Below are 71,325 nucleotides of genomic sequence, written 5' to 3' on the forward strand. Positions count from 1 at the left end.
AAGTTGAGTAGTAGGGTTGTCATGAAGGTTACTGAAGAAACTTGTACCATTCTCTAGAAAATCTACTTATGTGCGCCAAAATACTGAAATAAGATTTTCAGGCAACTCGTTCAGTTTTACGGTGGTTTCAGCCTAAAGAAATGTTCAAACTACCTCAAAGGTTATATTTAGATAAACGAAGCTGACAATCTTGTTAAGAAGTCATGCTTTGTGTTGACCTAGAGTCACTCGACGTTATCAGAAAACTTTAGTAACTTGTGGTATCAACAGCCTTTTGTGGAGCACTCAACTGTGTTCTAATTCACGCTATGGAATACTGTAGGTGGCTTTGACGGTGGTTATTTCGCCGTGGATAAGTGTACCAGTCGAACAGTCACCAGGACTACCAGTTTACCTTCATACGACCTAGGCTTAATGTTGACTTAATCTAATTTGGACGATCTGCACGCCTACAGATACAGTTTAAGATGATCATTAATAAGTCCATTAACTTTCGGTTTCTTGGATTTCAGGACAGCAAATTCAGAATTGTATGCGCCAAACAATCACGGGTTAACTGATTTCTGCGTCAAGCTATTAACGGCGAAAACAACCAAGCTACAACTCCCCCTTTGGATGTATTCAAGATGGAACTAGGTAAGCTGTGAAATATTTTTCAACATGGCAATATCTACCTACAACAAATCAGAAAAAACTATTATTCAAATATGCAAATCCTAATTTTATTCGTAAGTATACATCTACAAATAAACCACAATGTACTGTTAAGCTGTGCTTTTAGCATGTATGCGGGACTAAATCTGGTTCCACGATTAGAAACCCTTCGACTCTTGTTAGTTTTAGTTAATTTATCTCTATGATGCTTAGTATTAGCAACTAGTAGCATGTATTAATGTCATACAATGGAATCCAGTAAGAAGAAATTGGAAATTAACAATGCTTACTTTTTCCTGGATGTGCCTACACCTCAAAGTTGATGTTTCCTCCGAGATTCAAACCTAGCACCGTTCGATCCAAACGCCACGGTGGTATCTATTTAGCTACTGGATTCAGATAGTCGCCAGCTTGTACAATCAGGTAAAGCCTAAACCCACTTTCGTATTGGTTTTTCGAGTCTTCCCATGGATGGTTAGCATTGGGGACTGGTCAGTCTCTTTTGCTGTCCACCATCTATCTTTGCTTATAATGCTCATGCCCTAAGGTAATAGCGAGGCAATCTGCACAGGGTGCTCATACGCCAATAAGGGACTGATCAATTGCAGTGCCAATCATCATTGGGAAGACCCAAAAAAACAAATACAAAAATGCATTGGCATTACCCCAGACAATACTGGTTTTATTCGACAACTGACTGGCTTCAATAATCTGGTCAAATAGAATTGGCATATATTTTTACTGAGGCTGTATTCATTACATTTTTTCCAAACATGTGTAGCGCTAGATTTGACTGATACTACATTGTGAGTGTGAAAGTTACCGAACACGTCTATAACATGGAGAATAAATATGCAAAATATGTTTCTCATATTTATGTAACGGCAGGTTTGGTTTAGATGCCCTTTAAGTACAAGACAATCAGTCTAATTTTTGATCCCATCACTAACCGTGAAAACGTAATTTACTTCTTGCCTAACAATATCCAATTTGTTGACCGTATGTAAACGCTCTCGATTCATCAGTACACACGTTATGCAAAGTCAAACAGTGAAATATTACCTCTTATTTTTTATGATAGAACCATAAACCAAGACGTCTAAACTGGAGACAATACTTGTTGTCATCGAAAGCGAAATGATTACGGGCGTGCTGAGGTACGAAGTTATTAACTACAACTGTTTGGAATATTTATCATGTTGTGTGCTTGTATTCTCGCGGGGAACTTTTCTAGACGGTTGTTGGTTGGCTCAACATAGAACGAGTTAGCCTCAGAAGTGTGATGTAACGCAGCCGAACATTTGACATTGAAAACTTGAAAACAATACAATTTCACGAGCTTAGTTGAACACTTTATTAAAAACAGTTCTTTGAAAATGTTTTATCCAACCCCTGAACGAGCAGAAAAGTGAACTGTGTAACATTCTGTGTTTACATGATATATAATACATCTCCACTCCAGACCTACCAATGATGTACAATTCGAATGACAAGTTAGTAACACATAAATTTGGAGTTCTTGTGAAAATTTGAAAGTATAGCTTCAACTTACCTGGTACTATATCTAGCATTTCTTGAGACTCCGACTTGAATATCTGTTTGCGATCTATGTGAAGCATTATAAAAATGTCATTTATAATTAGTAAAATTACCTATTCGTTCACATATTCGGTATGAATGCTGAGAAGGATTGCACTCTAGGTTCGTTAATGTGTTTGCAATTAGATTCCAGGATCAGTAATGTGCTATGTCTAGTTTTTTCCATCTATCTAAACAGTGAAATAGGGTTTTCCACTAAAGCACATATTCTGTCTTGAATGAATCAACTATTCACCTGATCACTTATGTATGTATAATGTGATCTTAATGACTTACGCCTGTTGCCCCTCATGGAGGAGCATAGGCTGCTCACAACATTCCCTATCCAACCTTGTTCTGGGCAATCCTTACCAGTTTCTTCCAGTCGCTATTCATCCTTTTCACATCTGCTTCCAATTCTCGATGCAGTGTGTCCTTTGACTTTTTCCGTTTCCATTCAAGATTCACGGTTTACCCTTGCCTCATGATGAAGTCTGATGATCTCCCGAATGTACGTCCTATCCACCTGAAGTATCTTTCTCTGATATCCTCCTCAGCTGGAACGTGGTATTTTCTCCTACACAGTAGGTTGTTGCCGATGGTATCTGGTCAACGGACATCTTACGCTGGGTACTGTTTCTAAATACTTGTACCTTTTTGTTGATGGTTGTACTAGCTCTCGAAGTTTCATCTCCGTAAAATAGAACTAACTGTCTTGAAGTCCATATTGAAGATTCTGACTCTGATGTTGGCCGTTGTTTTAAGTTCCATATGTACATTAGTTGTGGGGACACTGCCCTTACTTTATTAATCCTCTCATTTACTTATCCCCCTTCTCATCGTCTATGCTCACCAGGTACATGAAAGTTTCGACCTCTCTCAGAGTTTCTTCATCAAGTGTGATTGGGTTTATGTTTTCTGAGTTGCATTTGAGGATCTTGCTATATCCTTTGTGTATATCGAGGCCTACTGATGCAGAGGCTGATGCTACACCGTTTGTCTTGACCTGCATTTGTTGGTGTGTACGAGATAGAAGAATCAAGTCATCTTTTCAGTCCATCGGTACTTATTCTTCTTCCGAAATCCTCCTAAATAGAAAGTGGAGCATCTTTGCAGTTACTTCTTTGTCTGACTTTGGTGCTTCGGCTGGTACACTGTTAGGTTTTACTGCTTTCCCATTCTTGATTTGTCTAATATCCGTCGTGATTTTTTCCATCGTTGATGGAATGAAACCCATGGGAAGGTCTGTAGGGGCTGCATCGATGTCCAGTGGATTCAATGGGGCTGGTCTTTTCAGCAGTTCCTCGAAGTATTGTACCATCTTTTCCTCTGTTCTTGAATCTCAGTGACTATCTTTCGTTCTTTGTCTTTGACTTGTCTCTCTGATTTACTATATCTCCCTGCTAGGTTTTTTGTTGTATCATACAGTTGTTTCACTCACATGCCTGCTTCTGTGTATTCAGTATTTGCCTTGACTTTCTTTGCTCTTATTCGACTGTTGTTAATTGCTATTTTCTTGTTCTTCCTTTCTTGAATCTTGTCTAGGGTTCCCATAGAGATCCATTCCTTATGATGATGATTCTTAGGACCCAGAACTTCCTGACCCGTTGAAATTAATTTTTCTTTGACCACTTTCCACTTGTCCTCCTTGGTAATTTCTTCTTTCTGAAGATCCTGTAAGGCTTAGAACCTTTTGTTGAGAGTTATCTTGAATTCGACCCGACCCTCATTCTTTGTGTTGGTTTGGGACAGGCAGAAACTCTAGAAGAGCTACAGGTGAAGTTATAGAATATATATTAAACTCCTTCATTCAATTCAGTCTCATTAGATGTGTTTTCTTAGGTTGTTCTTCGTACCCCGTTTTCTGTCCCGTTAACAGTAGGTTTATGACAATTGTGAGAGTGTACATATCCAACAAGACTTACGCTTCCTAACGTTTTGATTAACTTATGCTTTTTATTAGTTCTGAAGTGTATGGTAAGCTTAAGTTAATAGAAGAAACTTCACACCTGAAGACTAATCGGAAGATAATTCAGAAGAATTAAGAAAAGCGTTGTGCACCGGGATGTGTTTACAAACGGTGTAATGACTAATGTAACATATATCTTTACACGTTTTTTAAAACTGTGAGTTAATGTTTATTGACAGACTGGGACATCCTTCACTAATTCCGGCTATCGGATCCATTTTCTAGCAAAATATGTGGAGAATCATTTATTGTGAAGGATTCTCAAAACTAAAGTGCTCGTTAAGTAAAAAATCAGGCGGTTCCATTTATTTTATCCTCAGAAACATTTGCTTCGAACGAATTCCTTGTAAGCATGGATACATACGATTAGTATAAACGGAACGCCGGTGAAACATGTATATGCATCTGTGCTTTGAAATGATAATTTTTACTTCCAAGCAGACTAGATTATTTTCCAATCCACAATTTCAACCGGAATTCGTCTTCCAAAACTTAATGGAACCTATTTTTCAAAATTATTAATTAATCTAGTTCACTACACTGATTCAGAAATCAAGATGAACAGCTTTTTAAACAGGTAAGAAATATTGTTATGCCCATTTTCTTTATCCGGTTGTAATCATTTCTTGCATATCACTTCATGCTACTTCTTAATGATCCCTCCATTCTTGCGTGCTATTGGTTTCCATTATGTGTTTATAAATTTTTGTCAACATTACAACAAGCTACTAGCGGTCGCTTGCTCCCTCGTACTTTATAACCGCACTTCGAGTTGCCCTTACAGGAAGCCTTTCTCTTCAAGAAAACATGGATTCATCGATCGCTAGAGATATCTTATGAGCTGAGGTTTGTAACAAACTAGTGTATATTCCTTAATTGCGTAACCGACATTTTGAAAATTCATTGAATTTTTTGAAACTCAGTTTCACGCATATCTCAGTCCTGTAGTGGACACTGATATATCTAGTATGTTCCAATTTAACAGTAGTTTTAAATAACTTCGCTCAAGTTTGCATTGGAGTATTCGGTACCATAGTCTAACCTTTGTGTATCATAGTCTGTTCAACAATGTTTCTGATCTGCGTTTATGCGGCGGTGAACACAAGGTCTCTTGTTACCCTCTCAAAAGAAAAAATTTTTTTTGACACCTGTGTCCATGAAAAAACACATTATCCCGCTCCTATTTCATGCCAAATTTGTGTTACTGGATGTCTTTCCGAGAAAGACCGTTAAACACAATCTCATATGAGGACTGCAGTTATATCATACTCTCGGAGTGCGTGTTTATGTGAATATAGTGACAGAGTTTGCTCCATTTCCAAAATCTCTGAAACCCACAGTGGGTGATGTCTCGTTCACTTTGTTGTTTTATTGAAGCTTTAGGCGTCCCTGTGTGCAGATATTTTACTACCTACACAAATTTTGAAGCATTGATGAGCGGTTTTTTCGTGGTACAACTCGTTTCGTGATATTGACGTCAAATATAGATTCTCGAATGAAAAAATCCAAACCATCATAACGAGTCTTTTTCAGATTGGCCTGTAACGTCGTAGTTTTTACCCTGGATCTAGCCTAAGGCCTATTTTCAGCCTATAAATGTAGTAAACGGTTACTCCATTGTCCAACTTGTATTCCATATCAAAACATAGTAAGTAGTAATCGGCAACTTTTCTGATTGCGGTCGTACATAAATAAGATAGAAGATTTGGGAAGTGGTCAGATAAGTAACTATTCGGATTGTGTTCGTCAACTTTTCTATCACTAGTTGTTCGATGAAGGTAGTACTAAAAGAGGAGTGAGTTTTATGAAGAGAGTTTCACCAGCAGTTACTAGTAGATGAGTAAGTTTTTGAGGTTACGAGGATTCTGTTTAGATTATCAGTCACGCTTGCATGTTGGACAGTTTTTATTGAATACAGGCCAACTTTCTTAATACAGTCGGGGAAATGAAAGCATTTTCAAAACGCGTGAGCAAATATGGCTGGTAATGTTTGAAAATTTACAGTTTTAGGAAAAGTTTGAGGTTTTTCATAGCCTTGTTTCAAAACCTCTCTCCAGAATATAAAAGTCATTCGGTTTTCTCCTAAATTTGGAATATTGGGCTGTTTCTATTGACACTCCTGAATAACTTTTTGATGCATCAAACTTTCTCATGATGAGCGCTCTTATAGTTGATTTTAAAGTCGTGACGAGAGATTGTAAAACAGATGCTTGCTACTTGTCATAAGCAAGGGTTAATTCATTATACTAATCGATTAGACATGAGAATGCTTCGTCCTCCTCTACGAGCAGTTCTTTCAAAGCCGATCACTCTTTAAGAATCTTCTGTTTGCCTTTTTTGTTGGCGGCGAATTTGCTGTTTATGCAAGGAGCTTAAATTTGCTCACAATAGGCTCTGTACAATAGAGCATTAGTTGTCGAATCATTACTCACCAATAACATATTTCGACATGTACAAATGTGTGACGTCGTTTTGACTTTTTCCTGATAAAACGGATTTCATCATTGAATAAGTGATCGTTGAATGCTAAGATGCGAATTAAAAGATTTGTTACTGTAAACAAGGTTCCGAAATGCTGGGACGAAAGCCGTAAAATTGGAAGTTTCTCTCATAATGAGAATATCTAATTTGGGAGAGGGAAATAGTGGTTGTTTGGTAATCTTATCAGACTAGAAGATAGTCCGACAGGTATTAAATGTGTTATATATTTTCCTAGACGACAGCTATGTTTACATAACAAAGTTCTTCGTGAATTTGATATTAATTCAAACTATATTAGCCAGCCACAATTGTGAGCATATTGAAGTCATACCTGTTTATGTCCGCAGTAATCGTAGTTATATGCAACTGTCATATGTGGAAAACCGTAATGATCTTTTATGTAAACAAAAAGTTGTTTAAATACGTCAACGCTGAACATTGAGGGTTTGCGAGTTCATTGATGGCCTTCGAGAAAATTTGAAACGCCTGCGTCCTTTCGTCTACTGGGATCTCTCAAGAATATACTGTCAATCAAGATGTCATCAACTATGCTTCTGGCTTCTAGGCGTTTAACGCCGCTTTTGAGAACATCACAAAACTTCCCTTTATTACGGTACTATTTAAAAACGGATACTGGTGCGACTCAGAATACTTCCGGAAGAAAAATCAAGAAACTGATGGTTGCTAATCGAGGTGGATTTTTATTATATAAATTTTTAACTACTTTAGTTTTGGAACTATCCGTAATAATTGCTTGATCCTGTCAATATGTTTTGGTAGTATCCATAAATACGTGTATTGTTAATTAACTGTGAAAGGTCATCATTAATTTGTAGACTTTTTGGATCACCATATATAGTAGTTTTCAGTGGTTGGGCTTGTTTATTGATACACCGACGGCATGCCTCTACCGAGTTTCACAAAATATATGCGGTGCTTGTAAACCTGTTTAAAGCGCTCTTTGCTTAGCTTTTTTTAAACGAGTAGTAATTATCAGTTATATCTAGATTATCTGATTGTAGAGGTTCTCTGTCTACATTTGTCCGAAAATCGGAATGAGATTGTACTACAAGAGATGTTTTTACACCCTGTCCAGTTCTGTCGTGCAATGATATTCGTATAACAGACTCACTGACACTCAATTGTTAATAATTCACCCTTATTTCCTTTACTCTCTTTATTTTCCTGTCTTTACCTTCTCACTAACTGTTAGCAAAGCTAATATAACAGTTCTTATGGATTTTCGGCTTTCAACTCATGTTTGAGGTCTGTGGTTAGATGAATCCTTTCAGAAGCCTTTTGAATACCATCATAAATATTTCACCAGAAGCTTCGACGAGTGGCTGCAATATTCAGAAATGCAGTTTGTTGGCAACAGCTAGTTTGGGAGGCTTTGTTTGTCATTTTTTCTAAAACTATTGAGTCCTATCCTTATTTAATTTCAAATCTACCTGAAATTTTAAAAAATATACAAAGCCGGAAATTTCGGCGCGAAGAGACATCTGTCGATTGTAATTATCTGAATATTTGTGTTATACTAGTCGCTTGTAGATTGCACATGAACTACTTGTGGAAACACAACTTGTCACTGCTAATCTATACTGTTTTGAAGGCTTAATTTATTAACCACAAAGTACTCTTAATGAGTGTTTTGAGCTATCCAGTAGTTTCTCTGAAGCAGTTTGTCGTGAAGCATTTATGTGTTTGTTTATGAACCTTGTATCTTCCGACTAAATGATTCTAAGCAGTTAGACGTGAAGCTGTAGACTCAGGCCTCATATTATTTGGCAGTCGTCAAGGCCCTAATGGCCTAACTCCGGAAATCTTTGGAGATGACATTCCAGTTCTGGCAGTTAAGTTGATTAAGGTATTAGCTGAAATCTGGGAACTGGACGTAATTCCATCTGACTTATCCTAATCGTTGGTAATCCTGGTTCATAAGGATGGGCAAATATTTTCTGATTATGACTACAGAGAAATCAGTTTGACTAATACAGTCTATAAAACATTATCTTGAATAGTCATCCAACGTCTAACCTTAACTCGCAAAGAGCGAAGCTGGAGAAACAGACTGATGTCAGACCTGAGTGTGGTTGTGTTGACCAAATATTCACTCTTTATCAGGTCTCAGCACTCGCACACTTATTTAAGTCCAATTATAGTGGTATATCTCGACTTCGAAGTAGCATTCAAATCTGTTAACTGGGAGGTTTTGTGGCATTGTTTACTTGTGAAAGGCGTACCAAAGAGGTACATAAAACCTGTGAAGGCTCTCTACTCAGGTACTGTTGGTCAATCCAGAGCTTACGGCAAGTTTTTACCAGAACTATCAACTTCAAGTTGTATTCGTTTGGGGTTGTTCACTGATTGCCTTTTTATTTGATTTCGGCATAGATATCTGTCTAAAAAGATAACTTTTTATCTAACTTTTCACTTTGTCTCTTTTAAGGAAATTCACTTGGCGACTTATAATACATAGATTAGAGTTTTATTTGATGGAAACGAATAGATGCAGAGTCTTCTAACTGCCTTGAACAACAATGGTAGCATGTTTAGAATGTGTTTCTCTCCTTCCAAGTGAAACTTTTACTTGATGACTGGTCTTCGTCAACGCTTGGACCAATGATAAAAAGTGCAATGATTAGGCGCGTCGACTACTCCACTTATATTGAAAGTCTAGTTAGCCCTGATGGGTTGGTGTCTGACAGAATCTCAACACGGATTCAGGAATCCCAGTTGATATTTGCCAACTTACGTTACTTGTAGCATAGGCGAGGTATTTGTATGCCAATAAAAGGGCGTGTATACTACATAGTAGTCCCTTATGTTCTCCTTTATGATCGTGAAATATTGCCTATGAAAGTAGAAAACATGCTTAGGTTGTAGACTTTTGATCATATGTGTCTTTAAAGTATTTCTCGCGTTCTGTGGAACGACCAAGTGAGAAATGTTACGGTTAAGTACAAGGTACTCAGGAAAAGTAGCAAATCAACTGATGAAGATATGAATCTTCAGCAACTGAAGTGGTTGGAATATGTGTTATTACGCACAGCCACCGCCTACCTCAATGGTAAATGTTGTCTGATGTCAAAGTAGGCTAGGGACAATCTTGGATCATGAATACCAAACCATGGCACTAATCCAAGAATTCATTGACTGTTCTTCTCAGCCATAATGGTAGATGTAGACTCTGAGTGATATTGCTTAGAACTGCCTAAAATTGAGTAGATTCTCTCGCTTTTTGTCTTACTCTCGATTTTGAATTCTAGTATTCTTTCACACATATCTTTTCACTCTATCTCTTCAAACCATATTCCCAATGTTTAATCTTTCTTATTAACGTTACTAATACATAACTTCGGTCTTTTTTGTCACTCATCTTTTTACCTTAATCTTATCTTGCTAATGTGGCGTGGTGACTGGTGCCAATACACATCTGTGTTGGTCTGTACGTTGATAATATCTGTATGTCCGATGACGTGGATTTATTTCCTACCGTGTATTCCAAATATGCACTATTTTTAAAAATGAAATGCATTTTCCTCACAAAGTTTCATTTTTGATACATCTTATTTTTAAGAAAATCAGTATGTATGGAAGTATGGAAGATCTAGAGCATATGACGTGAACTGAATTCAAATCACTCCTCAGTGTTTGTTGCTTTTCTTTTATTAAAAAGGGACCAAAATGTAGTAATAGGGATCTGAGGAAATGGATGGCTCAGCATTTGAAACATGTGCATTTTGTCCATTCAATCTCAGATTCTAACTACTTCATCTACTGAGAGCTTAAACATCCATATAGTATAATTACTGCCTTACACAAAGGGCATAGTTCAGTTCTAAGTACAAAACCTGCAACGTGGTAAATGAGTCACACTAACTATTCAACACAATTGCAAAATGGTACGAGGTGAAAAGTTAGTGAAAAATAATCACTTATTCATTAGTCATAGAGATAAGAAATCAGAGAACATGAACAACCATTGGGGATAATCATTTTCAGTCCCATTTTTTTTATTCGATTATTATTTTTTAACATTTCTAAATAACTGACTGTTCACTTTGGAATTTACGACCAGTTATCAGAGATTGTTTATAAATTAGATCATCTGATATCTAATATTTTTCCTTTGTTTTAATTGGTAGCATAAGATAGTAAGAAATGGTATTTACACATTTTATCTGTAGCAATAACAATCCTAGTTTTATCATTGCCAGTGTGAAATAACATGCACATTTTGTCATTTTCTCCCCTCACTTTATTCTATTCAATGAGTCTAATTTTCACTCTAACCTCTTTTTTATTTTAAAGGTGAAATTGCAATTCGTATTTTCCGTGCATGCACTGAAATGAATATTCGAACAGTGGCTATTTATAGTGAACAAGATAAAATGCAAATGCATCGTCAAAAAGCTGATGAATCATACTTGATTGGGAAAAGTTTACCACCGGTGGCTGCTTATCTTAATATCCCAGAAATTATACAACTAGCTCTAGTATGTTCAACAACTATTTAATACATATGTATGCATTTTTATTTTATCCTATTAGGATTTTATTATTCGAAGAGGGAATTTCCGAGTATTAAGACGTAAGAAAAGAATGCTGGTCGACGGATGAACACTGCTATAACATGATGTGATCGTGTTATGGGTGCTCACGAGATTAAATCTTCGATACAAGCGCCTGAATGATTTTAAATAAAAAAAGGCCGGGATAGTGTTTTTTCTATATTAAAAAGATATAGTTGTGTACTAATATCAACCCCAAAAATAGCGTAAGCTATGTTGTAAGCTATTGAAGAAAATCAGTTCGTGATATTTTCATTCTCCGTTCAATAAAGACCTAACTCTTAGGCCTAATTCTTGTCGTCTTATCGAATTCGCAATTGTTTTATTCCAAGAATTACGATGATTATAAAACGGTTACATTTCAGACAACCATCGGTATATGAATCAGTGTATGATAACTAACTGTCATTAGTGTCCTATCTTTCTCACACTAAACTCTGTCATCTTAATGATCTTGACCACAAGATCACATATTCGAACCCTACTTCTACTTTGTTTTGAGTAGACGAACATTATCGCCATCCCTCGTATAACGTTTTTGAAACTATAGTCAAGTACATGAAATTCTACTTGCTTACCCAGTTACATTACTTGATTTCCTAATTAATTTTTCCAAATTCCATAATTATTCTTGTAAACCTTCAGAGAAGACTACTAGGATGTATAAGTTGTATACTATTTTGAGCTTGATAAGAGATTTTTTATCGCTTAACGGTTTTGTAAAATGAATCATAAAAATATCTAATGTAAAATAGTAGTCAAATAAAACTATTCAAGGAATGAAACTAAATAGCTCTGAAGATTATGTAATATCGATAGATATCAGATTACTATTTTATTTGCATATTGATCATAGTTTTTTATTTCTATACTTGCTTTCATGCAGTTTACTCTGATATGCATCAACTAACCTTATTTTGGAAATCTTCAATCCATCCATCGATAATTAGTTCTTAGACATTTTATATTTTAATTGAAGATTATTGTTGAATTGACCTTTTATATTAAATTGCTAATGGTTTTTTATTTCCCGTTGTTGAAATTCAACACTTCAATTGATCAGTCTTTGCCATCATATCTTCAGCGAATACCCTCGATATAATACTTTGTCAAAAGTTTTAGCATGTGTGGATTGTAGTTAGAAGTAACATCTAGGACGTGTGTTTCGTCTTGTTCAGTAATTGACGTCTGATTTTATCCAACATCCTAGTGTTAATATTTACCCTGACAATCGAACCCAGTACCTATCGTTTCAGTTCCTGATGCACTACCCAGTATATGATGCGAGTTCAAATGTGAATATTAACACCAGGATTTAGGTTAATTCATCTGATGAACCGTGAATGAGACAAAACGCACTTTATAGATTCCAATCCTAGCCGAAATCCAAATATAACACAAAAGTTGTGAGTTAGCTAAGGTGTGAATGAATGAAAGCTCATGGTCATGAAGTAATTCTAGATGGTATGACTGAAAATCTGCCAGTATCGACAATGCATTCATTTCTCTAGATCTTGAATATATTTTTGTTCTAAAGTTTTCCCCTTTCACTTTCATTCATACCATTCAAAACATTGAACATGAACTTAGTTTCCTACTATTATAACAATAATAACAATAATGGTCATAATGGTCTGTTTAATTTATAACCTAGTATACAACTATGCACGTGTGTTTGTTGAATTACATCCTACTAGCAGGTTATTATTGAAACATTCTCCCTATATATTTATATAAAGTTAGGTCATTATTGTGCATACTTACAACGATAATTTGTGTTTATTTTGCAAGAAAAATGGTTATTTCAACCTTCATCAACGCATTTGTTATCTATCTCTCATATGTTTACAAATAGAATTCTTCACAGCATACATGTTTATTCCTTTGTTCATTTCAATTAATCATTACAAGTAACATCATACGTGCGTATATAGCTGTTGCGTTTTTTCTCTATTCCTACAATTTGACTGTCGTTATACCTATCTTTTAGCTTTTCAACAAAACACACAATCATTCTGTTTCTTTTTTTGTGTCTTATTACGACAACCATAGAGACATGATGTAGAAGCTATTCATCCTGGTTATGGATTTCTTAGTGAACGATCGGAATTCGCACAAGCTTGTGCTGATGCTGGTATTATATTTATTGGACCGCCGGCTAACGTTGTAAAACGTATGGGTGATAAAGTTGAAGCTCGACAGGCTGCTATTAATGCAAATGTTTCAGTAAGCATATTTACAAATATGTAAATGTTATTTTGAAAAATATTCTGTATGATGTTGCAATAATTCATCGTTTGCTGCGAACCATGTTTAGTGCAATAGAAATAGTCTATAGAGAAGAGTTTACTTGAACAAATATTGTATATTCTATTAGAATCGATTTCTCTGACCTGGGTAATTCAGTCGTGAAGCTTCCATTTCCTTTTCTGGACGATTTCATCCATAATTCTATGTGAAGTTTGCATTTCTGACATTACCTAGAAAGACGGTGAAAGCATTGCAAATAAATCATCTCCAGCTGAAAGAACAATTAATACTTCACCAAAACCATCCTCTTAAGCTACAGATATTCTTCACCAATCATCATAACACTGTAGTTGCTTAACAGTTTAATTGATACGAAATTAAAGAAAAGGAGAAATGTAAAACTGATTGAAAATTGAATTGAAATTTCATTTTTAGCCTAAATTTAACATAAGGATACAATAGCCAAATTAACAAATTCATTACTTGTAAATAAAGAGAACAAAAAATGTCAAGGAAGACAAATAAACACTCGTGTTGATAAGTTACTGTTACTGTTCTCCCCATCCAAATGTAAATTGTTACTCCAGGACTGGCCTGCGTCAACACCTGAACTAAGGATAGGGAGTGAAGTAGTCGAACACATCGACAACTTCACTTATCTTGGAAGTCTGATCAGCCCTAATGGGTTGGTGTCTGACTAAATCTCAGCACGGATTCAGAAAGCTCGTTTGGCTTTTGCCAACTTACGTCACCTATGGCGAAGACGAGATATCCGTCTATCAATTAAGGGACGAGTATACTGCGCAGCAGTTCGTTCTGTTCTACTTTACGGCTGCGAAACATGGCCATTAAGAGTAGAAGATACTCGTAGGTTACTAGTATTTGACCACAGATGCCTTAGAAATATTGCTCGCATCTGCTGGAATAACCGGGTAAGTAATAGTGAGGTTAGACGCAGGGTATTAGGGAATGATGGTAAATCAGTTGATGAGGTTGTAAATCTTCATCGACTGAGATGGTTGGGCCACGTGTTACGTATGCCTGAACATCGATTACCACGACGCGTAATGTTGACTAGTGTAGGGGATGGTTGGAAGAGAGTTAGGGGCGGCCAAACCAAAACATGGCATCAGTGCTTGAAGTCACTAACTTCTAGTCTGAGCCATGTTGGTAGATGCAGACTACCTGGTTGGGGTCCTCGTGACTATCGTAACCAATGGTTGGAGACTGAGTGACATGGCTCAGAATCGATCACAATGGCGTAGGTGTATACACTCTTTATCTTCCCTTAAACCTTGAGATTAAAATTGCTTCATAACTTTTTTCCTTCCTATACTATATCCTTATATACAACCTTTCTTTATATACTACCACCACTAAATTAATTACTTCTATGAATTTGGTGTTCATCTTGTGCTAACGAGGTATGGCAACTTGGACCGATGCATATATGTGCCTGGTCCTACGTTGTCGCTGGCTGACTGATTGACTGACTGTTACTGTTCCTATAAACACACAGTGCAATTAGGCAGTCACATTGAAAATCATTGGTTAAAGATAGTAATTAAGTATTTTTCCTGAATTTGAACCAAGATTTCTGTAGAAAACTTTCTTACTGTTCAAAATATTTGGACGTTTACTTTTTCAAATTATTAATTATCAGGGGGTTGTTTGTGGAGATTTTTAGTAATTTTTTATATATAGTTTAAATCATGAGTTAATTGGAGCTAGACCACTATGGAAAACCTGGAAGCACTAGATGTCCGTTTCGTCGTATTGTGGGACTCCTCAGCAGTGCGCATCCACGATTATCAATTTCATATATAATTTCTTACATAAATGCCCTTATTCTGTTCAGAGTAGCGCGAATAATGTAAGATTATAGCATGCAAAAATGAGTATTAGGAATATTCAGATAGGACTGTATTTGGCTGAACAGGAAGTAAATATTTCCATAGTCGTATAATAAGTTTCCAATAAATAGTCTTCATCACTAATTGAAATTATTTGAGGTGGGGATTAAAAAGAACAACTATTTTGTTATCATTAAGGACCTGTCAATAGTGCCCGATCACGAAGCTTACATGAGATTGAGCCAATGACCCTTAGGTTTCACAGTGAACATAATTCCTTTAAGGCAATGGACCCAAATCCTATCGATCTATATTTTCAGCTTTATTTTCTAGTTTTAAATCACAAGCTCATCTTAGTTAAATTACCAGTAGAAACCAGGAAGCCCTGGAAGACCGTCTCATCTTAGTATGGGACTCTCCAACAGGGAGGGTCCACGACCCCACACCCAGAATCCAAACCTAGTACCTTTTATCTTGCACTTAAACTCTTAACCTCTAGACTACTGAGTCAGCATCCAACGGTGTTAATGTCCGAATTCAACCAATCCGCGGTCATGAATGGACACTTCTGGGGGAGTCCCATACTAGAACGAAACGGTTGTTCAGTGCCTTCGGGTTTTCATCAGTGGTCTATCTAAAATCAGCTTGTGATTGAAACTGAAAATACTACAAACTCCACAAATTCCTAATACTTTCAACTTTAGTCAGTTTATAATCTAGCACAATTACCAACTGGTATGGTCGATAAATTCCTGTATCATTAGGAGCTTCTCGGATCTCATAGAATACGTCCTCTTCCTAGAACTTCAACGAATTTATCTTAAGACCAACCATTCGTTAGTACATAATTTCAGCGCAGTATATCTAAAGGTATCGTGCTCACCGTAATGAGTTAAAGATCCCAGGATTAATCTCGTGTGTAGTCGTTAATGTGCACTGTTAATGATAAGTTTGAAACTAATATTCTACATTATCAGTAAGCGTTCGAGGTATCTCTTTGATAACATTTAGGACTGAATTTTGACTATTCTCTGTTTACATATGCATATTGTGTGCGGTTCGCCTCGATATACAACTTTTCTAATATGATTTATCAGTATCAACACTGAGATACGGATACATCCAACCAGCAAGTCCCAAATAGGGCAAAACACCCAGCCTAGCTTCCACTGCTAGCCACAATCCACCTATTCTAAATATCATTTGATAGTCAGTTGCCCAGAATTTGATTTTCATCATTTCATTTTCATTTCATTTCATTTCATTTTCATATATATATATAGTTAAATATTTGACTGACGTTTAACTAACTTGTTGTGAGGAATTCAATCTTCCAATCATTACTTGCTACAATCTAAATCACAACAAACTTAAAATACAATGTAAACGTTTTCTCAATACTAGAAGCAGGAAAGAAACTAACAATGATGATTAGATCCACACTATTTAATCCTAACATTATTTACTTTATTGTCCATTTCAACAAAAATGTTCAATTTTCAACCGTTTTTGTTCTTACTATCGACTTTTTATAATAATTTCTAATCAGGTTGTTCCTGGCAGTCCTGGACCGATTACTTCTTCTGAAGAAGCCATGGAATTCTGTAAACAGTATGGATTACCAGTTATACTCAAAGCGGCTTATGGTGGCGGTGGTCGTGGTATGCGTGTAGTTCGGAAACTTGAAGTACGTTTTTGTATAGATGTAGACATATATGTTAGTTGTTGTTAAGTTCTCAACTTGTACTTTTACCTATTATTATGCTTGGTAACGTATTCTATTTCATTGTGATTATTGACTCAAATAGCCTAAAAGAAAAGGTTTTATTTGACCCCAAGGATAAACCAAAATGATCTATAAATATACTACTTTTTTGTGATTTATTTACAGTCAAATTTATATTAATTGAATTCGTTGGTATTTAACATTAATTAGTCAATAACTTATTGTATGAACTCACAATATCATACAATTAAGCATCTATAACCAACAGATACATAATTGACCAAGTCATCTAATTTCTCTTTCACAAAATGCGACTACATGTCACAGACAATCAATTTAACATGTTAATCACACTTTAATCAATTAAGTCACTGATCACCGTATTATTTTTACTTCTATCTTCTGGTGTTTATTGGGAGCTATACTTTATCAGATTCTTCGCAAATCATGATAAGATTTGAGAGGGATCAATATTTATTGCAATAAATCCGAACTACAGAGATACAGCAATAAAACAATTAGTTTTTTTTTAAAAGATACATCTCTATTCGTCCACCAGTGCTCATTAGTTGAAAATAGGATAAATCTGGGTTTCAAGTTGAGCCTAATTAGACTATTCAGTAGTCAGGACTCTATCCTGTTAAAAATTGTAATTATCGATATAGTGTCATTTATTAACAACTGGATAGTCAAATTCATATGCGATACGCTTATTTCTGCAGGAGTCGACAATTGTCACCTGTTAACCAAGAGAGAGAGAGAGAGAAAGAAAGAAAGAAAGAAAGAAGAGCATGCGTGGTAATATTGTGTATCCTTATCAATTTATAACTGAAAATTGCACTCTACTTGTATAGATGTAGGTCAACTAGACGTGTGAGATCATCTTTTCGTTTTTCAATGTTCAGTAACTGTGCCGTATCCAGAACTTTTTGGATATATTTATTTTCATTTAGTGGATTAGTGCCGCGTATAGAATATCATTTTTGCTGGTGATTTAATTTCAAGAATTCAATGTAAACTACGAAGTCGTCGGTGTAATACATCCTAACATGGTTTATGAAAACAAAAATACAGTGGAAGTTGGGTCTTGAGATGAAATGTCCAATGAAAATTGCACTCTTATGTACAACACTCACATACTAACTGAACGGCGAAATCCCCGGAACTATTGGATACTGCCCACTTATCGAACATTGAAAAGTGGATGGATAACTTCAGACCAATCACACTTAAAAAATAAATTGACTCATTCACCTTGTATTTAGGTATGAGCCATACTCTAAGTGTAAAGACTAATAATATTACCCGATTATCCAAACTGAAGTAGGTGGAGCATGGTTCGAACCCAGTACTAAGTAGCAGATAGTTGGACTCCTTAATCACTAGCCCACCTATTTATAATAATCTCATCTAACATAATACTCTTAGGAGAACTTTAAGGATTTTCATGTTTAACAAGTGTGTCTTTTGAGTAGATGTAGCTTGAAACGTACAAACATTTTAAGGTTTCAAAAGTTTAAAATATTTTACTTCAAGTTTGAACTTTACGTAGTTGTAATCCAGTTAACAGTGACCAATACGTTTTAGGGATCAAGTTACATAGAAAGTCAAATGACAACCTAATTCATGATTCAAACAACTGAGAGTGGATTATATCATACGTGTGTTATGAAATAGGTTTCGATGATTTTATAAACAGATTTTCAATTGTTAGAATGAAAAAAGGAATGCCGATCGATAAATGACATGCAATTATATGAAGTGGTCAGAAATGATGGATGCGTACGAGACTGAATTATTGAAGTAAGCCATCAATCAAACTAATCTCAAAAGACAATACAGTTGCCCAGTACAACAGATGTTTTTTCCTGATAAAATATTAACAGAAATATACGCATGATTATATGTCATGGGCGATTGGAGAAAATCAATTTTGTAGACCACTCACTATCCAACCAATTAAGACCCTAACCATTATATCAGTGTATAGCAGTCTGATTTAAGGTTGACAATTTAATTTACTATAACCAAAATTGTTTATTTTAAATACTTGTAATCTTTTGTGTTTGTTTACATGAAGATACAATCACTCTGTAAATAATGTCTTTATTCGCAATTAATTGATCATCGACTAGTGAGCAGTGCCATCGTTGTTTAGTCGATTAAGTACTGAACGAATCCTCTCGATCAAGTTGCAGCGTGGTCATCAGTGTAAATAACTAGATATCGCTTACACTATCTAACATTTTGACATCATAGTGCATGTGATGTCGAATTACTTAGACTAGTGACCACATTTCAAATTTGTCGGTAGAATTTAATCTGTACTCAATGACAAATCTTTTGTAGGTATCTCGGTCCTATTGAATATCAATTAGGACCTGAATAACTCAATGTTAACAACTCAGTCTGTAAAACTGGGTGCGATGGATTTGAACCCTACAGAAACTATCAGTTCTCTTGAGATTGCAGATACATCTTGATGACAAGTCCCGACTACCACGAAAGCTAAGTAGAGTAGGGTTTCTTTCCAGCTATTTCCAACTACCTAAGAAAATAACTTTATTTATACCGTATACAAATGTATGTATTTATAATACTATCCAGATATTCAAAGTGAGGTAATAATTTGTCTCAATTGCGAAATCCCATCTTCATTTGAACGTTTAAAGCTAGACACTAAAGGATGTTTAGGTGACCCTTTATTACTAGATAATCTTCATTAGTGGATTAACTGTTGAAACTACTTTCGAAGTAATTTGAGAAACATTTGATCTATTAATTTGAAGAAAAATAAGATTTTGATGTTTGTTTACCAGTTAAATGAAATAAACGTGGTTTCCACTCCACATTAGTGGGGATGTGACCTTTTTCGGAAGCCAAGTCATGTAATAAAATATACTGTCGAAATTTGTTGATAAGACGGTTTTGTTAAAATAACCGTTGAAAATGTGACATACTTTGTTAAAGAAAGATAAATAATTCTATTATTGATATTTCCTTGAACAATGATTTTAGACACACCTCCTATTCTAATTCTTATCCTCAGCTTGATCTAATCCTAATAACGAAAAAAATTTGGTCAGGCGAAGCAAATACTACGTATACATTTAGTTATAATGTTATTATAACTTTTACAGCGTATCAAAACTATGACACTGGTTTAAGGTGAATAAAGGTTGTTGCTCTCTCTCTCTCTCTCTCTCTCCGTCTCTCTAATTTACTACTTTACTTGGGATTCATTTTGTTCAAATAAAGTTCATCCCGGTTAATCAAGTTGTCTTCTTTAAAAACAATCCAACTTTCTGTATAAAAGGTATAAGGGAAATAAATTTGTACTAATTTCTTCAATATGTTCAAACATTGTGTCTATATATATTTTTCAACCTTAATTATTAACCTTTGCTATCTTAAATTTGTTTGAACTGAATAATTATGCATGTAAATTATATATGGTCAAGAACTACTTAAAATTGTTTAGCGGTGTTTTGCTTTTTGAGCTAGATAGTTTAATCGTAAAGTATTTGACGTATGTTCTGATAGTGTTTAAGGGAACTATGAAAGCTTCACAATTAAGCTATCCCAGCTTAGTGGACACGATACTTCAAACATCCTCATCACGAGCCGCAAATATTCTTTATCAGCTATCAAAAAAGTCTTACAAACCAGTGGAATGCTAAATACTAGAAGTTTCATATCGAAAGATTGGACTTGCTGACATATCCTTCTCCCCGTCTACCCTTTGAGAAAAATAGGGAGACGAATATGTTAGGATTCATGCATCTCTTCTTTATTATGAGTGAAAAAAGTAGATATGCCAAATGAACTGGTAGAAAATTTTGTCTCCAAAGACTAGTGACATATTGTAACCTAAAAATCTTTTTAAAATATAAAGTTTTGTAAGTACCAATTCCGTGAGGACAATTGATCAATAAAAAAGACATGATGATGTAATAAACAGGTGGTAATACTAGATAATAGAATGATTAGAGTCGATTAAATGTTCAGGAATGGAACTTCGAACTGCTTTCCGCTCACCCCTGTAGAACCGCACTGGGGCATGTTCTCGTATCCAAGTTGAAAGCAAGCGCTGGCTATGGCTTATGTATCGTGCTCCACAAGAGCAGGTGAACTAGTAGATGCACATGAAGGACATCAGAAGGGGGAAGCTTATTTTTTACCGACACGTAGTGAACAAGTTTATACTAGTGAGTGTTAGTCGCAACCTAGGTTGATTTTAATGTTGTTTATACAATTCATCCGAATCTACCTAGATTTCTTCGTATCCAACTATTTAAAACAGCAGAAGCTCTTGCCAGCAATGAACTCAAACCAGAATTCTTCATACCAAAGAAGCACATCTTATCGTTATAGTTACCTTGGCCTTAATCTATTAGTATTATTGCCATTATTATTGTATTCCATATTTGAAAATATTTCCCCTCCCCCACAGAGTACTTTGGTAAAATATTAAGACAATACATTGAATACTTCATTTACACATCTATCAATTGTTTCTTCATTCCTGTTGTCATTACGATTATTCTCTTCATATTCCTGTTCTCTTCAACTTGATCGTCTCAATCTTCTACTGCCAGACATTCCACTTCTGTTTGATATTGCATACTACTTATATCTGTCGATATAAGTAGCATGCACCGCAGTAATATCACCTTTCTGTTTCATCATCACTTATTAAATATATTTCTGAATAATTTAAATTTGAAAGCACGTTAAAGAAAAGTTTATTTCAATACTGCTCAATTAATATTGAGAATTCCTTCTTGTAACGAAGTTTTCCCTTTTAAATGAACTTATTACTATTATTATTGAGAGCATTTTGGTAGTATATTTTCTATATCTCAATTTTGATGTGCTTGTCTCTTTTTCATGCTTATCCTTGTTTAATTGTAGGATATTAAACAAAATTTTGAATTAGCCTCATCAGAAGCGTTAGCAGCTTTTGGAAATGGTGCAATGTTCATTGAGAAATTCATTGAACGACCTAGACATATCGAAGTTCAGATTTTAGGTTAGTTTATTTACATATTGAATCATTTCTGCATAACAGTGTTGTTGTCATTGAATTTCATTTTAACAATGATTTAGCTGTGCATACTGAAAGCTTTTAATACATCTAATATTCTCTTTACAACTTTCTGTAACTAAATTGCCCATTTATGCACACTTGAGTTATCTTAAGGTGAATTGAATGATTACTTCCTAACTATAGCTTTTACCGTAGCGTAGTGGTCGGGTTTGCATATTTTGATGACCTAGTCAATTTACATTGACTGGGATTCTTATCTTCTTAGGTCCTACTGTCGTAGGCAGGTCGGTTGGAGAATGTCAGGACTAAAAGGGGAAACTTAAGGCCTAAGAGGAGCGAAGTTGTACTGCTGACCGTGTGGGGGGCTTGACAGCAGTATTTCCCTGACACAACCAGGATCTGCAGTGGTTCCAACTTCTCACAGCAGAAGAAGAAGGTTAGAAAAGAACGAGATCAAAGATAACGTAGCTCACTTTCCCTCACGAACTCCCGTCACCGATGGTAAAGTCTTTAAATTCCATGTATAGCTGGCCCAGATAGTTATCCCTTGCGGTTTGAGATCACACTCCTGTGTGGCTAAGGTCACTACTAGTCTGAGTTCCTTCTCAATCCCCCAAGAAAGAGTATCCTTTCATGGCTTGAGCAACCGGGGGATGGACAAACACCCACACACCACTTAAAACACTCCAACATTTGCTTATCGAATGAAATAGTTTGTTTAAATAGATGTTTTTCATTATAAACTGACCACTGGGTTACAACTGAATGACTGAATGCTTTTGTGCCTATAGAGTAACCGGGATGTTCCACGTTTGATTCAGTGTATGATCCATTGGCGCTTACTGTCGAAGAGTTATAAACTAGGCTTTAACTGATTTCCATCCACGATGAGATTTACCATCTATTTTAAATTTTAAAAAAGCAACTTTAGTAAACCTCTGAACTTTAATACTAGTTGCTTATTCTTAAAAGTCGCAGAAAGTACCAGTAACCTGTGAAACTGAACAAGTCAGGAGTACGTTAGTGAGATGCATCTATCCAATACATAAAAATTTAACAACTTTCTGTTTATGATCAAGAATCCCAATTTTCTGAAAGTGTATTTTTCCCCTATTGTTGAAAATTTTACTTTTTTTTCAGGTGATAAATATGGGAATGTTGTACATTTGTATGAAAGAGATTGTTCTGTTCAACGTAGACATCAAAAGTTGGTCGAAATTGCACCAGCACCTAGTCTAGATCCAACTATTCGTAAATCATTATTAAGCGATGCGGTACGATTAGCTTCTTCTGTTGAGTATGTTCAAAAGTGAAACTATATTTTTCATGTGTAATATATAAAAACTTTTTATACTATATTCGTTAAACTGCAATTTGATTATAAATCACTTGACTTTCAACAAATCTGGTTCCTTGTTCGACTTCCGTCCACCTACTACTATTTAGACATCCGGGTTATGTATCCTTAACATTCAAATAAAACAAGTATGTATGGCTCACAGATAAATTACAATATGAACTACTTGTACATGCTAAATGAGTTTGTTTTATCTACAAATAAATTTTTCACTGTATCACCTAACGTTTCTGTACGCACCACAAAGGAACAATGTGACTGACCTCAATTATAACAACTTGGTTACCTAGTTGAGATTTATGTATATGTACTTTTGATCATATGCTATTTTTTGTTATTAGGCTTATACTACTCTCATTAGTGATTATTTTTACTGTAGAGAGAGTTGTAGAGATTGTTAGATCTTGTGGTTTTACATCACAGATTAACCATAGTTAGATATCTATTGAAACCTGGAAGTAGTGAACAGCCATATCGTCTCTAGTATGGGATTCTTCAGGGACGGGATACCACGTCTCCCCTTTATCCGGCATCTTCAGGTCTCAGGATAAGCTCATAACTCTCGGTTAATAATGAAACAACGGAGGTCCAATTCTCCTAGCTCTACCGGTAAGTTTTACGAGAATGATTATAGATAATCGGGAAATAGAGTTTGATATGATTGTTATCAAAATCGGTGCTCAATATGTCCGGATGCACACTTCCCATTCATTGAAAGAATTATTTGATTAGTTGCAAATTATTTTTATGTACAATATGATTGGTTAAATGAAATGGAGCCAATTCTTTCTTGATTGAATGTTAAATGTTTAAACAAGGTTTGCAAACCTTGTTGTTCTTACTGTCTAAATTTATCAAGGGATCTGGTTGTATAAGTGCTTATGATTTTCACTTTTTAAAACCATATGATCAGTTCAGTCATTTAGAATAGTAGTATTTTAATTGATCTCAGACCAATCACTAACGAACAGGTAGAACTCTGTAACAGCTAGTGAAAAAACTGGGAGTAGGATAAGAAGTTTACTGGCAAAATCGACTCATATGTACGTGTATTCATCCATATATGTCCCTTAGAAAGTTGAGCTATCAGTGTTTCAGCTCTTAGAAATGAAAACCGTTTCTTGATCAGTCACGTGCATTCATCATTTAGGCGACTTCTGATTAGCTCAATATATCAAGATATTATTATTATTATTGTTATCTCATACTTAAATTTGAAGACTTAACACGTGTTTTTATACCAGTGAATAAAAGTTGCAGTGATGTCTTTTTGACATCTGTGGATAATTAGTGGATAGGTGAATGAATTACTGTATTTCCTTGTTCTGTTGGAGATCTAACCCTGGATCTATGGTCTCACACTTGAGCGCTTGACCTCTAGACCCCTAAAACGTGGTCAGTGGAGTTCAAACGTATTAAATATGAGACAGTTCCTTACCGAACACAATGGAAGATGGCTACACAACCTTATGAACCGACTGAATTTAGACATGTACACCAAGAGATATCATTTCCATGATTTAAAGACTAAGTATTGTACGCGAGATCGTAGGTTCTTCATTCAGTCCCATATAGAGTCGTGGATGTGTACTGCTGAACTTTCAATGTTGGGACGAAACAGCTATCCAGTGCTTCCCCGATTTTTACTGAATGTTTGATTCACGTTGTTTCATGGTATCAGTAACTAGAATTAATAAAGTGTATAGATAATTACAATAAACACTGGTTAACGATTCTCTATATCTTAAAATTATTATCCAACCAATGAATAATTTTACCATGAAACTTAATGTATAGGATATGTGTAATTTGTACTATTATTTATATTTATTTATAAAATTATCTTTCAGTATTATTGTATTCTTAATAAAATCATAATATTGACCTCTAATAGGTTTCCTACTTCTAAATGAAAATCATGTCAAACTGATAGTTATAAATGCTATGTTAAATCTCTCCCGTCAAATAGTTTATAATTAATAGTAGCTCTAAAGGTTCTATATGTGTAAAATAAGTAATATGTTGCACAAATCATGTTAAATTGATAATTGATCAGAAGGGGTTTTGTGGAGAATTAAGTATTTTCATAGTTGAAATCATGAGTCAATTGAAGCCTGACCACCATGGAAAACCTGGAAGCACTAGACGGCCGTTTCTTCCTGTTATGGGACTCCTCAGCAGTGCGCATCTACGAATGAGCCATAGGTAAAATGTTATATTGTAAAAAGAGAAATACTTTACCTTATAGAAATTTCGAAATACCTAGACTTGTTCACTTAATCGTTTATTCGATTAATCTGCGAAATAGCATATTTTGCTTTAGAACATATAGACTCTTCATTAATTATACTTCATTAGGAACTTAAAACAAATCAGTGCATAGCACGCGCATTCTTTTTATGGATAGAGATACAAAACAATAAATCTAATATGAAATAAAAGGGGGATTTAATTGTTCAGTTTTCAATATGACCCAAATTTGAATACAATTTGATAAGATATAGAATCAAAAGATAGACGGCTCTATTTGTTTGGTGTTTGTAGAACCCTCACAGTCGATATTTAACCTTCAAATGACTTTAAACATATTATTCTTTTCATCCGACTGAAAATCACATAGCTTTTAAGTCTTTTTATAGTTCTCTTCCTTTCGCCGATATAGACGAATGTATGTTTTTTTTTACCTAGAAGAGTTGACTGAGAAAATACATTTTTATTACATACTAAAGATGTTTTTTGGGTACAGCCACATGTGTAGTGAAATGTACACAAAACCCATAATCTTGAATACAGCCGTATCAAAAACAAGAAGTGACTTAACGATGTTGAACCCTACTTTCTGATAGTTTCGACATCCATGAATCATTCACATAAGCTAGTGAAGGTCGCGTTACAGTTTTCTACGAATTACAGCCCATAATTCATCTATTACTTTTGCAAAAATAAAGGCTGGATGTTCACATTTTACCAAAGCTCAAGAGGAAATGACCTTATAAAATTGTTAAACTTGCTTACATCATTAAAGATGATTTTCGCTGATCTTTGACGCTCTCCAACTAATTTCCCAGAAAACAAACTTCGAGTATGATTTTTTTTCTAAATGATATAGGACTCGACTCCCGAATTGTGAAAAGACAATTACATTGCTTATTTCAAACTTTCTAAATAAGTACATTAACGCTTATAGTGAGGAAAATGCCACTAGGAACAACATATTCAAGAATCGATTCTTCGTGATTGTGACCACATTCATACTAGAATCTAGAATAGTAGCAGCTCGATTGTTATAGGTCGTTATGAAGGAAGTAGTTCTTCCTTAGAGTTTTGACATTTTATATTCACCCTAAGATAACAGTGACCAATGATATCATTCTTCAAATCATTTATATTGCTATACTTTACTTCGAATTCTAATTGATAAGCTTCATCAATAAGTTATGACTAGTTTGTTTTTTGATAACCTATTAAATGTAATACTCATGGACATTTTTGTTTTAACTGGTTCAGATCTATTTTTCTGATTATTACTACTTTTTATCTTTTAGTTATGAAAATGCTGGCACAGTTGAATTTCTATATGATCAAACAACTGGACGTTATTATTTTATTGAAGTCAATGCTCGTCTTCAAGTTGAACATACTGTTACGGAAGAAATTACAGGGTCAGTTTGAAATGAATGTAATTTTAATGTAATTCTAATCACCTATTATCATTATGTTAAAATAATTTTATGATAGTGGTTATTAAGAAATAATAATATATTTTAAAGAACCACTGTAATTCAAAAACGTCGTTGTATTCTGTTTTTATGGCCCCTCGATTTAATGATATCTTTTTTTCCTCAAACTTACATATCTGGTTCTGTTTAAAACAGATGGTACACGTTTCCGAGGAGTTTCAATTGAAAGTAAGATCTCTGTTCAGTTTCATTCCATTTCCAAAGCTGCATTTAAACTAACTTCCTGCTAATCACATAGTAATACATTATTTGACTGGGTGAATTGATATGGATAATAATAATCAACTTGGACTGACAGTAAACAAACAGACAACAAATACGACTGCTATCCTAATACCTTATTTCTTAACTAAACCTTAATAAACTCATAAGGTACCCTAGTTTTGGACTTGAAAAAATTCTTGTTTCTCAAAAATACAAGTCTATTTATATAGATATCAACTAACTTGGAACTGCAATAGAAAAGAATGAGTGAATAATTCATCCTAATTGGTTCAATGGGAGAACGATTAAGGCAATAAGATGATTCGAATAACGTGGTGGTATAAGTCAAACTGTGGGTTGAAATAAATTGTTACATTATCGGTTAGCAGTTTGAAATGTTGATATTTGTTTAGATCAACCATTTTCCGTCGGTATAATAACTTTATTTTAGCATGTTTTTTTTGTAATCATTTTTATAGCCGGTGGTTATGAACGAGTTCCCGTGAAATAAAAGGCCCATTGGAAGTTGAATGTTTTGAACAGTTTTCTCAGCCTTGTTAATTCACTATTTAGCGAAATATTTTGAAGCGAAACATGATCCAGCTTTTGGTTTTAGACGGACTTTCGTGGAGATTGAATTAATTTGTAGGTCGTAATAATCGCAAATTGATCTCAGTTGGGGTAGCATTACAAACCATGTTAGACTGCACAGCTAATTCATACTTGTATGGAATTAATCAACAGTGTGCAACCATGGGTTCTCAAGGAATAGAGCCTAAGACTCATTTTTGTATTGGTTGTTTGGATTTTCCCAATGATGTTAAAGATTTCAATTGATCAGTCTCTTATTGGTATATGTGCATCCTGTGTGGATGGCTTCGATATTGCCTTAAGTCACAAGGATTATAAGCAAATATGGATGGTGGCTGGCATTAGAATCCAGGATGTGCGTTTTGAGGCAACCCGCACAAGATGTACATATGCCGATAAGAGACTGATAGATTACAGTCCTAAATATCAATGAGAAGATTCAAACAACCAATACTAAAATGAACTAAACTTCACCCCATTGCACGAGCTAGTGGCTATCTGGACTCAGTAGCTAAGTGACGATCATCTAATGCTGTTCGTGACGACTCTATCACTTCCTAAATCTCTGAACCCCAACAGTCACTTCACTAGTAATTTATTTCAATACGTTCCTGAAACTCTAGTGAAGTTATTATTGGCTAAATTCAGGTTTGTCAGGAGGGAAAGAATTATCACTAATTTCGTTGGGTGGCTGTAGCGACCTATCGAGAATTGAATAAGATTTATAATATACGACTCGACTTGGAATCAGTAATTCAAACAGTCAGGCATTTACCATGAGACCTGAAGGTCCTATATTCAACCTATGGTGGGGTTACGAATGCACACTTCTGAGAGAGTCTAATATTAATAGATTAAAAAAACCCATTTAGCTCTTTCCAACTTACATCACCTATGACGAAGGCGAGATATCTGTCTATCAATTAAAGGACGAGTATACTGCGCAGCAGTTCGTTCTGTCCTACTTTACGACTGCGAAACATGGCCATTAAGAGTAGAAGATACTCGTAATTTACTAGTATTTGATCACAGATGTCTTAGAAATGTTGCTCACATTTGGTGAGGTCACCAGGTAAGTAATATTAGGGTTAGACGCAGGGTATTAGGGAATGATGGTAAATCAGTTGATGAGGTTGTAAATCTTCATCGACTGAGATGGTTGGTACCCCACCTGAAATCAATCCACGATAAGTCCAACCTACGAAAAGATATTTATCTTAGCAATATAATTTTCTTAGTATTGTTTGTTTGAATCTTCCCATTGATGTTTAGGACTGCAACTGGTCATTCTCTAATTGGCATATGTACATACTGTGCGTATTGCCTCGATATAGCCTAAATTCACAAGCATGGTAAGCAAAGATGGATAGTGGCTAGGAAGTGGCTATCAGGACTCAGTGGCCGAGTGGATAACGCGATGGCGTTTGAAGCGAAAGGTACTGGGTTCGAGTCCCAGAGTGAACATCAACTCTGAGATGCAGGTACATCCAGCTGACGAGTCCCAAATAGGACGAAACGCGCGTTCTGGATTCCACTGCTGGCCAATATCCATCTTTGCTTACCATGCTTGTGAATATAATTTTCTGTTCTTTAAATAATTGGGTTTTTTAAATTAATTTACTAAAATAATAATTCATTTGTTCACATAATCTCACTTCCAAACATTATAATGTGAAAGTTATCAATAACAATGTGGATGGCAGTAATAATAGTGACCACAAAAAAGCTTATTTAAAAAAATCCACCGAAACAACCATTAGATTAGGGTCAAGTAATAATAATAATAACATGTACACTATAAAACAATTATTTAGTGCACTGATTATGAGACATCGATATTATTGACTGATTGATAAATAACGGAAAGATTATTAACATTAAAAGAATGAGCGATTCTAAAAAAATTATTCACTGTACGGTTAGCAAGAATATTTGATTTCATTCTTTAGATCACAAGTGTATCTAAGACTATAAGCCATTAGTGAGTAATGACTTCTATGTTTTTTTGATAACTTGATCGGTAGAATTCTATAAGCACTAAAAGACCAGGCAAACAAGACATTAGTTACTACTCAGTAGTCAATTATCTGCAAATACATCTCATTCCTATAGGAGGTTAGTTGTGGCTCGAATAGCTCAGTAGTGACGCATCAGACTGTGAGGGTAGGTGAAGAGTGTTCAAATTTCACAGAGATCATCAGTTCTCAAGATCGGAGATATATCTCATTGAAGATTGAAACTTACCATGAAATCTATGTTTAAGGTTTCCTATCTACTGCTTCTAACCACCAAACTTAGGAACAGTGCACTCGATGTTGAGTCACTTAGACTAGTGGTCACATCCATAGAGGTCAATCAGCACCATAAAGAACCAGATAAACAATATGTTAGTTACTTATCAAAAGTCAATCAATTGTATCTAAAATGTTGACTGGGCATGTTGAAAGCTAATCACATGTATAGAAAAATGTTTTGTACCACAATAATTGAGATTTGTATTTTGTTTATCACCTTAATTTTTATTTTCAATTGTAGTGTAGATCTTGTTCGATCACAAATTCGTCTAGCTGAAGGCCGTTCATTAAGTGATCTTAATTTAAGTCAAGATAAAATTGAACCACATGGTTTTGCTATACAATGTCGTATTACTACTGAAGATCCAGCAAAACAGTTTCAACCTGATTCTGGACGTATTGAAGTAAGTTGTAACGAAAAAGTTATGGGAAAAGTTTGAAATTACTGAAGCACGTTTTTTTCGTAAAGATTATGTACTAATAACTTCAATAATGTTATTTCCCTAAAATCCTTATGTCTTATGTAAGTCTGTCTTAGAAAGCACAAAACTTGTTTTATAGCTTGCATCACAGATTATCCTTAGTTAAACAATCATGAGAAACCAGACAGCACTGGGAATTCATCGATGGTGACCATCCACAACTTCGCATTTATAATCGAACACACAACCTTCGATCTCGTGCGCGAGCGCTTGATCTCTTGACTACTGAGCCTGAATCCACTGGTGTATAAGTTCAACTTCAGTCAATTCACGATATTGCTCGGTAATTTTCCATCCAACACGGTTAAACTCCTATTTTATTATCAAAATACTTTTTTTGGACATATGATTTTAATTTATTGGTTAGAACTCAATCGTCACTTTGAGTCATACAATTTTTTCTTGCATTTCATGAATGACTTTCTCTCAAGATTACCACTGGGATTCTTTTGATTTATTAGTAATTCTAGTATCTAGTAGTTAATCCACGTGAAATCCGACATTTCCAATTTATAACTGAAGAGTCTGATGATGAAAAAGATATTGAAAACAATTGTTTGTGTTCCAATATTCTTTGTTCTTGAACGCTTTTTTTGTCCGGATTAGTTGCAAAGATAGGAACTTAGGTGTGTGAACTAGAATAAATACAAAGCACACATAAATCTAAGACTAATTTTAGATCACCTTAGTTATTGTAAACAGTTTTGTGTGTGTATATGTGTGTTCATTTTTCACTAAATTGACTTGGTAGTTAATTATTTGAACCAAACACATGACCTAACCTATTAGTGGACATTTCAATAGGCTATTGTAAATTTCATGAATAAATGATAATAATAATATTAATATACAAGTCAAGATTTGATGATATCATTGGATTGTAAAAACTAGAGTAATCTGATTTATCTAGACGTAACGACAGAATATGTGGGTATCAATGCTAAGGTTGGACCTGATAGTCTCAAATAAATTAAGCATTGGGTATAATAATAAATATATTTTTGTTATATCCCAATGAGTAAAAAGATTGTATTTCTGATGTTTTGTGATTTAATGTAAGCCACCTCTTTAGAGTAAATAAGCAACCGAGTTAAATTAACATAAGTTAATCCAGTTATTTATTTTCTCTAAAGAAGTGGCTTACCCCAAGTCACGAAACGTCAGAAATACAATTTTTCTACTCATTAGGATGTAACAAAAATATATTTACTACTAACGATAGAATAAAATGGGTTATGTCTAGGTGTGGAATACAAAACGTTCGTTTCGTTTCATTTGGGACTCGTCAGTTGCATGTACCTATGTCAGAGTGTTGTTGTTCGCACTACAACCAGACTTTTTCTTTGCATATCCCAGCGCATTTGTAACTAAGTGAATAACGCATTGCGATCTTTTAAACCGTTATTAATAACGATATAATGCCACCATACTTCTTAAGATATATATATATATAAGGACAAAGATATTTGTAATTTTAGTTAATTTTCATTTGAAATATTTATTTCTTCGAAAAGTGTTGAAATGTTCAAGGAAGTATTGTAGTCTTATCTATTATATAACTTTATGTAAAACTAACTAATATAATTGTTGAGTGAATGCCTCTTGATAATCAAACCGATGATAAAGTTGTTGATAGATTGAAATCACTAGCAATGATTAGAGCTAGACGGTAATTGTTGATATCAATATGCTTTAGGATTTGTCGGTATACATCTTAAATATAGTTAAGATGATATTACGATCATGTAAAGCAAGGTATACATTTTGTTTTCAAAATTGCATGAATCGATGATTAAAATTGCGTGATTGACACATTACGCAAGGTTTTCTGAACAATAATGAAAAACGTCAGGACACTACGTATGTTTCATACTTGTCGAATGTAAACCAATACTGATGATGTTTAGTGATATTTAGGTCGAAGAATAAAAAGAGAGCATCAGTTACCTCGACATTACAGGTACGCCTTTCTGACTAGTTTCAAAAAGCACGAAATCCAGGTTCAAGGTTTCCCGCCGAAAACCTCCAACCGGTGCCTTACAAAGAGTGGAACCGTTAAACGTGGACATAAATTTACCTAATTAAAAATTCCTGTTACATTTAGTTCTCACCTGCTTCGGTCTGGGCACCCGGGCAGTATCACAACCCATACACAAATCAAGTGACTTGTGTGGTGCATATGTATTTGATGCCTTTTTGTACCAATATTTATGTGTTTAAATAAATAAATAAATATAATTAGTCCTCAGAATAATCTCAGCACATTTCCGATCCCTTATCACATCTATGTATATCGCTTATCACTGAAGCATCATGATAACCGACGACATAATCAGTCAAGTATCGATATGCTTATCTGATTAAAAAGTAGTATAAATCTTAAAAATTGCAGAACTGATCTTGAGAAAAAGCACTATAAGGGTGTTAACTTTTCATATACTCTAAATTGATCTATTCAAATTGTAAAATAAACTCTTAGTACGAATTAATTCTGTATATTTGAAAAAAAGTATTTTCACTATTTTTTCGTTCTGCCAAAAAATTCGAACCTTCCCATTTAGGTATTTCAAAGTGGTGAAGGAATGGGTATTCGTGTAGATTCAGCTTCAGCATTTGCCGGTGCAATTATTTCTCCGTATTATGATTCATTATTGGTTAAAATAATTGCACGGGCAAGTGATTTTCGTTTAGCTGCTAAAAAAATGCTACGCTCATTGGCGGAATTTCGTATACATGGTGTTAAAGTAAGTGGATAATGGTTATTCAGAGTATATATTTTTAAATATAAGGTTTTAATGATTCGCTTAACATGGTTATTCTTGATTATTACTTATCAGATTAATAATAGGGATTTTTGTAGATTGGCATCACAGAATAACTTTAAATAATAACTATTTAAAAGTAAATAGTACTGGATAATTATTTTGCCTTGGTGTAGGACTTCTCAGCAGTGTGGATACATGCACTCACTAACGATTGAATCTAGGACTTCCAGGTTTTAAGTTGAGCTCTTTACTCAGCGTTTGTGGAGGTTATGTTCGTCGCGGATTTATCTCAGTTTGAGTACCATTGAGAAACAGCGAGTAATGAACGACTGTTTCATCCTAGTATGGGACTCCTTAGCAACTACATGTGTATCTACCAGGAGTCGCATCCAAGACTTTCAGGCCTCGTGATTAGTTCCTTAACCATTAGAACTGCTCAATCAGCCTCCACAGAAACCCTTTCAGCTGCGATCAACTTACTATATAGCGCAATGATCATTTGATGGGATCGGTGACAACTGTTTCTTTCTAGATATGTCACAATTTCTCACAAGGACTTCTAGGTCCTCAGTATTTTTATGTTCGTTTATTTCAGGTTCATTATTTTGACATGTTTCTAAACTGGAAATATTTTGATTTAACTTAGTAAACATTTTTTGAAGGTTAATATAAACACTAAGAACTGAAGTCATTTGGAGAAACATTTAGAACTGAATCAGTACTGGGTAACTTCTTGATCTTAGTTTGCGGCTCATTGTCAACAACATACAATGCAATGTCATGTATGACAGAAGCCCTTCAGGTTTCGTAATGATCACAATATCTCTAGACTTCTTGAGTCCCAACTTCTCCCAAGCTGATATCATTACTCTTTGATGGAAATTAGCTTTAGCTTGAATCAGTATCCACAAGATCCCTCCTCAAACTATTTCTTTTCGCTTGTTTACTTTCCCCAACTAGACAAACATTCCATTTCTTATGAATGTAATTAAACATGAACAATTTTTATCTGGGATTGTCGATACTAATTTTATTGATGAACATCCTGACCTGTTTGATTTACCTCCGGCTAAACAACGTGCCCAAAAATTATTACGTTATATCGGTAAGTAGTTTCAATGAAGCGTTATTGTTAATCATTATTTTACCGTTATATCAATTCCAACGACTTCCCTCTACTCCAACCAAACCGATGATCGTCACGTCAACCAATAACAACAACCGGACATCTTAATGTTGATTGGTTCATTCAGATTTTTCTATTCGTAGTGGTTAATCGGAATACGAACGTAGCCGATCGACCTACTTTATACTATTATGACTCAAAGATTCATGATTTTATGTATCATTTACATGACCACAACCTACTACAAATAAGAGATCACAATTTGTACATAACTAGGACACCAGTAACACAAAACTGGGCAATAGCTGCTTAATTGACGGTAATTTATGGACCGTAAAATATATTGATAATCAAAGGGTTTTCTGAAAGCCTACAGTCAAAGCAATATGAAAATATCACAAACCAAATATTTGATAAATGTTCAGTAAAAATGTACACAATAATTTGTCTTAGAGATAAACAATTTTCTCCGGTAAAGCAAATAATCAGAGGCATTGGGGAGAAGAAATCCTCAACTTATTCTTAAACTTTAAATGAGTAAGAAGCTTAATACGCTTAATTGGAGTTTTGCATTAAATTTGAATACCAAAATATACAATTCAAGCTCACAAAATGTTATTCCTAGTCTCCTGAAATCGTATTCTAAACTTTATGTCAGAGCATTCAGTAGTAGAACATTATGTCAAATTATACAGCAAGCCTTATAATCTTAAACTCTAGAATCTCGTGCCATTGATTGACTGATTATCACATCCTATTGTGTTCGTAGATGCACTATCAATGAGAAGTAATTCTGTTGTCATTGAATAATTACTTAAATTTTAGTCTAGTTTTCAATATACACAACTTTAGGTATTTCTTAATTTAGTAAAATTAAGCGATTTTTTAATGCTATGTACGACACGACGACTGAAAATGAGGTGCCTTTAACCATCTGGCTGAAAAGTCACGCACAGGACGAAACGCACTTCCTAAGTTCCACTGTTAGTCACTATCCAACTTTTGTAAGAACTTATATAATTAGCCTACAGTGATCGAGTCAATCACTATTTTACCTGAACAGATGATTTGTTCACAGTACTATGGTTTTGTGTTAATCCACATACTTTGTATTTACTTATTTCTTCTTAATAGGTAATATTATGATTAATGGACCATCTACTATGTTAGCTACACAACTTCCACCATCTGATATTGAACCAAAGGTACCAACAATTTCTTATGGTAAGTGATGAGTGATTTTCTAAAAAAAAATTTCTTTTGTTACACAATTACACGTCATGGAATGCTTTTTCGTCCTAATTTCTTAATTGGAAACGATAAAAAAATATCTAAAAACTATAACATATATGTAATTCTTTGAAAACTTTTGATACACTAGGTTAATCAGAAAACACCCAAGTGATAAGTATGGGATGATGATAGATGCACGCTACTGGCTATAAGTAGAAAATGTGACTTTATTTTCTGGATAGAAAGAGATATATATATTTATGAATTGGGTGTGAATATATTGTCTATTTAATTTAGACGGTTAAAGCTTCCTGTTCACTTTTGGTTTTCTCACTATTGTAGCTTGTTTGGAGACGCAGATAGGAAGTTTTTACTGTTAGTAACAGACTCGGACGACCACACAAAATTACATTATGCTGCTAACAACATACCAAATTAATACGGTCCTACGTAGTTTTTTGGTGATAATTCTCTAAATAATGTTGATGCATAACGAAAACTGAACTGGGTCTTCAGTGATTTTCGAACGATATTTATGTTTACAATGATAATAATGCTATGTGTGAAGTGATTGCGAGTTCACTTATTCTGCGAACGGAACGAAGGCTCAGTGACTCAATGACCAAATAAGCTAACTATTCCGATGCATCCTAGTCCCGCTAACTAGAGAGAGAAGTCCAGGTTCAGAAGAGGGACATGTATTCAACAAGCAGCCAGAAGCACGAAAAACAACCACAAACACAAGCGTGTATATACAGCATAAAAGTGTCCTTGGGAAACGTTACAGAATGGCATATTAAAATAGACAACGAACCAATGACATCTAAGGTCCCCCCCAAGTGGGAAATACGACATGAAAGTGAAAAAGTGCGATTCTGGTGTGAAAATAAGAAATTAAAATTTCAAAAGTAAGATTGCAAAAATAAGACATTCGCCAAGCGAGTTCTGGGGATCTAACATCCCCAACACCTCCTTTTTTAATAACGTGCGTTCCTAAGGTCCATTCACATCTTGACCGTCTGTCGGCGTTGTCGGAGTGACCACCACCTGGATCGTAACTCGACTTGTCGTTGTACTTCTTCCTGTATAGGGACTACGGATAGATTAGAAGTATCCAACAGGATGTCGAGCGGAAGATTTCCTTCTATCAAAAGACGAATTGGGGCTAGCCGCTTAAGTATCTGGTTTCTGTATCGAGTTCACCTGTCTCTTCTCACCACTACCTCGTATATGAATTTGCCTAACTTCCCGGCCACATGTGCTTCAGCCCAGGGACCATGATTTGGTCTGTAGTCCCGAACAAACACCGGGCATCCAACCTCGTACGTCGGCAACTTCCGGGACTGTGATGGTGGTGTGGTTTTTGGAAGCATAAGATTGTGGATCATCCTCAATTTTCTTCCCATGAGGATATCTGCCGGGGACTTCTGCCCTGGTAGCATATCATTCGGTGTCGTTTGGTAGATGGATAAGAGGTTCTGTAGTGTTTTGACGGGAGCCCTCTCCCCTTGATTAGAGCCCTATTGAACGTTTCCACGAATCTTTCTGCCTGGCCGTTTGACTGTGGGTGGTAAGGTGGAGAGCGGAGATGCTTGATAGATAGCCTTTGGCAGGAATCTTGAAACTGAGTGGAGGTGACCTGCGAACCATTGTCTGATACAACTACATCCGGTAATCCATTGCGGGCGAAAATCTACGTCAAAAGTTGTATCGTTTTGGTTAGTTGTTGATGGCATGATGGGAAGAACTTCTGGTCATTTTAAAAAGGCGTCAACCACAACTAGATAAATGGTTCCATTGATTGGGTCGGAACAAATAGGACATTTATAAAGTGAGTTCTAGGGGGCTAACATCCCCAACAAATAGTAATAATAATAATAAGCTCACTCCTACACTTAACTATATGAATTACTTCATCCTTTGAACATTATTTTTATTCTATTTGGTTCGTTATGAAACATTCATGTATTCTTTTTTTTAAGTTGACCCTATCAAAAAGCATTAAATTACTAATTTGTTATCAAACTGGTTAGTTGTGGTAACCTTCACCTCAGCTGTAAATCATACCGTCTCTTAGTTAATTGTCCTTTTATTCATTATGTGAAATGGTTTGTATTTTCCAGTCGTTGATGTTAATGTCGAGACGTGTATCCTGAATTCCACTGTTAAACACCATTCAACTTTACTTAACATTCGTTTTTCTGTAGTTCAAGAGTAGTTAAAATAATCCTTTCTGTTTGTTTATTGGGATTATTTAATGTTTGGATCATACGATGGGAAGACGAAGGTTTTCAGAAGTAATGTAATGTATGTTAACGCAATATGAGCCACATATTTACTCGTTAAAATATTTATGTATTAGGATTAAGAAAGAAACTAAACAAATTGGTAAATAAGATAAAGATAATAGGGAAAAAAGTCAATATGAATCATATTACATTTGATAATCACTAAATATAACCAGAATAGATTTAGTTTAAGTACAAACTATAATTGACTGATCTTTGGGTAATGATCAAAGTTATGCTTGTCTAGTCTTTTTTAGTGTTGATCGAATCTATCAGTCAAGTCGCTATGTATCTATTGGTCTAAGTAACTGGATATCTTGTGCACTATGTCGAGATGTAAGATAGTAGTTGGAGGTAGTTGACGGGGAATCCTTTAAGCCATGACTTGGCCACACCTCACAGTACTATCTCAATCTAGTTATGTAGACTGGACTAAATTTATGTTGTACAGTGGGCTGTGATTTAACGAGTTTCCTATCGACTTGTGTCAAATACCTAAAGTAAAAATTGTTGGTAAACACTCTCATAGATTTTTTTACTCAAAAGGAGATATTGTTAGTTTTCATGTAGCAGTAGGTAAACGTTTTTCGCATATTCACTGACTATAGAACAAAAGTTGTACCTTACTTACACTTATGCACTTTTGTATATTATTGTTTTTATTTTGTTGTAGCCAATCATATTCCACGTGGTTGGCGTAATATGTTACTAGAAAAGGGGCCGGTTGAATTTTCCAAAGCTATCAGATCACATCCACATCTTCTAATTACTGATACTACTATGCGTGATGCACATCAATCACTTTTAGCAACACGAGTACGTACTTTTGATCTTCTACGTATTGGACCATATTTGGCCTATCAGATGCCACAGTTATTCAGCATAGAAAATTGGGGAGGTATGGTATTCTGGTATATTAGCTTTTTTTCTTATAAATGAACTGCCCAATAGATATGCTAACTGAATGACTAAGGTTGTTAGTTATGAAAAATCATAGATTTCCTGTATTATTTTCATGTACCAACAATCTCCTGTGCTTTCTGACCGCCAAATACATTACCACGATGATTGTTAATGAAATGCATTTAGAAAATTTGTCTATGCACCCATTCTTAGCTAAACATTTAAAGTTGAGAAAGTTATATGCAGAGGTTGTCTTAAAACCGTTAACACATGAATAAAAGCTAAGAGGAACAGAAAATACTCGTTTAATTGCAAAAACCACCACTTAATATAATTAAAGACCCTATGGGTTTTGATAATAAAATATACATTCCGTTGTTTCTCGAGCTAAATTAATAAATGAATAAGTCGCACAGCTGTGTTGAACTGTGGGTCAATGGTTAAGCAATCCGAATTTCAGCCAGCAAGTCGCGAGATCGAACTCAGTCCATAACTATTTTGGTTTGCCAAAACATATGGTATTACTTACGATCGTGCTTAAAATAAGACTGAGAAGTAAGCACACAAATCCTCAAATAGTAGATGAGCTAATTTCATACAGTTGTTATCAACGTGGGATTGAAAACGGGTGTGAAACGATCGAATTTGTTACACCTCAAGTCAGTCCACTGAGAGGAATTTTTCACATTCCAAAATAACTCAGACAAGCAGTCAATGTCTTCATGTATATTCAAACTAGAAATCGATAGCAGTTGAAGTCATCAATACTTTATAATTTTTCTCAAATGGAATACTCAATTAGATTCGTTAAGACAAGAATATTTCGTATAAATCCTCTACTTATCGTCTCGTAATTCGAGTTCTTTTTAAAATTCTATTTAAGGCTTGATGAGTATTATTATGAGGCTAATAGATTATGCTATCAATCTGTAATGTAAACACACATATCATATTAAAACAGGGTAAATGCAGTCAGTTTGTTGTAGACTGACATGTAACTCATTTACTACTGAGTAGATGTAATTATAGACAAGTATAGATTGCTGATATGTTTCTGTCTTTTCCCACTTCCTTTCACTGAATTGTTCGTAGGCTCCTTCAACATATCGTAGTGAATAATAATGGGAAAAATTTGTAGTTTACAGCAAGAACTGATCCTAGACAAGAATTGAAAGCCACAGAGCATTGAAGGGCTGTTTCATTCAATTATGGGATACCTCAACAGTGCCCATTGATGACGACCTTCATGTATTTCCTACTTTTTAATGGTTGTGTAACGAAGAACAATCATTGATGTAAATTACAAAATACAATCTCCTATACTAATAATAACGACATGCTCACATTAGTGGCTAAGTTCGAGGTTTTAGTGAGAAACTGTGATCAGTGGAGTTCAACCATAACGGATGTAAGAGAGTTGTCATCCACCAATAGCATTGTAAGTGAATCGCACAATATCGCAATTCGAATGACGTTAGAAGTGTGAACTATTGGACACTACCCCAATGGTATGAAGGCTAGGTGTTTATTGCAAGACGTAAAGATCCTGGATCCGATCACCGGTGGTGTCGTGAATGGGCCCTTTGAGGAGTTATATAGAAAGATGAAATGACTGTCTAACTTTTCTTGCTTTTAGTGGTTGTCTAATCAAGGTCAACCCATGATATAAACTATAGGACTAGTAGGAGGAACTGAAGTATTGATAGCCGTTTTACAACAGATTTGTGACCATGTTTTCAGTTGATTTTATTCACTTATAGTTCAACCCCCCCAATGATAGCCAAGCTGGAGTATATCGTTGTATGTTAATTTGTATCTTTAAGAATATGTCGTGTTAGTAACTATTAATAATCAGACTACCTAGTTCCAGAAATCTTTACTGATACAGTATTTAAATATTTAATCATAAAAAGTTTGTGTGCACTTTGACAAAATGGTAAGTTTTTCTTGTGAACACAATTAGTATCTCCAATCTTTTTTCATCAATTTAAAAACAATCCAATCTAGGTGCTACATTTGATGTCAGCATGCGTTTCCTTCATGAATGTCCTTGGGAACGTTTAGAACAACTTCGCAACATTATTCCAAATATCCCATTTCAAATGCTTCTACGTGGTGCAAATGCAGTTGGTTATAAAAACTATCCTGATAATATAATATACAAGTGAGTAAATTCTCTAAAAAAAAAACTTGTTTAACCTAGGTTTATCATTGGTTTTCATTTATTATTTAGTGAATGTACATTTACTGTTACTACAAATTTGACCTGATCACGATTAATTTTGCAAATCAAAAGCTCTATATGCAAGCTATTTGTTTTCAGTGTAATGTAGTGTGCTTTACACTGACCGATTATTATAATTAATTCTAATCCGAAAGTAAATCCCTCATTGCCGGAAAAAAACCAATTCCAAGTTATTTAACGCCTAAAATTAGTTTAATAAAGTTCAGATTTCTATGAAACTATTAGTTTCTTCAAGAATTATTGATAAAAAAAAGTATTCAAAAAGCATGACAATCTCATCTGCATATCCTTTTACATATATAGTGTTAAATAAATAATTATACATAGAATCAAGATTCAGTTCCATTAAATAATTAGCAATTAATTAATCCGCCCATAACTTTTACTACCTGTTCCAGGCCCGGGTGAAGGAAGAGAGTTGGGTATGGGATCAGTAACCCTATTCCGTAGTAAATAACCTTGGTAAAAACAACGCTAACCAGAATAAAAAATGATTAATATCATGTTTATCTAATTCCTTAGTACAGATTGAGTTCTATCAATGAATTTACAATATAGCCGTTAGTCTCGATATCGTGTTGAAATTTGAAATTTATCACAATAAACATTTAGATCGCGAAAACACTTTCAGCTTCAATCAATTAATTGAATCGTTGAAATACAAAGATTATCGCTTCGCTTCACTTTCTTTCTTTCTTCCTCTCTCTCTTTCACTCTGTGAATATTCATTAAAAACCAAGTCTGTAAGATTGTAAGTTTATTACTATTTTTTTCATTAAGTTCCATTAAGAAAAATCACTGAATTTCTTAAAATCTACTTACATCACATCTTTCATGATTATCCTTATTTTTACGTTATACTTTAATGTTTCATGGTATAATTAATATTGATCAAGGTATTCACTTTTCAATGATTTCTATTGAAGTTTAAGGTTGTTTAAATGAATGTTTTAATGTTTTGTTCTATAATGAAGACAACAATAAGACATCAGCTCATGAGATCACAGTACGAATGATTTATTAATTAAAATAGGGTCATAGTTAGTAGAAAGCACATATTACTTTTCTTTAGTAAAGATAGATGATAGTAGCTAACAGTGAAATTCATGATAGGTGTTTCACTTTAGTTGGGATTTCGTCAGAGAGACATAACCTGGATATCAGTGTTGATATTCACATTGAAACTCGAACCCAATATCTGTTGTTTTAATTGTAGGTATTATTAAAACTTGTAACTAAATATATTTTATTTTTCAAATCAAATAGAGTATCCAATGCTTTGAATGTGTAATCAACAAAAATTAAAACATTATTTTGCATGGTGAATGACAAAATGGGATTCAGAGATCACGATCTTACCCTGATTCTCATGGAAACTGTTGGGTTTTTTCACTTTCAATCTTTTGTTTGAATCTATTCCAACAGAAAGTTGGATATTGATTGCTTCATATATCAAGGAGTTATTCAATTTTGTTGTTAAATCATAATGACCAGTGTTTCTTTGTGTGTATATGTGCGTGTATGTGTTAAGATTATAAAGTATTAAGATCAAGTACATTCTTTGTCTCCTTTGTCCTTCCTGAAATCTTGAGTTTTAAACTCATACGCTCCATTCCACAAACTCACTTTCCAATCATATTGTTCATACTTTATCTTTTCTACTACTACCACTAACATTGTTCGTACTTCTATTGCTCTGGCATCTATGTTGATAAATTCATCTCCTTGTGTACATGTATTGTGATAACTTGAACTGATGCACATGTCTATGAGGTTCTACGTTGCGTATGATCAACTGATTGCTGATTCAGTCAAACGTTAGAAAACCCATATATAATGACTAGACTGTATCTACAATTCGTAACGAGGACGACCACAAATCAGGAAGTAATAGACTTGTTTCATTTTGGTTTATGATTTCTTAGTTAAGAATAGACAGTAAAAACCTCATTCAATATCAAATTCAAGTCATTCAGTAATCTGATACTTCAGTCAATTACTGAACAGGTAAATTACTAAAGATCTTCATTTTGTTCCAACATCTGATAGTATTTCAGTCAATCTCTTTTGATATTCAAAATAGTTTACTTTATAATAGCAGTCATGTTGTTTTTTTTAACCAAATTTTGTTTTCGCTGTCTCACCTTTATTTTCTCCAATCTTACCGTTATCATCATTTTCTTTGGTAGATTTTGTGAGGTTGCTGTAAAAAATGGCATCGATATATTCCGTATATTTGATAGTTTAAATTACTTGCCAAATTTAATCATGGGGATGGATGCTGTCGGTACAGCTGGTGGAGTTGTTGAAGGTTCCATATGTTATTCCGGTGATCTTGCAAATCCTAAACTTGATAAATATAATTTACAATATTATATGGATTTAACTGATCAGTTAGTCAAAGCTGGAACTCATATATTAGGAATTAAAGATATGGCAGGTGAGTAGAACAATTTAAATTCTATATATATTCAGTCATTATTTCAAGCATAGATTTTTACAAATCGCTTTGTATGTATAAATGTGTGAGTGGATAGCTATTTACTTAGTTACTCAAACTGAATTAAGTGGAAAAGGGTTCAAACCTCCTGAAATCTCCTAGTTGAAGTAGATTGATTATGGTTGGTAGTGAAATCCAGAACACGCGCTTCATCCATTTTGGGACTTGTCAACTGAATGTACCTGTAACTTAATGTTAATATTCACACTGAGACCCCAATTTCAGTGCCTTTCGCTTCAAATGCTAACACGTTAGCCACCTAGCTTCTACGTGCAGATAGTTATTTACTTATTTACCGGTCATGAAGTTTAGATCGTTATTAATTAAGGGTTAACTTTTTTACTGATATTCAGGACTGAATTTATATGTCTTTGTTGACATATGTTCCTTCGACATATCAAGCATCTGATGAGTCTCAAGTGAGAAGAAACGCGTGTCCTGGATCCCACTCCTAATTACAACCCATCTGTTCTATAAAACTTGTAACAAAATGACTTTATCGAAGGGATCATTTAAGAATGCACATATCTAGACAATGATTGATCGGAATTCAATAATAAATATTAACAATGGTATAATTCATATCTTTGTTATTAGTCAAAAGTTTAATGGTTTAAGAAATACATTACAATTGCTTTATCAATCGAATGTATCATAGTTTTATATCATATCTTCATCCCTCCCCAGTGAAATCTCTTTTACTGTACTTATAAATTAGAGTAGATGATAATAGAATCTATAAAATACTGTCAGTCATAGGCACTATGTTAATTAACACGAATATTTATTTGTTCAAGCTGCCACACACCAATATCACATTGACTAAAACGAAATCATCAAAATCTGAAGCAAAAGAGGGGAAATAATTCAATCTACAATGAATAGCTGAATATAGGAAATGTAGTCTAAAAACAATAACTGAGACTGAATAACGTTAGAATACTATGTCACTAAACTGAATGTTTAGCCGAAGATTGAGAGTGAATGGGACTGAGTAACCGCAACTAATTTCATGTTATGTCTCCAGCGATAGCAGACAATTATTCTATAGGCTTCAGCCAGGAATTTTACGCCTTCAAATATGATTCGGACCAGTAATCTCTGGATTCAAATACACATTTTAACAATATTAGTTAATATACGTTTATTTTCATCATGGATTTTTTGATAAGGCTGTAATGAACAATAACAATAGTGGGGTTTTTTTAATCTTTCTTTGAAATGTAAACTTATTTTTGTCTGTAAATAAATTGTATAGACATAAATACTTATTTCAGAAATGTTGTATAGATGAAATTCAGTCACTCAGTTGATCATACGCAACGTAAAACCTCATAGACATGTGCATCAGTTCAAATTATCACAAAACATGTACACAGTGAGATGAATTTATCAACATAGATGCCAGAGCAGTATAAAAGATAAAGTATGAGCAATATGATTGGAAAATGAGTTTGTGGAATGAAGAGTATGAGTTCAAAACTCAAGATTTCAGGAAGGGCAAAGAAGATAAACAATGTGCTTGAGTTATTGTGATCAGTTCTGAGTCATATCTTACAACGTCTCAAACCGTTACTTATGATAATTGCGCGAGCCCAACCACGTAGTTTGCACCTACATGCACAGTTCAGTCCAACGGTTAGTGACTATGGTCTGATGTTATTTCTTAGGTTGGCAGCTCCAATCTTAATTCTAGCTTTCGCCTACTCCAGTAAGGAAATGAAATCAGTATACTTTAAATGATTTCTTTCTGTTGATTTCAGTTATGCTTACCTTTTATATATTTATCTCTGATAGTTAAGGAGAGAGACTGCGAAACACATCGTTGCACTGTCAACTTCCTATTCTATCCATATTCAAGTTTAAACTAATTCTTTCTCTACAATGTTTTAACTATTATTTGTTTCAGGCTTATTAAAGCCAAATGCTGCCCGTATACTTCTGTCAGCCATACGAGATCGTTATCCTGATATACCAATTCATTTGCATACACATGATACAGCTGGTGCTGGTGTAGCATGTTTATTGGCCGCTGCCGAATCTGGTGTTGATATTGTCGATGTTGCTGTGGACAGTATGTCTGGTTTAACTAGTCAACCGAGTATGGGTGCTCTTGTCGCTTGTTTAAAACATACTGACAAGTTGGTCTCAATGTTTTGTTATGTTTGTTTTTTTTTCAAATCAATTTTCAATATTTTCCTTTGTTAAGTTATTTCACTTAGATTTGATTAAGCTAAAATTAGGTTTTCAGAGTATTCGATTTTTTGATAAATCTATATTTGTGAATGTTTTTATTTAATCCATTATGAAGATGTTCGTCTTATTTGTTCAAATATCTATTTTTCACTACAAGAGTAAATAATATATAATGCCATATATTATGAAGTAAATCTAAGAAATCGACATTTGCAAAACCTGAGAGCTAGTAGATAATTTTTCCATCCTAGTACATGAGACTTTAAGGAATTGAGTTATCTTCTTTTTGTTAGAATTATATTCTCTGGGGTGGCTATTTTAATTACGAAACTCCTATTTTCTATCCAGGTATCAGCATAAATTTAAAATAGAAGTAAGCTATGAGAATTCCCTCCATTAATGATTAGCAGCTTTTTCTAATTAATTTTATAGTTGATTGGTTGTTGTTACCACTTGTACTGTCACAATGTCTGCAAGTTTATTTTGATTATCTTCCCCATCCCTTAGTGTTATGATTTTTTTAAATTTGATTTCTACATATTTATTAATTGTCAGTTGATTTGAGTGTCAATTTAATGACTGAGTAGTGGTCGTATAAGCCTTTAGTGCTAGCAGAGTTCTGTGGAACACTAGTTCCCATAAGATTGCTGGTATACCTTGCTAGCACGAAGCTTGTTTTCAGGATTTGATGAAGGCCACTTTCAACCGTCTAATATCTAAACAGTGCGCTGTGATGTCACGTCACTTATACTGGTGACTACATTACAACTTATTCAATAGATTTCGTCCAGCACTAACGGACTGGACAAACAAGACACTGGTCACTACTCAATGATCAATCAATTATAAATATTATAGTCCTACAACAATTTACCCGCGGGCCAAATATTTCAGTGATAACGCCTCAGACAGGGAAGTCGGGTAACATAAGTCCAAATTCTACAGGGATCATCAGTCCCTTCAAGATTAGCGACAAGTGGAAACTATCATGACGCGTAGATCGAATAGGGTTCCCTCCAGGCTATATCTTCAACCACTTGACGCTTATATGTATATAAAGTTCTGTTGCTTCGTTATTAATTTTCAGTGATACTGGTTTATCTTCCGAAGATGTATCAACTTATTCGGCTTACTGGGAACAAACGAGAAGTTTATATGCACCATTTGAATGTACCACAACTATGCGTTCAGGTAATGCTGATGTATATGAAAATCAAATACCTGGTGGTCAGTATACCAATTTACAATTTCAATCTTATTCACTTGGTTTGGGTGATCAATTTGAAAATGTGAAACGTAAATATACTGAAGCTAATCAACTTTTAGGTGATATAATTAAGGTGACCATACATATGTCTATATAATTTTTCTCTGGTCCCTTTATTGTAAATAAATGACATTTTTAAAAAGAGAATTTCATAGTGATCAAGGATAAGATAAATTAATAGATCTGGAAAGTTACTTGTAAGTTCATATGAGAATATGGTTAGGAGTTCTATAAGTTATGTGTAAGTTAATTTTACTACTTGACTTCTTATATATATCACATATAAGTAGAGTGTGGTGAACATTTCTATAAAATTTATCCTGAAAACGGATATGAAAGAAATACTTTTTCGTTTGAGTAATAGTAGGAATCTATTCTCCATGGAGAAGTTTCTTGCTTTTAGGTGTGAAGAATATATAATCTTACTGTAAGATGATAACAAATTAGCTTCAAGAAACATCATTTCACAATCTGGGGTTTATAGTTATGGCGTGTACTTTACCTTTTTGAATTGTAAAGGACTTTCACAAAACTATCAAAAAATTATTTTTTCACCCGTGTCAGTCAGCTATGGTATGAAGCTGATAATCGTATGCCTGTGAGTAGTTATGCTAGTACCGATTGCAGTGGTGTAACGAACGAAATCAATCTATTTTTAAAAAAAGCCAGAGCGACTTACTTCGAAGTGTGTGTGGGAGGTGAGTTTTGGCATCTTCGTGAGTTTAGTGTGATGATCAAACATCAAGTTAATAACCCTAATGTGTAAACAGGTTTGTTCCACTTTTGTGGAATTTGATATCTTATGATTGATATTCGTCAACTTTGCTTTTATCATTGTTTTTGCAGCCTTGTCTACGCCCTATAGGAGAGCGTCATCTAGACAATACTGATGTCAGATAATTCATCTGTTGACATATCATGACTCCCTAGATCGGTATAACTCAGTATCGTGAAGTATCATCCACAGCTTTTATTCTATTATAGTTTCCTATTGTATCTCTTAACCGAACGAAATTATTCGTGGTTGAGAATCGAATCTTTTAATATTGCTATTCTTGTCATTTATAATGTGATTTTTTCAGTTTTATTTCTTCATAATATTATCATTTTGTTTTTAAGTAGCTTATTTATTTAGTATCATATTCTATTTATCATTTATTTGCTTGGTAAAATAATTAATATTTGACTGTGTTTTCCATCATAAAGTTATATCAACTGTCAAACCGTTATGAAGAGCAAACAGAGCGGGATATAGGACTGTATCAGTCTTGCATAATGTTTAGAAACAGGACAGTCAGGTTTCATGACCAACACAATTTCAGTGAACCACTTAACTGGATTTTAATGGCTCATATTTTTTTTAATCTTACATGTAAATGGTGGGATTATTAAATATCTTGGGCATTATGGCTTCTGGTGAAAATTGGCAAATTACGAAAGAAATTTGTGAAATATTGTAGGCTGTTTATAAATATACAATATTAAATAAAACACTTCTTTTCAAGTGAAGAAAACGTCTCAGTAAGGACAATGGAAATATTTTTATTTGAGACAAGGCCAGGACGATCTTCGACCTCTTATATTGTAAAAAACATTTTCTGTGCTTTCCTATCGTTGACTAAGGGTCATGTGACGTACTTTACTTGGATGATTGTTTATCTTGTTACGAAATGTAGTCTATTTCCAGTAGCTCCTAGAATGTGAAGGCCACCCGTAAAACCGCAAATAAACTTGTTTACTGTATCTAAACTAACCATGAAGCAAAGCGTTTATTCCTACTTTTTGCACCTTTTTCTCTACTATTTGGAGCTCGCTTGTAGGGGGAGTATTTAAGAGAATCTAAGAAGTGGCTAAGTTAGTTTCGGAATCTCGAGTAGCAGACATATTATTTCTGAACAGCACAAGCCGAAGTGAAGCGAGTACATTAACATAAATGGAGGGGTGGTATTTTTAAAAGAATAGAATTGATTTACCTTTGGAACGAATTTCTTACAATCTGAATTCGCGAATTTATCGAACACGTTTTTTGTTCTGTTTCTCACTTCGAAAATTTCCTTATCATGTCAAATAATCATCTGATTTTGTTTATTTATTGTGCATTCTATTATTTCAATTTATTTACCATAGGTGACACCATCATCAAAAATAGTGGGAGATTTAGCTCAATTTATGGTTCAAAATGGTTTAACAGCTCAACAAGTATTAGATCGAGCCGAAGAATTATCTTTTCCATCATCGGTGATTGAATTTTTCAGCGGCGAAATTGGTTTTCCTTATGGTGGATTCCCTGAACCACTTAGAACAAAGGTAAGTAAGTAAGATAGATGGTCGACTGATATTGTATAAAATGATATTCTCAGCTGACAAATAGATAACTCAACATTGAAAACAAACATCTTTAAAGAAACATTACAATACAAACTAATATGATTGCGTATAATCTCTTTGATAAATATATACAACTAAATGACCAAAGATAAAACTAAAGGCTTTTTAACTAACCAATCAGTCCATCTCATATATTTTCCAGATTTAACACGTCATCACACATAAATATATTGTTATACGCTCAGGTGATGCAAGGCTGTTGAGAAACCCTGTAGCTATCTTCCGTGCTAGCCGCTATTCATCATCAATTTTAAACGAATGCTCTTTGAAAGGTTTGAACTCTTGTTACTATCACAAAGTTCTTACCGGTTGCCTCAGATTATCTAACCTTCAAACGCAGTCCATACAATTTTAAGTCACTTAGGCTAGTGACAACACTCCAACTTTGTCAATGAATTCGGATCAGCACTAAAGACTGGACAAATGTGATATTGCTTTGTACTTAGTAGATTATTTAGTGTAAAAAATTTTCAAAATAAGTAACTGTAGTGTAAACCTGCTAATAATAATAACAATTCATAAAAATGTAATTATTTGTCAGATAATTGGTATACAAAATATATATGTATGGTGATGATGACGTCTGATATCCATTGCCTGAATATTGGAGTAAATGAGCTTTGACCTACTCCTGTGAGTTATTTAAACTTTATTGATGAGTTTTTATTTAGGATTAACTTCATCTGTAGGTGGTTCCCGTCACTTATCAACATTACTTACTATCTATTAATCGGTAATTGTGCAAACAATCGATCATCACTATTCCTTCTCATTACAACTATTACAGTCATTCATAGTTACCATAGAGCCTTTCATAATTGCTCTTTAGCTCAAGTTTTCACATAACATCAGAACAACAAGATGAGAATAATGAGCTAAATAGCAAAGGAATTGAGACAATGTGGTAGTCGCGACAATATGAAAGACTAAACATCGAGAATATCGTTTGAAAAGGCAATGGTAATTTATATATGTATATATAATGGAATACTGAAATTCATCATCTAGAGGAGTGAATGCATCTGAGTCACTGGACGATTCTTAGCCATATCCCCAAACGTCTACAACCGCTGATCACAAACAGATAACTTTAATCTACCAGTATGACTCAAATCAACAGTCAATGACTTCATCGACTGATGAGAATTCTTAATTTGTCTACCCCCAACTTCTTTTCAACCTACTTCTACACCAATTAACATTACACTTAAATAAAATATTGATTTATAATAACCAAGTAATATTAAAATCAATCATTAAAATTTTGAATAATCCTTTTATCGTACTTTCATAAATCAACTTTTCTTCTATCATTATTTTCATCCTAAAAATAATAAAATGAACCCAGATTATGCGAGGTCAAAAGGCTAAAACAGAGCGTGTTGGTTCACACATGGAACCATTTGATTTTGATAAATTAGCTAAACAATTAAAGGAGAAATTCAAAAGAGATTTTGATGAACGCGATCTACTGTCAGCAGCTCTATATCCTAAGGTAATGGTGCATTTGTTTTATTTCAATATTTGTTCATTGTACGATTCTAGTGGACCAATTAACTGTCGCTGTACGTCTTACCACTCCTTAACTCTTGTTAATTAATCATGTCTTGTTTGCTTGTTTTCTACCACTTATGACATGATAGTGTTTAAAGTATTATTCCTCATCTGGTATGCGGTTCAATCTGATAATTCGTGTATATAAGATAACAGATTTTTAGGATAATTGTTGACTGATCTGAGTCATTGAAACATAGTTTGGTAGATGCTACCGACTTCTCTTTGGACTCAAAACTAAGGATAAAGGAAAACTTGTGGAGAGAGGACCAATAAGAATGTAGCTTGTGTGTTTGCTCAAGGTTAACTGTACAGGTCGGCCAGGTTTGGACGCTACGTTTAAATAGAACAGTAAACGCAGGATAGAGAATAATATAATCAAAATTCCGATTAGTGAGTTTGGTATGTGATATTGATTGGCATCTCAAACCATAACAAAAGGCATCAAATCATTGTCGGGAATAGAATAATCAGGAGAATTTATTTAACTGCTTACTATCACTTAGCTCATTTGTTGGATGTATCCGTCACAGACTGATATCACTCGAAGTAACAATGAAAACCAGAAATCTTTTGACAGCTTTTCCACATTAGTCTGCCACCCCTCAGCAATGTGCACCCATGCATTCGTCAGGGATCGAACACAGGACGTTCGTGTCTCGTGGCGAATACTTACCTATTAGAACCGCTTGGTCGGTACTCAATGATTCAACTCCAATTTCAACCAGTTTTCGGCGTAGCGCGGTGACCATGTAATTTTGTTGGTGACAATGTTATGAATTCCACTAAAATCCAGGGAATTATCTCTCGAAGTTATTCATTATTAAGCATGTAGTGATTCTTATTACATAGCATTAGTGTTTTATTTTCAACTTGTGAAAAGGAATATTCTCAATTGAATCGACTTTTACCCTGGGCCCGTTTGGTGTAAATTGATTTTTCTTGTGCTTAAACACTAATTCTGGGTCATATTTTTTAATATTTAAGCGCTCGTACAATCTCTTAAAGTTGACAGTGTGAAACTCTCTAGTCATTCATAGTTTTAATGCATTCTGAGATATTTTGATATACTTATTTTCATTCTGTAACTCCAGTCAACTGATAATTTGAGTTAATCTCTCAAATGTTATTCAGAGAATGTTTTTTCTTTAATCAGCCATCGACAGTTTGTTGGTGACACTTAATGTCGAGCCACTTTTTTAACACAAGTAAAAATATTTGGAATTTTGATTGGTTTAAAGATAGTTTTATGTGCTACGAATTGATAACCGTCAAAGAATCACTGAAGAAAACTAAAGATCATTAAACACTCGCTTCATCCTAGCATGAGACTTCAGCAGTGTACACCAACTAATGTACACTATGTCTATACCGAAAGTACTTAACAAGTATGGTACTCTGAAAACAGATATTACAGTTAATTAGTTTTTCGGGTACAGATTCGTGTCACTTGGCTTTAAGTGACATTTCAAATATAAGAGCTAGTGATACTATATAGTTCCCTAAACCAAAGCAAGTCGATCGTGGTCTGGACAAGTGAATTAGAAGTTGAAAGTGAAAGTCCGAAACTACCGAGTCGTCACTACTCCTGGAATTGTGATCTTTTTTCCTTAAACTTTGAAATAATTTTCCAGATTGGTTTTTAATCCTTTTTAATGAATATTATTTCTTCCTAAAATATGCACACATTAATAAATTAATTGTAACAGGTATTTAATGAATTTGAAGAGTTCCGTAAAATCTATGGTCCTGTGGATCGTCTACCAACTCGTATGTTTTTTGTAGGACCTAAAATTGCTGAGGAATTTCCAGTAAGTAATCCATTCAAATTGTGTTTTTTTGGTAAAACATTTCAATATTCTATTTTGTTCCTCACTCCCTACACTATTGAAATGTCAATATCTGATTTAGAAAGCCCCGTTATTTAGACTGTTATACTATCAAAAATATCCTACGTACTGCGAGTTTTTTTATCGTAATTAACAACTATTATGTACACGAAAAAATTCTTCTGTCTGTATAGTTTTAAAAACAACATCCAATTACGGTTTGTACCTTGATGCTGTTAATATTCATGACTTTTGAACAAATGATGTCTATCGGGATTTAACAGCTTTGAAGAAAGTGTTTCATGAGATGAATAACACTACTCTGGACCACCACGTTGTTAACATCCACACTGAAGAGAGTGAAAGTACATTCATCTGACTCATCAAAAATAAGATGAAAAACGTGACATGAATTTCACCATTAGGCATTATTTAAAAATACGCCTCGATGGAATGACATGTACTGTCTATATGTAAATTGTCATCTTGTCCGTTTATATATGTTCTTTATTTCCGATGATAATAGTTTAAATATGCCTTCATTTAGTAGTTTACGTCATGGATTTACCTTAGATAACCATTGAGAACCAAGAAGTACTGGATGGTTGCTTGGATCTATCATGAAACTCCCGACCGTAGCTGCTACCTTGACGTGGTGGTCGGGCTTGCCTATCGTGATGATCCGACCGAGCCATATTGGCTGGAACATATGTTCCTGTAGATTCTACCATGCCAGGCAGGTCGATTGGAGAACGGTAAGACTAAAAGCAGCACCTCGAGTTCTGAGGGTGAAGTCATACTGCTGACTGTAGAGGGGTGTGACAGCAGTAAGGTTTTTCCCTTGGATAACCAGCATTTGCAGCGATACTTCATTGTCATAAGGAAGGGGTTAGAAAAGGTCGACCTTTAAAATGTCACACCTCATCTGACCTCATGGATTTCCGTCTCCAGCGGTAAGGTCCTTTGAAGAACGGAGCTAACACGTCAGAAACCTCCCACAAAGAGGCCGTGAGTGACCGGCCTCAAGCAGTTGTCCCTTGGACTCTGTGGTCACGCTCCCAGGTCGTATGATCAACATTAATCAGACCTCCTTTTCAGGTCCCTCAAGAAATACCCTTCCACGGTATGGGCAGCCCTCATACCCGTAACAGCACATAAGACCGAGTTGGTCACATTCAAATCCTTCCTACACCTCCTAATAACTTTTCTATCTCCACGACTAACCCTTCTCACGTCCTTTTATCACCTCACACTGCTACGGTAAACGATTCGAGTATATGCAACATTATTTCTGGTCTCCTAAAACCACGCTCTAAACTACATGTAGGAGCTTTTAACGTCCGAACATTGTGCCAAATAGGACAACAGGCCTCCTTAGCTAAGACTTTAAAATCTCGCACCATCAATGTGTGCTGCGTCTCCGAAACGCGCATACAGGATCCGAGTAACGTCATTCATTTGACCTTACCATGTCATAATAAAGAACCAACTCGATTCACGCTTGGTGTATCTCGAAGTCCTAATGCAGCTTCCCGTGAACTCGGTGGTGTAGGTATAGCATTAAGTTCTAGGGCAGAACTAGCTCTTTTACTCTGGATCCCAGTAGATAGTCGTCTGCGCGCTGTCCGACTAAACCTAGCTGTAAGGATTTGGAAAGATAGGGACGCTCGTCGTTGCTTCTTCGTCGTCTCTGCCTACTCTCCCATTGACTTCAGCTCAGATGATGTAAAAGATGAGTTTCACAGAAAGCTTTCCGACCTTTTCCGAAAAGCTAGGCGCTCTGATGTAGTAATAGTAGATGGTGACTTTAATGCTCAAGTATGTAAACTAAGCGAAAGGTAAAGACATCTGGGTGGATCTTATGGTGTCGTGGCTGAAAGAACAAATAATGGCGACCATCTGTTGCAGCTATGCTCAGATAACCGCCTGTTTCTTGCAAATACTAACTTCAAGCACAAGGAAAAAACATATTTTGACATGGCGACCCCCCGAACTCGTCACAAAGTTGGACCGGAATAGATCACATCGCTATCAGCCACCAATGAAGGGGCTCGATAGAAGATTGTCGCTCGTTCTGGAGATTCAGATCATGCTCTAGTGCGAGCACGTATTTGTCTGCGTCTTACTGGACGTAGGAAAGACGCTGCAAGGAAGCCTCTTAGGGTTCTACTTAACGATAACCGAGTTAAGAATAGATTTCAGGAACAACTAGAAAAACAGTTAGGCAGTCATGTAAGTTGTGTCCACCAAGAAGCAGTGTGCAATGACATCCGAAAAACTGTGGAAACAGCAGTGATATCTGCTAGTACGGTAAACCATAAGGTTAGGGAGAAACACTGGATCTCAGAAGCATCTACCACCCTGGTAGATGCTCGAAAACTCATCCCATTGGGCTCTGAACATAATGAAGAGCGAAGCCAGCTTAAGCGTAGGCTAACAAAGACATATCATTCACTCTCAGTCCAAGAGATTGGATCGATGGGCAGAACACTTTAGGGACCAGTTCAACTGGCCTTCAGCCACATTTCGGTTTTCCACGGTCCCCAGTCGTCCTGAATGGTAAGTGAATATAAGTCCACCAACTCTTTACGATGTTGAAAAGGCTACAGGAAATCTGAAGCAAGGGAGAGCAGCAGGCCTGGACAGGTTACCCCTGAGATTTTTAAGGATGGAGGTACAGTACTAGTAGGGGGATTGACTGAGATCTTAGGTAGAATCTGGGAACTGGACGTAATTCCATCTGACTGGTCCCAATCACTGATTGTGTCAGTCTATAAGAAAGGACAAAAGTCCTCTTGTGACAATCACAGAGAAATCAGTTTGACTAATATAGTGTTTAAAATATTAGCTTCAATAATACTTCGACGCCTAACTAAAGCTCGTGAAGAGCAAACAAGAGAAAACCAGGCTGGTTTTCAACCTGGACGTGGTTGTATAGACCAGATATTCACTCGACGTCAAGTTCTAGAACACAGACACACATTCAGACACCCCACAATCTTAGTTTTTGTCGACCCTAAAGCGGCATTTGACTCAGTTGATCGTGAGGTTCTGTGGCAGTGTTTGTCAGTGAAAGGAGTACCAAAGAAGTACATTAACCTCATAAAGGCTCTCTAATCGAACACATTTGGCCGAATTATACCTTATGGCGAACTGTCATCAGAATAGATAACCTCAAGTGGTGTCCAGTGCTTACCACTCTCTCCATTTTTGTTTAACTTTGTCGTTGACGTGCTTTTAGAGATATCACTTTCATTATCTCAATCTCCTGGAGTTGAACTTTTACCGGGAGATTCACTTGTTGACTTAGAATATGCCGATGACATAGTTCTATTTGGTGAAGACGCTGACAAAATGCAGAGTCTTCTGACCACTATAAGCAACAATGCAGGCATGTTCGGGATGCGATTCTGTCCCTCGAAGTGCAAAATTTTACTTCAGGATTGGGTTGCATCGAAACCTGAACTAATGGTAGAGATTGGAGTAGTTGAGCGTGTTGACCGCTTCACTTATCTTGGGAGTCTCATCAGCCCTTGTGGTCTGGTATGTGAAGAAATCTCAGCACGGATACAGAAGTCTCGTCTTGCTCCCGCTAACTTGCGTCATTTATGGCGTAGGCGAGATATCCGCCTTGCAACCAAAGGACGTGTTTACTGTGCAGCAGTTCGTTCCGTCCTACTTTACGGCAGTGAAACATGGCCGGTAAGAGTAGAGGATATTCGTAGGCTACTAGTATTCGATCATAGGTGTCTTCGACGCATTGCTCGTATATCCTGGGACCACCGGGTAAGTAATGCAGATGTTAGGAAACGGGTACTAGGTAAGGATGGCAAATCGATAGATGAATTAGTGAAACTTCATCAGTTGAGATGGCTGGGACACGTGTTACGTATGCCCAACCACCGACTGCGACGACGTGCAATGCTTTATGGTGTAGGAGCAGGTTGGAAGAGAGGTAGGGGCGGCCAGACCAAAACATGGCATAAATCCATGAAGTCGCTGACAAGTGGACTGGGCCATGTTGGTAGGTGTAGACTACTTGGTTGGGATTCGCGAGATGATAGCAACCGATGGTTAGAGACCTTGAATGGCTTGGCTCAAGATCGTTTGCACTGGAGAAGGTGCATCCGCTCTTTGTGTTCTGCCAAATTATAATCTTCTGAATTCTTCATGTCTCTATCTTCTTTCGTTTTCCAAAGTTATTTCACTGGATTATACCTCGTGAATAACATCTTCAAACCCTAGTCTTTCGGATTACTGCTTATACTCTTACTACCTCTACCAGTATGAGATTTGCATTGACAGCTGCAGCTCTGTGCTAAAGTGGTATGGCAACTCGAGCTGATGTACATACGTACGAAGTTCTACGTTGTTACTGACTGACTGACCTCAACAGTTCGTATATTGAGTGTGATACACTTAACTACCTATGACATGGGACGACAGTCGCACAATATTGCAAATTAACTGAGGTTGGAAATGTAAACTGTTAGATTCCAGCACAATGGTCCGAGCGTTCAGTGCTCGACACACAAACCCCAAGCCGTAGATTCCATTCCCTATAGGGTCATGAGATCACTGCTCACTACTTCCTGATTGTCACTTGTTATCAAACGAAAATCATCGGGTAATATAAATTACGAGACTTAGTATTCTATGTAAAGCACCTACTTAAAATGTTGATGACTGACTCATTAATTTCCTTACACAGTTGGAATATTCTTTCACTATCATGCCATTACATTATATCGATGTATCGCCTAATCATCATATTTTGACTGACTATCACCTTAGAATATCTATAGTATTCCCCCAGCTAAACATTTACTACACAACTAACTAGTTTTTAACTCAAAACAACGATTTATATTATGGAGAAGCTATTTGAAGTCCTGAAAATTTCTTGTTTTATATCTATGTATCTATCTCCCTCTCCCTCACTCTCTCTTAGTACTTTATATTTGGTTCCGATACAATGAACCGCTAGTTCCAAACAAGCTACATCATATTTTAATTCTAGGGTACAAATTATTTCCCTTTGATTTAAGTACATTCAGATAGCCCCTTATCACTCTTCAGAATAAGTATTCTTTTTTATCTACACGTCAAACTAACATATTTGTTTCACATATGATAAACAATTCCGCAAACAGGTTGACTTGGAGACCGGTAAAATGTTACATATTAAAACATTGGCTGTTGGTGAATTAACCAAAGCTGGAGAACGTGAAGTATTTTTCGAAATGAATGGCCAACTTAGGTCAATTTTGATTAGTGATAAAGAAGCTACAAAGGTAAGTTTGAAGATATGTTTCTCTGAATTCTCTTTTGACTGACCCCTTCAAACTAATATACATAGTACAACACGTGACATTGCCTGGTACTCAGGGATCAGTCGATGTATTTATCTTAGTTACAAAAGATATCCGTTTTATAATTGCTCTGGAAGATATTCATGATAAGTTTAAAACATTATTTGCTGCTGCGCAATGTAACTCAAATCTGAAAGGTGTAGAAAACAAAACATGTGACTTAAATTTACTAGATTAAGACCGATTAACTGAAAGAAAAAATGAAAAAGGTCAAAGTGTCTAATTGACTAGCGTTACTAAGACAGTTGATGATTAACCACTGACTCGTTCGATACACAAAGGTCAGGTTTAAGCCTTCTAATTGCTATTTTAAAAAATAATGGAATCACATGTTAAATAATCTGAATAGATTCTTCATACACTCTGTATACCGTATTTAATAGTTAGCGTGAACATAGTCGAAAAAATGTGTAATTCTTCAAATTCTTATGCTTATACGTCTACATTTACGTCTATATGTGCGATTGAGGGTGGCATGTGATGGGTATTTATCTACCTTTGTTTGCGTTATGCAGTATTACATTGTGTGGAGAGGGACAAATTTGGCTGCATGAAGTGGTGAAAGCTATTAAACGTATATGCATGGGAAAAATTCAGGGTGGGAATTATATAAACTTTCATAGCTTTTGTTATTTATTGTGTAAATATATGTTGGTGAAAAAAATTGTTTACCAGAAAAAACTTGGGGAGGGGTAACAGACAGTTGTCAGTTGTTCGTAAAGAATTGTAATAATGGATGCCTTACTATAATAAGGCTTATGTGGATACTTTCATAAATTCTTTCCTTCTGTTTGGGTAATTATGAGTTTGCCAACACAGTAGTATATGCCAGAATAACCGATTGACTACAAATTTTCCAATATCTCAACTATATCTCCGAGAAGATCTAACGGACCTCATGATTTTTGTCCATCCTTGTAGTAATTACTTTCACATCACATTACTTTTACATCAAATACTAAAATTAGTTAGATAAGTGTTGAAAACTAGGAATAAATAGGCGGTCACTCCGTTCTAACATGGAACTTCTCAGTAGCAGTGCTTACCTACGATCTTACCAGAGGCCGATTCCAGGACCCTGAGGTACCCTAGAGGACACTTAACTTCTAGACCACTGAGTTGGTACTCAAATTTGGGACATCCTTTACACATTATTCGTCTCAATCATACAAACTCCTCTAGTCTTATCTACTTTTTGTTTCTAGTCGATATCGTTTCATCCAAAAGCTTTGAAAGGTGTCAAAGGCTCCATTGGTTCACCGATGCCTGGCGAATTAGTAACAATCAATGTGAAAGAGGGAGATGTTGTAGAAAAAGGTCAAAAATTGGCTACCTTGTCAGCTATGAAAATGGAGATGAGCATAACATCGCCTATTGCAGGTTGTGTCAAAAAAATTCACGTTTCCAGTGGAATGAAAGTATCTGGTGATGATTTATTATTCGATATAGAATAAAACTTTTCATTTATTTCAATATACTACCTATATTTACCTTTAATTCTTTGATTTCATATTTCTGTGTTATACTGTGACAACTACCTACTAGCGATATTTATATTTCACTTTAATTCTATCGTGCTATTTATATTACATTGTAACAAGAGCAACGGCTTTAAAAAGACTATTTACTTGGTATTATACACAGGGAGATAGATGGAAATCGAGTTACTTTGACAAGTATCCCTTGACAATTATGTATGTTTTTTGTTCTGTAGTTATCTTCACTTACATAATTACAAATATAGACAAATCTCTACTTGTTAATAGTTGTTTTTCCTGTTGTTTCTATTAAAATAATCTTACGAAGTCAAATATAGTTCTCTCCCGACAACGTTCAACTGCTCAATATTAAGACACAGTACAGGCGATATTGGATTACTTGGAAAAGTGTCTCTTACTGAGTCGGCACTATATATTAGATCCGGCGGAACAGCGTATCCGATGTTGAATGAATAAAAAGGCATTTGTAGCTTTTCGAGTGTTGAATGTTTATTAATACCAAGTGGTTCTAAAACAAATGACAGTACAGTTCGTACCACAACTGAAAGCCAGTGTTTTTTTTACTTCAAATGCTTATACGTCTCGTTAATTGAACGCTAAACTCGGATCCTAAACTATTCACCTAACCCCCAGGCTAAATCTACACAGCAACTTGGACAAGTGAAAAGGCAAAAAATATACGAGAAGCACTTTACTCCAAAGGTTCATTCACGTACAGAAAATATATGGTTTATATAGCATTTTAAAAGTCCTTGGGTTTTCCCGAACGTTTTGAAATGCTACTAAATATGATAGCAGTATAGTAATAAGCCAGTCGGAAACTCTACATGTGACTTTTCACCTTCGTGATGTTTCTGGCGAAACTTCTAGAGAATGCTGATTGAATAAAATGCTTCTTGGTGTTTCCTGGGCCTTTCTTGTCTTTTGCAAGAAATTTTCTGCATCACCCTAACAAATACCGACGCGATATGCACTTAGCTACTGATTCTAATGGCTGCTAGCCGTCTGTGATACTTTCACCATGCTCAAAATGGGCTTTGGTTATCCCATTGTTTACATTACTAGCTGAATTTTGATCAATCCTTGCTGATATGTGTACCTTTGAGCTGCAGATTCAACATCAACGTGCAGCTAACGAATCTCAGGTTGGACGAAATACATCTTGGATACTGTTCGTAGTTACAATCGAGCTCCTCCATAAAAACATACGAAAGATAGCGACGTCAACTCAGTACATACAGGACGCACTGCTAACCTTCATCGGTCTCAACAGTGAGGTACAACCGGTTTGCCATTGGCCAACACAATACAAGAGAATAAATTCCCCTAACTTATTAGTTTTGCCGTTGTTATTCACTACTTCAACATAATGGACAAGACATCGGTCACTGCACTGTGACCAACAAACGTAAGCATTTGGGAATGGCTTTGATTCTTCACACCAGAGGATTTTAGCTGATAAGTTCAACTGTAACTGAACTAAAAGTCATCAGTAGTTTAGTAGCAATGTTTTCAAGGTCTACGTGAATTGACGATAAGTGTGTGCCATCATAACTATAGCATAACTACATCGTGGATGATTCTCTAGGCTAAATGTACTAGATGTTACAGATTATGGAATAAAACCTTCAGAACCTCCGATTTTATTTTATCTACAAGTACGTGAAATTTTCACACCGAATATATATATAGCTAGCTTGTGATGCTTCTGTATATCGCTTTGAGTCACATTTCAGCCCGTATACCCCAGATTACAAAGCCGGTAGTGTTTGGACTTAAGCCTTTCCACGCGGAGTCTTGATACGCTTTTATCTACTTCTTAACAAGTTTGTAGTGACCGGCCAGTCTCGATAAGAACACGATTGGAATAACAGAAACAATTATTATTATTGTAACCAATTGTACCAGAGATTGTTTTACTGTATTTGTTTAACTGTATCAGTTTCACTTCTTGTTTCGCTATCCGCCTTGTTTGGTTCGAACTTGCTCACGCACTGCCCATTTCGCCTGTACCCTTTGGCACGTCTCGGTATTATTTCGATACCACGAGATCGCCAATAAATATACTTGATCTGGATTAATAAAGCCTTCTGATTTACGAGTTATCAAAGGAAGCAAGTCGCTTTTGGGCGCGCAATCGAATAGTAGTGGTGATCATAGTCCGTCCTCGACTCGACACCCACTACAAGTTCTTGGAATATGTGGTAAATAATATCTCAGCAGTATTAATTGCGGCTGGACCATATTACACTGTTGAGTCAGTGGATATAAGTATATACGTTTTTGCATTTTGGTTATAGCTAAAAATGCAGTGACTGCTAGAATTCAGATAATGAGTAAATTTCACGTTGTCTGAGAAATCAGGTTATGTGATTAATAAGTTTTCGTTTATGACTGAGACGTACATTCATTTGTCCTGAGGTGGAATCTAAACTGTTGAAAGTAAATCTAGTATAGACTGAATCTAAATAGATTATCTAGAATCACATCTTTTCTTATTGTAGGGTCAGTGAAATGTCACTGAGCCCTAGCTAAATCAGGCACTTGAGTCACCAAATGTTAACCAGTTCATCGACCCTCATCAAGGTTAAGGACAACCAACAGTTAATGAGACTCCATGGACTCGCTCATGCGGTCGCGGTCACACTTCGTTCCTTGTGTCTACTCTTACTAATGTATTTTTGTAATAACACCGTTCGTGTTGAACAATCATAATACCTGGATATGACGAAATGGTAATCCGTGTAAGGTACTAAGCACGCGTTTTGACTTCGAGTTCGTCACACCATTCCCGTCTAACTCGAGTAGGGCTCTAACCATTCAACACAGACCACTTAAGTTAGGAATCTACAATGTCTCCATTAGTCACTTCACTTAAGCTACCCATCAATAGGCCCATACATAATGCATTTGAAAAGAACAGATTAGTCTTGACACAAAATGTTTCTTAGTAGCGATTCTCGGACTTCTTTGCACATCTATCGACAGCTACAATTCAAAGCGTCAGATGTCGATGCTGTTGATTGAATTATTGTGACTTTCATTGGCATTTCATGGTATGCTAGAAATTACCTAACCAAGCACCCACTATTTCAGAGGACTTAAGCTACATATAAATCACTCCATTTTAATACTTCCTGAATCCATCGCCGAAGCATAAGTCATCTACGCTTACCACGCGCTTTTCGAACGGGAAGTTTAGTCCTAACGTGATTTACATTTCTCAAACTTTTGCTGTGTTCTTACGCAACAAAAGTACCATTTCCGATCTAAAGAATCTATTCTGAGCTATACGTTCAGTAGATTACTTCTTTTTTTGTGTTTCACTCAAATTAATAGTTAACTGTGGTTTTGCCTCAGGTCACTATCGGTTTTTTTTATAGTTTTCACGTAAAGACTAGCTTTAGCTTATCGTTAACTGTTTTTATACATTTTTGCCAGTTTTTGTTTACTGTGTGTTTTTTTAACGGTCCTAAATTTACTGCTTGTATTTTTAAGACAGTCTAAATCACTAGCCATGAAAAATTCATGCAAAAGACCTGGTTGCCGTTTTGCCGTTACATCTGGCATGCAATGTGACAACTGTAAAGGTTGGTTTCATGAGGCATGTACAGATCTAACAGCAGCAGCCTACAGCAGACTCAGCAAGTCTGATTGTAGGTGGGTATGTGTTACCTGCAACACTGATACGGTAGTTATGTTGGGTACCATCATTACTTTATTGACAGGTCTGACAGATAAGTTGTCCAAGATTTTGGTAAATGATAGCATCATGACGGGTAACAAAGCTGGAACGCATAGGGCAAACAAGAAAAAGGATGCTGACAGGTCGGTTATCGACGGTGCCGTTAACAGCACGAGTGATGATGTGCTGAAACTCAGCACCATCTTAACATCGACCGTCATCGACTCCCTCAGTAAACTTGGGTCCCCCAGGGAACAGTCCTTGAATGAGACAGTGGTTCCCAAAAATCCTGTAGGTGGATGGACTCACGTTGACAAGAGTAATAAAGCCCAAGCGTCCCCGCCGAAACCGAACGTCCCAAGTATCGTGCGGAAATCAGTTGATGCTTTGGCTGCACAGTCTACCCCCAAGACTGTCCACCCGGTCATCACTGAGCCCAGGAAACAAAAACGCGCCTCGACATCCAAACAACAAGATACCAAACCTAGACGCCCTGGAAAACCTGGGAAATCAATTACGGTTCGTGACGACTCTGTCATAATCATGAATCTTATTGACAACCCCGACCTTCCTCTCAGTTTGCAGGACAAAAATGATAGGATGCTCTGGGGAGAATTAAACAAGAGGCTGGAACTCCCTAGAATAGAGCCATTGACCGTCACACGGCTCACTCGGGGGAAGGACTCTAATCACCTAAACCACCCGAGGCTGCTTCGTGTTACACTTAAGAATGCCTCCGACGTAGAGGACGTCCTGCTAGCCAGTCACTCACTGAAGTCCGATGAGAACGTAAGAATACTGCCCAACATACCGTATTCTGAACGAAATCTCATCCGGAACATCCCCAAGGAATCTCGCGAGGCGTTTTTCCGTGGACGAAATATCATTGTGCAAGGTGTACCGTAAAATATGGACACAACTCAAGCAAACTCTGATATTTGGGAATGGAAATTCATTAACCATTCCTTAAAACTCAAGAACATATTGACCCAACAAGTAATGCGACTAGCCAAGAGAGACGGAGACTCTAGACCCCGGCTATTGAAGATAACCTTCCCCTCCTCCCACATGGCAGCTGCAACTCTGGAAGCATTTCGTGCCAACAGACGTCGGTTGCCAACTGGCATCCATATGCATCCGGATAGGCCCCACGACAGCAGGATCAAGCACAAACACAAGCTGGAGCTGACAATTCCACTCGTGGACTGTCTTGATCATAAAAAAACGTGTAAAGGACAGGGACTACCAACTCGGTAAACATCGTATAGGTAGGCTACCTGTCCACTCACGCACGGATCATATAGACAAACAGGAAGAAGCTCACGCATTCCAAATTGAAAGCATAAACTGCCTATACACGAACGCCGCGAGCTTTCCAAACAAAATGGATGAGCTACGTGAACTTAGCAACGCTAATGATGCCCATCTGATAGGAATATCCGAAACTTGGATAACGTCTCAGTTTACGGACCAGGAGCTAGCAATAACTGGAATGTCTTTATTTCTCAACGACAGAAAAACAGGAATGGGGGATGAAGTAGCACTATACATACGGTCATGCCTGGATGCGCACCAACTTCACAACCAAGAGTTTCTCAATCTTGATTAGTCAGTATGGTGCTCAGTAAGATTGTCTACCACCTCGAGGTGTCTAGTTGGGGTCATTTACAGGAAGCCCACTGCCGACATCGAGTATGACGAACGTCTGCTGGAAGGATTAACTCGCTCTACGCGTCTCGGATTCTCTCATATCCTGATTCCAGGGGACTTCAATCTTCCTAGAATTAACTTCGTGGAACATACATACATTGGTGGTGCCAACTCTACTGAAGCTCTGTTCTTCAACCTCATCGGTGACCTGGGATTATTCGAAAATGTGAAGTCGGCAACCCGTTGGAGAAACAGTCAGACGCCGTCGCGCTTAGACTGGGTATTCACAAATGAAGAATTCCTAGTTGATGACCTCTCAATCCTGGCTCCCCTGGGAAAAAGTGATCACGCCGTCTTATCATTCAGCTTTGTCAGCAAAACGGAGCTACGATATCCTACTAGCAACAAGCGCTGGAACTTCAAACGGTTGAATGTGTTAGCTTTACAGGACTATCTACAACAGGTGGATTAGGATGTTCACCCTCAACTTGAAGTGGATGCTCATTGGGACTTTTTACTGCACACGATCTTAGGTGCTACTGAGCATTCAGTCCCTCAAATGGTCCCAAAAAGCTACAAGCAACCCCCAATCACCAAGAACCGCACCCGTCGTTTGCTAAGCCGCAAAAGGCACTGTTGGGCTGAATATAAACGAACTGATAACAACGGCGCGTACAGGCAATACAAACATATAAGGAACATATGCACAAAGGCAATAAGAGAATACAGGCTTCCGTTCCAGACCAAGTTTATCGACAAATTTGTCTCCAATCCGAAGAGCTTATTCCGTTACGCAGCTTCTCTTCGACAAGGCAAAACTGGAGTTTCCCAACTGCTTGGTCCTAATGGCCCGACCAATAACGACAGTGATGCCGCTAACCTTTTGGCTGAACAATACTCCAGGACATTCCAGCTGACCCACATCAACCATACTGACGAAGGCTTCACCTGCACCTTAACAGGACTTTCCGAAGTGGACCTGAGTGCTGACCTGGTGCTCCGTAAACTGCAGCACCTAAGAAAAGACACTTCTCCTGGTCCGGATATGGTTCATTCCGCTGTATTGAGGGAAGCAGCTTCAATCTTGGCATCACCACTTAGCTTGATGTTCGCACACTCTCTAAGCAGAGGCAAACTACCGGAAATATGGAAGCTGGCCCACATCACACCAATTTGCAAAGGAGGTCGACGTAGTGAACCCTCAAGCTACCGACCAGTGGCCCTTCTCTCCATACCTTCCAAAATTATGGAATCCCTAGTATACGACGGTATACTGGAATACTTATCATCCTCAAGGTTCTTCTCACCTCAACAGCATGGTTTCAGAAAAGGTCATTCTTGTATGACCAACCTGCTGACTGCGGTGGATAGATGGACAACCATCCTTGATCGCAAGGGGAAGGTTGACGTCATCTACCTGGACTTCTCAAAAGCTTTTGATAGGGTCAACCACGCATGTCTTATCAAGAAACTTGGACGATTGGGTATAAAACCCCCTTTGATTGATTGGCTCTCTTCATATTTAGAAAACCGACACTTTAAGGTCAGGGTTAACTTCACTCTCTCTCAGGCTATGGAATGTCCTAGTGGGGTCCCCCAGGGCTCAATACTAGGACCTCTTCTCTTCTTGATTTATATTAACGATCTTCCTCAACAAGTTTCATCTGACTTATTGTTTTTGCTGATGATGTGAAACTTTGGAGAGAGATACGTAATCATAATGATATACTAGTTCTTCAGGAGGATCTGACCCGACTTCAAAGTTGGGCAGACGACAACGGACTTACCTTCAACACTTCAAAGTGCAAGGTAGTCCATCTGAGACATGTTGCAGACCATAGTTATAACTTAGGTAACTCCCCTCTAGAAGTTTCCCAAGTTGAAAAAGATTTAGGAGTGTTGGTACCCTACGACCTGAAATCGTATGCGAACTGTGACAAAAACGCCTCTCAAGCAAACCTTGCACTGGTAACATTGAAGCGCATTTTTGGCCAGTTTGACGGTAGAACCTTCCATATAATCTTCAACAGTTTTATTCGTCCCCACTTAGAGTACGGAAACATAGTATTTCCTCCCTCCCCCCAAAAGGATAAGGACACTCTGGAACGTATACAACGTCGAGCCACGAAATCGGTTCGGGGACTCAAATTCAAACCTTATGAAGAGCGCCTCAAATCACTTAACCTTCACCCGTTAGAGTACAGGCGTCTTAGAGGTGATCTTCTTATGACTTATAGTATCCTTAATACTTCTGGTCATCCCCTTAAACAACTTCTTAAGCTTAGTCATAACACTAACCTCAGAGGTAACACCCAGAAATTGGAGACCCTACATAGCAGAACAGACTGCAGACACAACTTCTACTCTGTTAGAGTTGTCAAGTGCTGGAATTCGCTGCCGACTGAGCTAGTCCAAGCGACCTCCCAGGAGTCCTTTAAGAGGAAACTTGACTTATTCTTAAGGACTAAGGATAACATATTATTATGATTTACCAAACTCTTTTTTTTCCTCTATTATCGTTCATATACCTGGGTTCTTGCCTGAAGGTATTGGTGATCCACTGCTACCAGACACGGAAGCCCGTTAAGCGAAAGCTTCTTCTATTCCGTCCTCAACCATTTGAACTGAGAGATATCAATAGCAGTACCTGACTATTCAACTCGCTCAACAGGGTAATGCTCAATGATCAGACTTGAGAAGCGATATCTTAGGGGTGTAATCAAAACGAATTGAGAACTAAGAATCCTTAGTGGTTTTAATCCTTTCAGTCAAAATAACTTATACGATTACGGAAAGAAGACCATTATGACATAGAGTTCTTTGACCTTGATGCTCAAAAACGATCAATTCGCCAATCAAAACGACAGTTCTGGATATGAAAATTTCGAAAAAAGTGAAAGAAGCGAAAATGTTTATATCAGTGCGACATGATAATATTATTTATTGGATATTGAAGCTTCGTTTTATGAATCCGGCGTTCCCAGTCAAGGTCGTTTAACGTCAATTTTTATTCCATTAAAGTTCGGTAGTCGGAGTTTTGAACGTACGTCTGTTTGGAAAATTTTCCTGTTTGTGGTTCACTCTAGTACCGTCACTCAGATTGACTTTATCAACAATGTGCTTTAGTGAATGAATGTTGTAAGCTAAATGTTTGGCACTGTAACACCATATCGTGGAAAATTATTTAATTCTTGCTTACATATTCGAAGCGACTGGTGCATAATTTGGGATCAGATGATAGATGAATTAACGTTTCTAGTTATTGAAAATTTAAATAAAGGGGTAAGGATAAAATATTTTTGAGTATTGCTGGTCCTAATTAAGGAAGTAGTCTTCATCCCGTTATTTTCCGTACAGAAACATCAAATACACGTTTTCGCTGAAAGATCAGTTTCTGTACAATGTGGAGTGGGGTTTCTAATAGCTGTAATGTCAGTTTTAATAGTATTTTCAAGTTCCTTCTGGGATAGATCTAGCCATAAAATAAGTAACTTCTTAACGACACTTAAGTATATCAAATGCATTGTATATAGGGGTACGGTGGACAATATGTTTAGTGTTTAGTAATCCCAAGTCTTACTTTCTATATTGGTGAATAGCTTCAATCTGTTGATGAAAACTTTCATCACCTTATTAAGTGTACTCGCTATATGAAAAATCATCCTGCAGCTAAAACGACGTCCCTTTACAACGCTCGTACCACAGCAATCAGTCTCATGCCTAACGTTAGCACTAACAGGTCCACCACATTACGGCAATGAGTTTTGCAACTAACTATCTACTAAGCTTTAGACAGTCTAACCTAGGGTTCCCCATTTCTTTAAGTTTGGAAATAAAGTCGGCCAGAATCCCTTTGAATATGGCAGGTTTCATCTTGTCATCAAAGACGTCTACCAAGAAAATACCACTAATTCTAAGAGCAACAATGCGGCCTGATATAGGCCATAATTGTTGATTAAATCTCTTTTACAACGACAGCCCATCTACATTTATTCGCAAATCTATGCAATTAAGGTTCAAAACGGACAACTAAATTTCAATATATTCTAGCAGACTGGTTTGTAGCCCTATATGGTAGTAAATACCATCTCTCATGAATTGTGAATCAACATTTCTGCGCGTTTTTAAGACACTTATGACACTTTTAGGCAATTAAGTCATATACTTTCGTAATGTATTCAAGTTAGGATCAACTTTCTTGAGTGTAATGCCTGCCCCCCATAATTTCCATTACAGCCGCGTCCATCTCTTTCTTTATAACTAGTGATTTCGATGGAGCTAATTCGTCATTCTGAAATGAAAAAGTACTCGTAATCCAGTCACATACAGTTGCCACACTGTCTCAAGGCTTCTGGACAATAATAGTGATAGGCAGATAGAACTGGTTTCATGACTTCATTCTAGAATAGTGAATTTAAAATTAGTTCCACTGCAGTGGTACAGTTCCATTCACTTTTTATCTTTTTTTTAAACCTAAAGTCAAATGTTACTGATTTTGCATTCTTGAATTCCATCTATTCTTTTTGAACTAATTGTCTCACGTTTAAACTTTTACTGCAGTTGAAGTTATTTCGTCTTCACCTCTCACCCTGATCATTTTTTTTCTCTCTATAATGTAAAGTGTAACGATTTAAACTAATACATAGTCGTACCAAGTTTGACATCAATTAGAACGCTTTCATTACTTACTTCACTATTATTATGACTATCATTCTGTTCATCTATTTCTTATCCACACGTCTATGCTTGTTTATTTTTTGAATTCCTTCCGTACAACAACTTAAACTAAGAAGATTTTCTGCTATTATGTTTGTCTATCTGGTGCTTTTTCTGTAGGTGATATTTCCAGTAATTAGTCTATTTTCGTTTTAGCTTGACACATCGCTGGATCGTTTTAGTTTTTACAGTGCTTACATAAATATGGATTCATTTCTTATCAGCCAAGAATCTGGACATCCCATTGAAAAAGACTTCGCCTTCAATAACAATGTCGCTAATGCGCATGTAACAGTTCGACTAAGTAAGTTTGCCTTATTGTCCATCCATAAAGGATGTGGTAGTATATCTATAGTTTTATAGTTTTAACAGACACATTTTTTCCGTTGATTTTCCTCATGAAACTAGTTTCATTCGAAGTTAATATCTATCAATGAAAGCTGAATAACGAGAAAGCTGTTGGATAATTAGTACATCTCTGATCTCATGTTACTCATCAACTCGTAGATAACCATGTCAGATTTTCAAACAAATATGTAGACTTTAGAGTAAGTTTGTTGATCATTTACGGAAACACATGCAGTGGACGTGATTATTACGTACATTATTTACATATATACTCCTGACATGGCTTGGTAACCGATGTTCTGAACTTACAAACTTTCACTGTCTGTTTGGTTGGTATTAATAATTAATATAAAACCAATAATCTTTCGACCTAAAATGTCTATTGTTTGTCTTTTTTGAATTAAGGATTTTTACGCAAAGTCTACGGTATCTTGTTTACACAACTTTTGCTCACTTCATTATGCGCTGGAACAATGATGATGTTAAAACCTGTTTTATTGGATAACCTTCAACAGAAGTACGTTGTTATTTTCTGATGCACTGGTAACTGTTACTACTTGTTTTCATTTTTCTAGTATATGGTTACCAATTGTACTAATTGTGAGTACAATCGGAATTCTATTGGGATTAATGTGGAAAAGACAGGAAACACCAACTAATTTCATATTATTATACTTATTTGTAGGTTCATAAATATATGATAATTTCCATTTTAAAAATATGGTTATCCTATTTCTAGACTATATGTGAATCTATACTCGTGGGATACGCAGGTAGGTAAAGTTATGTTGGTAGCTTTAACGAAAATCGTTTAAAATTATTATATACTCTAAATTTACCGATTGATTAAATAGGAATAATATATTTGTAAAATCTCAGCGAATGAATTTGTAGTAAATCCAACGTTTCGCCTGGCAATCTGGTCCAAGCTTTTTCAAGGAATTATAATCAAACATTC

The 71,325-nt window shown here is 35.8% G+C and overlaps 4 protein-coding genes and 1 non-coding gene across 5 annotated transcripts in view; 4 read left to right on the forward strand and 1 right to left on the reverse strand.

Moving 5' to 3' along the window:
• The window catches only part of Smp_141350 (putative ras suppressor protein 1, rsu1), a gene marked incomplete at both ends in the record, with an annotated part of 31,089 nt that extends 28,816 nt beyond the window's left edge, over window positions 1-2,273 (reverse strand). Inside the window, one exon of the mRNA XM_018793319.1 lies at window positions 2,207-2,273. Coding sequence (XP_018647844.1) covers window positions 2,207-2,273 — 67 coding nt within the window. The remainder of the gene's footprint in view (window positions 1-2,206) is intronic.
• Window positions 2,274-7,218: 4,945 nt separating this feature from the next.
• On the forward strand, window positions 7,219-60,232 carry Smp_141360 (putative pyruvate carboxylase; the record flags this gene model as incomplete). Its single annotated transcript, XM_018793321.1, has 21 exons — window positions 7,219-7,375; window positions 10,997-11,181; window positions 13,309-13,482; window positions 16,909-17,046; window positions 22,000-22,117; window positions 23,276-23,432; window positions 27,038-27,154; window positions 30,563-30,725; window positions 33,365-33,547; window positions 34,529-34,673; window positions 35,829-35,918; window positions 38,889-39,113; window positions 41,126-41,282; window positions 43,553-43,803; window positions 45,773-46,004; window positions 47,147-47,413; window positions 50,386-50,548; window positions 51,063-51,209; window positions 52,978-53,079; window positions 58,251-58,391; window positions 59,675-60,232. The coding sequence occupies 21 exons, from the start codon at window positions 7,219-7,221 to the stop codon at window positions 59,921-59,923; spliced, it is 3,561 nt and encodes a 1,186-aa protein (XP_018647845.1). The 3' UTR covers window positions 59,924-60,232.
• On the forward strand, window positions 29,423-29,489 carry Smp_tRNA_02383_Gln_TTG.1.1. The gene has a single exon. It is a non-coding gene (tRNA).
• On the forward strand, window positions 49,496-49,645 carry Smp_188100 (putative pyruvate carboxylase; the record flags this gene model as incomplete). Its single annotated transcript, XM_018793322.1, has 1 exon — window positions 49,496-49,645. One exon carries the CDS (start codon window positions 49,496-49,498, stop codon window positions 49,643-49,645), a length of 150 nt encoding a protein of 49 aa, XP_018647846.1.
• Window positions 60,233-70,223: 9,991 nt separating the features above from the next.
• Window positions 70,224-71,325, forward strand: part of Smp_210790 (putative z-protein (S1r protein)) — a gene marked incomplete at both ends in the record, with an annotated part of 5,159 nt that continues 4,057 nt past the window's right edge. Inside the window, 4 exons of the mRNA XM_018793323.1 lie at window positions 70,224-70,323; window positions 70,773-70,884; window positions 70,943-71,048; window positions 71,107-71,140. Of these exons, the coding sequence (XP_018647847.1) occupies window positions 70,224-70,323; window positions 70,773-70,884; window positions 70,943-71,048; window positions 71,107-71,140 (352 nt within the window). The remainder of the gene's footprint in view (window positions 70,324-70,772; window positions 70,885-70,942; window positions 71,049-71,106; window positions 71,141-71,325) is intronic.

This window comes from Schistosoma mansoni, chromosome 1 (assembly GCF_000237925.1).
Source record: "Schistosoma mansoni strain Puerto Rico chromosome 1, complete genome".
NCBI lineage: Eukaryota > Metazoa > Platyhelminthes > Trematoda > Strigeidida > Schistosomatidae > Schistosoma > Schistosoma mansoni.